General features: G+C 33.4%; 1 protein-coding gene and 2 pseudogenes across 1 annotated transcript; 2 read left to right on the top strand and 1 right to left on the bottom strand.

The window, feature by feature from the left end:
* The first annotated feature begins 14,097 nt into the window (after positions 1-14,097).
* LOC116405532 (pentatricopeptide repeat-containing protein At4g04790, mitochondrial-like) lies at positions 14,098-38,767 on the top strand. The gene is made up of 16 exons (XM_031889499.1): positions 14,098-14,426; positions 14,668-14,715; positions 15,439-16,065; positions 17,961-18,140; positions 28,699-28,763; positions 29,181-29,288; positions 29,445-29,558; positions 30,458-30,553; positions 30,677-30,775; positions 35,773-35,892; positions 36,816-36,920; positions 37,032-37,196; positions 37,283-37,413; positions 37,529-37,607; positions 38,041-38,258; positions 38,369-38,767. Exons 1-16 carry the CDS (start codon positions 14,198-14,200, stop codon positions 38,535-38,537), a joined length of 2,553 nt encoding a protein of 850 aa, XP_031745359.1. The 5' UTR covers positions 14,098-14,197; the 3' UTR covers positions 38,538-38,767.
* Positions 38,768-40,771: 2,004 nt separating this feature from the next.
* On the top strand, positions 40,772-45,448 carry LOC116405533 (annotated as a pseudogene).
* A 2,810-nt stretch (positions 45,449-48,258) lies between these two features.
* LOC116405528 lies at positions 48,259-53,504 on the bottom strand (annotated as a pseudogene).
* Positions 53,505-72,089: the final 18,585 nt, after the last annotated feature.

The following is a 72,089-nucleotide window of genomic DNA, read 5'->3' on the forward strand; positions in this document are numbered from 1 at the left end:
CTAGATGCTAGAGTTGTCATTAGAGTGATTTTTGGAGCCCGAAATTGACCATAGAAGTTGATCACCAAAATTTCCGTCTGAGACACAAGATTGGTCATCAAAGTTAGGCGCATGCAAGTAGTTGTCGAAGTTGGTTCCCGGAGTGTGGCAATGATACTTGTCGACAATGGCCAATGAATAGAAAACATTATTAAGGTAGCCCATTAGCTAAAGAGTGTAAACCATGTAAAAATCTTGTAAATCAAAGCAGTTTAGTTGTTATAATTATTATTATTTTATCCAAGAATGTTGCCTATTGAATCGAACAACCCTTCAATCACATCCTTTAATGAAAATCATATTCTCTTTTTTATTGTATATCTCTTGTATTGAATTTGTTTGATGGTATTAGAGCATCGGCTCAATGATGATGGCATCCTCCAGTTCAACTCAAGTGAATGAAAGCTTCCTAGTTACGAACAAGAACAATGGTGTGATAGTAAACCCTTGGCATCACCTCTCGGTAATCAAACTGAATGAGTCCAACTATCTCACCTGAAAATTACAAATTCTAATTATAGCATACATTCCTTGGAAGATCATATTCTAAGTGATGTTCAATCAGAGAGAAAAATCCCAAATAATGTGACCATAAAAAGAACTGCAAAAACAGTAGAAGAAAGCTCGAGAAGAAACATAAAAAGATACTCACTAGAACTTGTGGATGATACAGAGTACCATTCATAGATGTCACAAGATCCTTTTCTTTGCTCATGGTTGATGGGTTCAATGAACAAAGATATTGTTACATAGATGGTGGGATGTACCACTACAAGAGAAATCTGGGTAACACTTGAACAAACCTATGCTACTTCAAATACGACAAAAATAATGCAACTAAAAGGCCAACTACAAAGCATAAAGAAAGATGTTAGTCTATTAAAGAATGTATTAAGAGAAGGATTTTATTGGTACTCTAAATGAAGTTGGGTGTTTAATCCTTCTGTAAGAACACATTGTGTACATTCTTTTAGATCTAGGTGCTAATTATGAATCAATTATATCAACTATCTCTGTTAAAACAAAAACAAAATCTTTACAAGAGGTTGTATCACTACTATTGAGTCATGAAAGCCGATTAGAAAAAAACTCTTTAGTAAACATGGATGGAACTCAACCTACGACGAATGTTGTCTCATAAAATATGGATAAGAAACAAAATACTCCTAACAGTGATAAAAGAAATCAAGGACTGTCTCAATGGAATAATTCGTGACAAAATAATGAAAACATAGGAGGTAAAAACAATGCTCGTGGAAATCAAGGCAGAGGAAGAAGGTTTTGGAACAATTCAAAATCACAATGTCAAATCTACAACAAGTTTGGGCACATAACAAGGAAATGTGACTCACTATATAACCCAAATTTCCAAAAATAATTCACTAACAATGCAATACTAAGCCTAGGAAACAATCCACAGAGAATGAAATGAATCAGTAACCTCGACAATCAGAATTAATCTAAAAGCAATCCCTTTCAATATCATAGAATAACACTAATGGATGGTATCTAGACACATGAGCCTTAAATCAATAAATTTTACTCCAAGGACATCTCCATGAAGGCTATATCGATTCTCAGTGGTCAAGACTCATCCCAATCTCAATCCAGCACAGCCCACTCAATCCAACAAAAACAAAGCAACTGCTATAATGACTTCCACTACAACATTTTTCCTAAAATTTGCTATACAAAGCCTATGGCACAATCACTTGGCCATCCATCTCTTTCTACTATTAACAAAATTCTACATGATTGTAATATTCCATCTTCAAATAAAAAATAAAATTTTCACTACTATTAACAAAGCCTAAAATCCATTACACAAAACCTATGGCACAATCACTTAGCCATCCATCTCTTTCTACTATTAACAAAATTCTACATGATTGTAATATTCCATCTTCAAATACAAATAAAATTTTCACTACTATTTGTCATTCTTGTGCTATTGGCAAAAGTCACAAAGTACCTTTCTCTAACTCTAAAACCATATATACAAAACTCCTCGAACTAATAGAATCTGACTTATGGGCTCCTCACACCAACTTTCAAAAATGGCTTTCAATACTATATAACATTTTTTGACATGTACTCTAAATACACTTGGATATACCCCCTTCAATCCAAATCTTGAACTTCAAATTTTTGTAACTTTAAATCTCAAGTTGAAAATCAATTCAATACCAAAATCAAAGCCTTACAAACAGATGAAGGAGGAGAATTCATGTTATTCACCAACTTTCTTAAATCAAATGGGATTCTCCATCAATTCACTTACCCACACACAACATAACAAAATGAAGTTGTTGAAAGAAAATATCGTCACATTGTAGACACAAACCTTACACTCCTATCCCACTTCTCCTTACCGTACGATAATGCCTTCTCCAATGCTGTCTTTTTAATAAACAAACTACCATCCAATGTTCTGCGTAAAAAAAAGTTCCTTAGAACTATTTTTTAAAACAAAACTATATTATTCTATTCTTAGAGTATTTGGATGTGTGTGCTTTCCATACTTAAGACCATATAACAATCATAAACTATATCTGAGATCCACCCCATGCACATTCATCGGCTATGGTGTTAACCACAAAAGCTACAAATGCTTAAATCAATCAGGTAAAATCTTTATTTCTAGACATGCCATATTTAATGAACATGTTTTTCCTTTTGCATCAAAAGTCAATCCGCCCAAAGAAAACAACCCAAAATTATCTTTCCCATTAACCATTCCAATACATCAAACCTAACGAATCTCACTCATTCGATTACAGAACAAATTTGAAACAATTCACCCTAATCACAAAGCCTGAATTCCAACCCACATATTATTGGAAAACGAACTAGGGTTAGATGCAGTGCAATTAACATAAAAAAATTTCTCTAACCTTAGAACGTAAACAAATCGTGCATATATAAACAATTAAATCACTAATAAAGATACCTTTGTGCCAACTTATCCATATCAAATTGTCTTTGTTCTTGATAAGAATGATCCTCCAATTCGTATCACCAAAACACTTTGAAATTACAAGTGTTCTCTGACAGTATCCACACACGAATTGGAAATCCAACTCCTCGAATTTAGGTCTACTAGAACCTCACAAAGTGAGAATTTCGACTCTTTTTATTCTCTCTATGTAGAACGAATTTTATGTCTTTTCTTGTATGTAAAATACGACCACTAATGACTTATTTATAGACTTTCTAGGACTTTCTAATAAGCTTAGGACTCTTAATAACCTCTCAATTCTTAAATTGAGCTTAATAACTAAGTTTCCTAATAAGTTTCTAATTCTCCAATTTGACTTAATTATGTTTCCTAATAGGATTCTAATTTTTCAATTGGACTTATTAATTACTTAGCCTAAAGAAAAATTCAACCCAGTTCTTTCATGTGCGACCCGTGAAGTTAATTTAATATGACAATGGACTCATAACTCGTTTTATGATCCATAAGTCATAATTGGTCTCTAGCAAGATATTATGGCTACCCTATTGAATTAAGTAGGTGATCTAATATAGCCTAATATAATTATTATTTTAATCCTTTTATCACACGATATCTATAATTGAATATAAGGCATAGTCAAAGTCACCTTATTTAATTTAATTGCTTTCTCGATCAATAAGCATACTAAAATAATAAATGACATTAATACCCTTATTAATTCATTTATAGCACGATCATGCATTTCCACAATCATGCTTAATCAAGGGGCCTAGAGATATATCTCAATGACAAGAGGGATAAATTTCATCTTTGATTAGTCATTGTCAACTACATAATTCACAACGTATTTGAATACAACCTTTATAATTATCCGGTTAAAGATAACATTTGATTACATTAGAATAGATTAATTCTTGTGTTTGACACTACGATAATCTCAGGTCTAAGAATAAAAAATAATCATTTATTTGAGATTATTTATGACATGTATCTATATAATAATCTCAAAAGAGGTCAGTCCAATTTTTATTCTCTTATAAGAAAATATGATTATAAATAATATCTCTACATATATAATCATTATATGATTACAATTATAACTCATACTATTATTCCCACTGACACTAATGGTTTAAGGACATTTAGAATATAACAACATATTCATTAGTATTATTATACATTAACATGGAATTGAATAATAATAAGAATAATAACTTTTCTTAAATAATTAAACAATAGACTAATTATCCATAAAATTATTGCAGAACAGAGTAAAAAAACATAACATATTGACCCAAACAACTAAATAAATAATAATTGTAGAATGACCACCCAAATTAACATACCTACGCCACCAAATACCTCGTACATTTATCGAAACATTATTCAAACTAATGTTCCTACTACACGAACTTGTACTGTTACAATGCTCATAGTAGGGTTGCAAGATCAAAAATATAGTCACAATTTTTATGGCAAATCAAACTCTAGTGAAAAATTAGCATTAAAATAAGCTTTACTGTCAAATTTTTATTAAATTTTTACAACATTTTAGGAGTAAAAATATATTAAAAGTATTTTTAAAAAATAAAATTACTGTGTTGAGATGAAATTGAAGAAATTTTATTAGATAAAATGAAAACTTTTAATAAATTTAAGATTAAAACAAAAAATAAATAAAAATGCAATCAAAATACACAAAACCGACCATGCTCTAAAATTATAAATGGTAATTATAAACATAATAATACCCATTAGCTACAAGGTGATGATTGATAATAATTAAGCATGATTAGATGAATTAATTATTAGTATATGATGATTAGGCATATATTAAGATAGAGAATCAATATAAGTTGACATAATTTGCTGTAGTTTCAAGCATTGCAGATAAGAGGTCCCAAAAATTTCTATGATTTAAGTGCTTTTCCCAAGATAGAGTTTGGTGTGTGTTTCAAATTTTAAAATAATATATTTTTGTTTTTGTTTTTTTTCTTTACACAATAAGGAATCCTAAGCCTAACAACCACTTTAGGGAAAAAGAAATGGACTATACTATAAATGTATACATTCATATATTTGTAATTCCATCCACTTCCATTAAATAGTTTGCAATTTGTGACATGATTACAATGTTGAATACGTTAAAAATATATATCTATACACAAATTTAGATATATAGCTTAAAACATTAAACATTATCGGAGTGTTATTCGATTCGATAGCATTTTCTTTTTTTTTTTACAATTAAAACAAATAAATGTAATTAGTGACAAAATTGTGATACACTTAACTAAAATCAAAATTATTATAATTCATTGGTTGATCAAATAAATAAACATTTTGTACAAATTTTTTATTCTTGTATAGGATTAAATAACTTAATTTAATTAGTTTAGTGCTATAAAAAGATTATACTTTGTTTCCCATTTAAGCAAGGCATTATTTGAGATCATGTTGAACGTTCACCTTGTTTCATCATTTTTATAATTGTTATATAATTCTTTTTATTACATCTTGAAATTACTTTTTTAATAATTTTTCCACATCATCATTTTTCTTAGGTAAACTCATGGTAGCTTCAGCTACATTTCATTTTAAGATTCACATATACTTTCTCTTAAAAATATTTAATGTATATATTCTCGCAACTTTTATACTAAAATGTAAACTCTTATATATACATTTGATTGATTAAGGTAGACTGTATTTTCCGTTTGCAAACTACATGTAATGAAAATAAAATAAACAAATAAACCTAACCATGTTTTTAGGTGTTAAGAGTGAAACAAACTAGAGATGATCATAAAAATCAAATGTTAAAGTGGGAATGAAAGAAATATTATAGTGATAGAAGACTATCATTGATAGAATCCAAAAATTTTGCTATAACTTGTAAGTATTTTAATTTATTTTTCTATTTTTAAAAATGACCCTAATACAGATAATAATAATATTTTAAAAAATAGAAAAATGCATCGTTCTATACTATGAATGCTTTCAGAAAAATTGTTATGGATAGTAAAAAAATGAAACTACTTACAAAATATAACCAAAAAAAAAAAATGGTTAAATCACTGCTATATCTTGTAAATAGTTTATTTTTGAAATGGCTTCCCTTTTAATAAATACACATAACTTTAGTATGAGGATAACAATTGTATCCACTAAAATATATATGAGTATATATATGAAAAAAAATGAAAATTGGTACAAAATTGGCAACTTTGAAGAATAGGGTATATTTGGTATATGCATGTGTTAAATATACTTTGATTTTATTCTTAATTTTCAAAATATATCTTTTCAATATATAAGTTTTCTTATGTATAAATTGAAGTTGGGTGATCTAAATTTGAGAACTTTTGTGCTTGACACATACATGTGTTAGAAAAGCTAAATTCTTGTTGGTAATCTATATCTTTTGAAGAATAAGTTTAAACGTCTCTTAAGTCATTTTTATTTATTATTTTATATAATTATATGATATTTGAAAATAGAAAATAATTTTTAGAAAAATATGAAAAGAAAAAGATAAATTGTTTTATATTTTTGTATTCATAACCATTTCTCTTTTTATAACTGATTATTGACTTACTCGTATTTATTATAAATGTAGTCAATATCAATTTTTTTAAAAAAATCTTTAGGCCATGAATTCATCAATTGGTATTTAAACAATTAATTAATTATTGGTCCGTATTTGGAGAATTTTAGAGTGATTTGTGAATAATTTTTCTTTTTTAAAAAATATTAAAGAAAACGTTTCCTAAATATATAGAATGAAACAAAAATGAAAGATGGCAAAGGAAACAAATTGATACAAATTCACTTATATATATATATAAGGTGCCTAAATAATGGTTCGTCAAAATAATCTCACCAACAACTATAATATTACTTTAACTAATTAATTTTTTGTTACTAAGATGGATTACAAAGAAAATAAATAAAAATATATTAGGAGAGAATATAAAATTAAAGTAATAAGTAATAAAAGGCAAATTATGTTATATATATATATATGAGAAAAATTGGAGTGGTGGTAGATTGGATATGATGTCTTATTATTATGTGGGCCGAAGAGGGCCAAAAATTGAATTGGGGTCAACCTGAACCTCAATTCAAATTCAGCCATATTCAAAAGCGCTAACAAGAAAAACAAGCTCATACCCAAGAATGTACACATTAAAAGGTTTATTTTGCGAAATAGCAAATTTATTTTTAAATTGTTAGAATAGCAAAACTGAAAATTTTGAAAAATAAATAAACGGAACAATGTCTCAAAGGTCTCTACCCAATTCAAAAACAGTTCTAAATACAATTGTTCACCTGAAATTCAAATATCCTGTAATTAAATAACACATCCTCGTTGAAATTGTGCATGTTTAAGTATTCAAAGTCGAAGAGAATTCAGCTTCATTACCTTTCATTTTCGTAGATTCCATCAAATCTTCAAAGTCTTCGATCATTTGTAAAAAAGATTGGAGCTTCAAGTTTCGTTCTTCTCGAAACCTTCAAAGTCTTTGTACATTCAATGCAAATCAAAGAATTTTCTTCTTGTCAACCTTCTTCTTCTCATCAAACTGATTACAACCATCTTCTTCATCAAACCGATTATAGATTCTTTTTGGTTTCACACAAATGTGAGCTTCTTTAACGGATTTTCTTCTTTGCTCATTTAAATTACAACAACAATATATCCACTTGATTTTTAGAAAAGATATAATGTATGTCACAATACCCAACAACAACAAAGTCAATAAAATCTGACGACTAACAGTGGCTGAAAGTTTTGGCATAATCGGTGAACGAATGCAGACGAAGGAGACTGATGCGGTTGGGTGTGCGACGCGCGAAGGAACAATCGGCACAACAACGCTCGACTTCAGATGAAGTAAACATGCAACTAGCGGCATGCCGCGAAGAGATGTTTCCTTGCGGCTTAGTTCTCGATCAACATAATGAGAAAATGGCTACAAAGGTGGAGATATCGACTAGACAAAGAACGCTCGAACGGAGATGGAGGTGTCGGCGACGGCTAGGGTTTGGTGAGAGTGAAGAAGATGATGATGAATAGTAATAATAATATTATTATATTATTATTTTCCTTAAATATTCCTTCTCTTTTTTTTCTTTTCCAATTTAAATAAAACAAACCTTTTTTCTCAATTAATTCTTTAAAAAATAAAATATTTATTTTTTATAAATATTTTGAATATAAATAATTCGAAAATGTTAAATTTATGTTTGCTATTATTTTGGAATATAAAGATAATCTTAATGATTTTAGGGATGATAAAATTTTAAATTCAAATTTATTAACAATACTATTTTTATAAATTTTTAAATCAATTTTAATATTTGACGGTTTCAAATCAAAATTTAAAATCTATTTTTAAATAAAATTATGAAAATAGATACAAGATATTAACAAGATAATTCTAAAATTTTGAAATTATGTTTGACATTATTTTAGGAAATCAATCAAGTACCACGATTATAGAAGATCAAAATTTTCTTAGAATAATCATATATACATTAAATGCATCATAATTATAGGGGTAAGATACAATTTTAATTTTAACACCACAACTAAATAAATTGTTAATTACTTGATTTGAAACCTACAAACAAGAAAATCTGGAATAAATTACTTAAATCTAGGGGATGTTGATTCAATCAAATTTATTTCGAAAATAAATATTTATTTAATATTTTTACACAACTGAATGATTTGCAAATACAATGTATTCGTGATTCTGGGTTATATTCATCATGTTCCATCATTTTAACCCACAAGTACACTGTATCTATCGGATAAGAATTTTTCTCTATACAAGTAAAATCGGTTAAAAATATAAAAAAGTGAAATTGTTGTATTTATATTTGACATAATTTTAGGGAATGATCTAAAATTTAAATTCAAATTGTTATTAAAACTATATCATGTATTATTTAATAAATTGTACAAAATAACATGTTTAGTTAAGATTTACCAAATTTGAATGTTATTTACAAAATACTGTCAGTTTGTGTTATTTTCAATATCATGTCTCGTTTTTTTACCTATTGAAATAAATTGTATTTGGAATATGTGAAATCAAGATGTAGTAGTAATGATACTACATCTTGATGACCAATTTTTTTATCTTTTTTTGTGTGTCCCAAATATGTTGATTGGAATATGTTTGTATAATAGATGACTATAAGATTTGAAAGATTGTGGATCACAATTATGATGTATTTGAGACTCTTACCATATGAAAATAAACGTAGATATTAATGTAATTTAAAAACACGTCTCAAAATAATTATTCCTACCATTGGCACATAAAACAATTTTTTAAAAATAAAAATCAACAATTAGCACGATTTTAGGGAACATAAAATTTTAAATTCAATTTGTTATGAGCAATACGTATTTTGGAGGTATTTAAATACAATATTTAAATTCAATAATTTTATAAATATTTTGAAATATAAATAATCCAAAAATGTTAAATTTATGTTTGTCATTATTTTAGGGATATCAATCCAATAACACGATTTTAGGATAATTTACAAAATTTAAAATCAATTTTTAAATGGTAGTAAATAATATCTATATAAAATGTTCATAATTTAATGATAATTACATAACAAGATTGCATTTCCGTTATGTTGCAATTTATTCCCTAAAATAATGCTTAACAATTTATTATTATTAATATGATCAATCCGAATATGAACTATATGCATAATTATAGGAAGATACACCATTTATATGAAGTTGTTATTATATAAAAGTATAATTTTAAGTAAAATATATTATTTTAAATTCAAAATTTTAAATCTTCCAACGAAACCTACAATTAAGCAATAGGATAATCTGTTATAAATTTAAGGCATGAATCTATAATTTAGTTAAATGAGATCAATAGATAAAATAAATATTTATTTAATATTATTATAAAATTGAATGATATCTAAATACATCGTAATCGTAATTATGTTTTACGGTTCACAAATACATTGTAATTAACAAAATGATATTCATTCTATCAAGGGTAAAATCGGTTGAAAAATTCTCAAAAATATATACCTTTTACAATTTGGCTAAAAATCAAATTATTTTTTAAGTTTGCTATTTTTCAAACTGCACTCTATTATTTTGTCATTCTCACAAATTTCTCAATAACATAGGGTTGACGAGATAAATAACAAATTAGGAGGTTTATTTAATAACAAAATTATTTTTAAATGGTTAAAATAGTTAAATTGAAAATTCTAGAAAATAAATAAATAGAAAAATGTATGAAATGTCCATACTCAATTAAAAAACTTAGTCCTAAATACAATTTCACCTAAAATCTAAATACCGTGTAATTAAATAACACCCTTGTTGAAATTGTGCACCTTCAGATATTCAAACGTTATCACTGTTCACATCTTGAAACCTTTGAAACTTTTCAAAGTCGAAAAAAATCCAACTTCCCTATCTTCCACTTCTGTAGATTCCATCGAAAAAATCCTACAACTCTTTGTCCTCTTCAAATTTTCAAAGTCTTCAATCAGTTATAGAAAAGATTGGAGCTTCAAGTTTCGTCCTCCTCAAAACCTTCAAAGTTTTCATACATTCGACGCAAATCAAATGATTTTCTTTCGAACCGATTACATATTCTTTTTTGTTTGGCGCAAGGTAAGCTTCTTCAAGGTTTTCTTCTTCACATTTCTTTTCGTTCGTTTGAACTCTGCTTCTTAAGGAATTTTATTCTCAACATGATTGTACTTCTCAATTGTTGCACGCACATCCGGTGATCTCTGAAATTTTGTTAAGGTCATAATTTAATTGTAGGTTATAAATAGATACATTTGTGAATATAAATTATTTTTTTTATTATTTGATTATCCTTTTAAATTACAACAACAATATGTCCCATTGATTCTAGGATAGATACAATGTAATACATCCAAATACATTGTATTCGAGATCGAACATCAACCACATACCTTGTATTCTACGTATTATATCACGCATACGTAGTGCTTTCCCTTTCCGTCTTCTATCCTCTTTGACCTCTTTCCAAAAGATCTAAAAATTCATATGATTTTAACTCCAAGGATAATTAAGGAAAACTTCAACAAGATCCCAACAATCACAAAGTCACTAAAATCCGATGATTGACGATGGTTAAAAGTTTTGGTAGAACCATCAAACGAATGATGATGAAGGAGACCGACGCAACTAGGCGTGCAACGCGCGAAGGAACAAGCAACACAAAGGCGTTCAGATTTGGATGAAGTAAAAACGCGTCTAACGACATGCAGTAGGGAAGGTGTTTCATTTCGGCTCCATTCTCCATCAATGGAACATAGGGGATAACTACGAAGGTGGATATCTTGATTGGACAGAGAACACTCGAACAGAGATGGAGGTGTCATCGGCGGCTAGGGTTTGGTGAGAGTGAATAAGATGATAAATAGTGAGATGGATGAAGAAACGGGACTGAGAGGTATATTTAAAATAGTAATAATATTAATAATAATAATAATTATTATTATTCTTTTCCCTTAAATATCTTCCTTTTCCTTTTTTCCAATTTAAATAAAACAAATCATCTCTTCTCAATTAATTCCTTCCGAAATAAAATATTCAAATTTTTTATAAATATTTTAGAATATAAATAATTCGAAAATGTTGAATTTATGTTTGCATTATTTTAGAGATATGGAGCAAATAGCACGATTTTAGGAAATGATAAAATTTTAATAAAATAAGTGGATAATCATAGTACAATTTTAGGGATGATAAAATTTTAAATTTAAATTATTATTAACAATACATATTTTAGAAAATAAATAATTCTTAAAATTTGAATTTATGTTTACTATTATTTTAAGGATATGATAGTCTAATTCAAAAGGTTATAAAATCTAAATTCAAATTCTTATTAGAAATAAGACAAATATGTATTATGTATTATAAAATAAAATATTAATAAATATTATGGGAAACTTTATTTAACAGAGAGTGATGAAATTATATTAGCCATCAATTTAGTGGTAGCAAAAAAAAAAAAAATTGAATTCAAATATTTATTACTAGATATATATTATGAATTATAGAAATAAATTGTTAATCAATCGATTGGAAACCTAAAAATCCGAAAATTTGGTATATCCGTTAATAAATTGTTTTTGCAAATACCATGTATCCGTGAACCTGCGATATCCTGCATCATTTTTAACCTATACAAATACACTTTATCTGTTGTAATCGAATTTTCCTCTATAAAAGGGTTAATTCGTTAATAAAAAGTCAAAAAATGTCCACAGCTAGCGGTTTGCCATTAATCTTAATATTTTGGAGATTTGCTATTTTTCAGTTTGTCATCCATTATTTTGCCATTCTCACGGTTATCTCTTTTAGAAAGTTAATTTTCACAAATATAACAAAATACCAAAATATTTACGGTCAAGTAACAAAATCAAAAAATTCATGAAGCTGACAATTTTTTAAATATTATAAATAGTTGATAAAACTATTTAACTTCTACGACTTTTAAAACTCTAAAATAAATTGAATTTAAAGTTTTTATTATTGTAATGAATTTCTTATGACAAAATTGAAAAGACTAATTTCATATTTCTACCCTTACACATTGAATTACCTTTAACTATAATTAATAATTAGATTCAAATAAAAGTTACATAATTAAAACACAATAAAAAATTATTAACCATACTTCACCATTTTATCAATAAAACAACTATAATAGAAAACAAAAATTAATTAAATTAAAAAAACTATGAGCAAATAATGTATTCTTTTAAAATGTTCAAGATTTCCTATTGTTACGTTCTAAAAAAAATCTTCATGGTTACACAACTCAAACATATCTCATGACAAAATGCATAAGCATATATTTAGATCATAGGTTTACATTCCACCAAAAAAAAAATCTAAGATTACATGATTTAAACATCTATGAAGGAATACATATATATTTTTATATAGAAGTTTTAATTACAACAAAAATGAAAAAAAGAAAAAAGAACATGAGAATGATAAATTGATTTCTTCTTCACATCCTAGTTTTTTTTGTTGTAACTTATGATCAGTTTAAAGGGAATAAAGGAATAAAATATTTATACTAAAATAATTGAAAGAGGAGGAAATTGAAAGATGGAGAGATCGTGTAGAAGAGTTAATAAGAGAGAAGAGACATGAATATTTGGAAGATAAAAGGTTGAGAAAGATGAAAACAATCAATGTGGAAAGTAGAAGTTTTAATAAGAGAATTAATTAATTAAAGAGAAAAGGTGAGTTTTTTTAGATATGAAGATAATTATTTTTTTACTTTTAGGAAGAAACATTAGAATGGGAGAATAATTAATTAAATAACATAAAGGTAAAATATAGACCATCAAAAGATTGAACAATGATATTAATAAAACAACTTTGAAAAACTAATTTAATTTATCAATTAACTATATTAATTTTTGTATTTAAACGACAAAATTGCCTTATAATGAAAGGACAAAGTTAGAACAAAAAAATGTCTTCTCATCCATGCGTTTATCTATACTATAGAAAAAAATTAATAGAAATTAAAGAGGTTAGCTTCGTGTGAGTAACAAACTCTATCATCCTCTATTCCCTATGTTACTTATGGAAATAAGAAAAAAACCAAGTAATAAATAATGTTGTCTTCCTATGGAGTATGCATAGCTAGAGCCTAGGGGTGTCAAGAAATTAACTGTATCTTTGCCTCTTTACCCTCTCTTTATATGTATTTGATATTTTTCAAATGAATTTTCATCTTTACATGCTAAATATTGAACTTTTGAAGAAAAAATAGGGAGAAAAAGAATAACAAATTAATGGAATAAAATAGGGTAGAATGAAATGAAGAAATAGTTTATATAGTAAAGAAAGTTGAATAAATGTAAATAAAAAACTAATAGTTTTGGTAACTAATTATATTATAAAAAACAAAATTAAAAATGAAAAGATATTTTACCAGTAAGCTTTCGTAATTAACTATATTATAAAAAGAAATAAGAATTTACCATAAAACCAAAAATTGAATTGAAAGAACCAGCCAAAATCGGAAAGTTGCCCTGGCCGATAAACCCGAAAACCCAGCTGAGAGCGGTGCAGCTCAATTCGCCGGAGACCGGGAAGTTGCGGACCTCTTGGAATCTGATTCTCCAATGCGTTCCAAACTAAGCTCACTAGTCCGCTCCGCCATCATATCTTCAAAATCTTCACAGAATGCCCAAGATGCCGCTCTTCAAAACTACGTTTCCACTATTGATCCTTTATCTCCCAGCACCTCTCTCTCTAACGCCATCAACTCCCCGACCTCCAAGAAGCTTCCTCAGAACCCCAATTCTGACGTTCAATTTCCTGCTCTCATTCTAGAAGAGTCTTCGGATTCTGGTACGTGTATTGCATTTTATTACTTTGGTTATGTTTACATCATGTTTTTGTTATTTTGGTTAATGTGTCTATAGTTAATCTTCAATCCAGCTTAATTTTGCCGTAGGCTTCGTGGTTTAGTGTTTTGTTGAAGCTGAAAAGAAGTTTTATTTTAATTATATTTCATTTGCATTGAAGGGCATGTGAATGACATTTGATTTGTCTTGTTTTACTTATCCCAAAAGTTCATGTTTTAATGCAGGGGATCCTACGAAGCATCTAGCCAAGGCCATATCTTCCGTTCTGTGCGGTACGTGTCATTGAATGTTTGTTGTAGGAATTCAATCTCAATTTGTTTTAGATTTATTATAACTCATTAGTTACAATTTCCTTCTTTAAGTTGTTAATAACCTAATAAGCATATGGTAAATATTGAAGGTCAACGGCTAAAATATCTAATGAGTTTCTTTGGCTACTAAACGTAGGGTCAGGCAATTGTCCAATCCTCGAAGGTTTGGTCCAGCTCACGTATTAAAAAAAACATGTAGTGCCTTAGAAATTTTAGAGTGTATTCCTCTTGATGTATCTTTCAGCATTAGTCTCTTTTCATTTTACTAGTTTTCTTTAAAAAAAATAGCCACCTTTTGGATCTTACGTTTCAGATTTTTATGTTGTCTATTTCATCATACTGAGAATGAAGGGATGTGAGTAATCGAATTAATTTCCTGTCCAGTTATACAAGCTGATTAAATAAATTCTTATGTAGTAATACGTTCTATAAATTATAATAATTTTGATGATCAAACTGTAAACTAAAAATTTGGTTTCTTACATGGGCAGGTTTCACCATCCTAAACAGGTTTTAAAGTTGCATTTACTATTTATAATTATTTGATTTGTAATTTTCATAGACATTATTTCATATGTTATCGTCTTGTTTTGCCTCCAATTATGAATCTATCTTAATGCAGTTCTCAGTTTTTCTGTTTTCTCCAAGTGAACTGCTTTAGTAACGTATTATTTCCTTTTGCAGAAGGCTCATCTGTTATGTCTCCTGAAGCACAAGGAAATTGTGTTGAAGAATCTTTGGAAAAATTATTAGATATACCATGGTTTTCCATCAAAACAAATCATAGCTTAACATTACATCGCAAAGAAATATCCCGGGAAAGAAAGCATAACTGGGTATTAAAAAATACCCAGAGCGATAGATTTAGACGATTAGTTAGAAGTTGCGCAAACAGGCTGGGGAGTGATGTTACTCTAGAAGTCTTTGGTAAATTGGGACGAGAAACTGGTGTGAAAGAATACAATGCACTAGTAGGCATATGTTTAGAGAAGGCTAAGGCAAGTAAGGACGTGGAGGTTGTATTGGAACAGATTGGGAAGGTTTATCAGCTATTTAAACTAATGAAAGAACAGGGTTTCTCATTAGAAGATGAAACTTATGGCCCAGTGCTTGCGTGTTTAATTGACATGGACATGATGGAAGAATTTAATTTTTTCTGTGAGGCTATAAAAGATGGAAATCCAGGCTCAATATCAAGGTTGGGTTACTATAAGATGTTGTTCTATATTAAAATCAATGATGAAGAAAAAGTTCAGGAGCTTTGTTACCGTGCTACAGTTGATGATGGAGTGGACAAGTTCAGTTTACAAGGTACGGCCAACTGTTTATGGATACACAAACCTCAGCTGCACCTTTTGTCTTCTTGCTCTGAAATAAACAATGGGGAAGTTTTGCTTATCGGGAAACTCTATTTTTGTTTAAGATAATTGTTAAATTGGCGCCAAACCTAGAAGTTTAAGCTGATGGGTTTGGGTAAAGTTAATTATAATTTATACAAATACTTTTAACCATAAGAAATAACCTGTTGATAAAAGCATGAATAACAAGGGATCTTTTTTTGGCTGAGAAATTAGTAGAAAGCTCTCAATCAGCTATAGTAAATAACAACAAGAAATAACTAAATGTCTTGGTTGCAGCCTAAAAGAAATGCATATAGTCAGGTGGCGAGTCTTTGATGTAACATGTACTATGTTTGAGACTTAAGGCTGACGAGTATTATGTATTTTAAGCTTCTCTGATTTGTAGGTCCCGTTTGGTAAGCATTTCATTTTTGTTTTTGGTTTTTGAAAGTTAAGCCTATTTCCTTTCATTTTATTACCATGACATTAATACGTAAGAGTTGCATTTATAGTTAGACTCTAAAAACAAAAATGAGGTTTTTAAAAACTGTTTTATTATTATTATTTTTAATTTTCAAACTTCGATTTTGTTTTTAAAAAAAGGGTAAAAAGTAGATATATCAAAACAACAAATTTAGAGGTGGAAGAGGTGTTTATAGGCTTAATTTGCAAAAATCAAAACAAAAAATGAAATGGTTACCAAAAGGGACCTTAGTATTTATTGTTTTTACGACAAGTTATTTTTTCAAGTTGTTTTTGCAGCAAGTTAAATTTTCAAGTTTGGTTTAGTTACTCCTTAGTTCATTATTTTAAGTTATTCTTTTAAATCTCTCAAAGGCTGGTTTGTAGCCTTGAAATAGGGATCCCCAGGCTGTAAGAGGCATTAGTTCTAAGCGAGTTCTTCAAGAATTCTCTAGATTTTGTTCAAGAAATTAGTTCTACACCAGACTCTCTCCCACCTCTTTCTATACCCTGGAATATTTTAGCTTTCCTTTTGAGAATAGGGTCAGCAATGATATAGGACAATTCTTGGAAATTATATTGAGGTTTAGAGTTCAATTTTGAAGTTGTGATAATTTTAAGGCTTTAGGGACAATCAAACTTGAAGTTGAATTCTTATTTAGCGTTTGCAATGAAAAATAACAAGCTATGTGAAAGAAATTTATAATAGAAGGAACCTATAATAAATAACACCTTTGGCATCCTCCTTGGGCAGCCCATAAAAATTCTTTGAAGTGATTAGAACAGTGTTTTCTCTGTTTAACTATTTCTGGAAAAAGGTTGTAGCTATTGTTTTAAAGATAATGCAGAGTTTAGCACATTTATCAACTGGGTACATACCAAAGGGAATATGACCGAGTTTCCCACTTTCCCACCCTTCGTTACCTGTACGGATAAAATGATAATCTCTCTAGATACTTTTACATATTATATAGTAGCACACACTACTTCTATCCACTCCTTCATCAGGTCAGTTAGTCTTACCAGTCATGATGGATATGATCTTCTACAGGAGTTCAGTAGGTTGTCATGGTTGTTTCATATGATTTCAGTACTTTCTTACACATTAAATAAGAACACACCCACACCCACACCTACACCCACACCCACACACAACTTCTATCTAATCCACTCATTCATCAGATCGGTTAGTCTTATTGGTCATGATGGATATGACCTTCTACATGAGTTCAGTAGGTTATGGATGTCCCATATGGCATAAGCAATTATAAAATTGAAATTTACATTCACAAACTTTTTTTATCAGCTATGTTCATGTTTTTGGTGAGCATATATCTTACGATGAAATGGATACATTTCAGAGATAAACCTGTTTGGTTAAAAATTTGGAACCTTTGGTTACAGAAAATTATTTGTTGGCACTCTGTGGAAGTGAGCAGAAGAAGGAACTTTTACAGATGCTGGAAGTTATAGACATCACAAAACTTTCGACAACTGTAGTTGCACCTAACATCTTCAAATCCTTAGGGAGGCTATCACTTCACACTTTTGCAGAGAAGTCACTTTTGGCGTTTAAAACTTCTGGTACGTTGATGATTGCCTTAAAATTTTATTGACAATGAATTTGAAGCAGTCATTTCTTTGTTTTGGAGTGTATATTGAATAAAGTCAAATGCATTGATATAGAAATGTTTAGAATTAGTGGACTTGACCCTTAGGGTATTTATGGAAAGATTATGGAAATATTTACCCTAATTCCTAAATCTTTTCATTTTTTATTCCCTTATGTATTACATTTATTCTCCCTCATTATAACTATCGTATAATTCAATTTAGAAAATAATAAAAGAACAACAATATCGTGGTTTTTCTCCCGGTACTCGGGTTTCCACGTAAGTCTTGGTTTCATGTTTATTGCTTTCAATATGGTATTAGAGCAAAGCAACAACAAAACCTTAGAAAACATTTTAGGAGGAGCCTAGACCAAACCAGCCGCTGCCGCCGCCACCATGGACGCCGTCATGAAAAAATTAGTCCTACAACTTCAGGAATCGTCGATCTACACAGTGGGACCACCCTCGTCGCCGTCCGTGCAACCCTCCGGCCAGAATCTCTTTCACTCGCTGCCATCTGTTTGCCTCACCGCCAACCCAATCTCTTCTACTCACTATCGGTTGTCCAACAGTCATACCCTTCTGGACAGTCGCAGCCCACACACTGCCCATGCTCTCCGATTATGGACAGCCACCACAAAAACTGTCAGATTTGTTCGTTTGCGCGCTGCTATCCGTCGACCCTTATTTATAGTAACGAGATTGATGGTAGATCAAGGGTTGAAGCGGGTGAGTCTTCGGCACATTCCAAACCAACCGAGTTGTCGATGTATTCCAAGAACCCAGTAATTTCGCTCCTCAATTTGCCTTTGAATTATATAACTGACTTTGCTGCTGCCTTTAGTGCTCGATCCTTGACCCATGATAATGAAAAGAATAGTGGAAAACCAATCCTTGTAGCTAGCACTGCAAGAAACAATGGCACACCAAGGATCAGTGTTGGAAACTCCACGATTGTTCCCCACGATGGAAGAAACGTTCCTACAATGACAAACTGAACTTAGAACGTGCCTATGTTAGTGAGATTGCTAACACCTCTTAGTTAATTGGCCCCACTGCAAGCTAAACCAGCTTTCCTACTCTGGGCGCCATTGCTCAGTCAGGTATGCTTCAGTTCCTTGGCCTTATTAGTGTTGATGGGAAGAATCCTGGATTTTAGACTCGTGGGCTACAAATCCTTTAATAGGTTCTTCGGAGCACTTTGTCTCTTATACCCCTTGTGCTGGTAATGAGAAAATCCAGATAGTCGATGACTCTTTAGTCCCGATTGTTGGCAAAGGACAAATAGTTCTCTTCAACGGTCTCTCTCTCCATAATGTTTTGCATATGCTTAAGCTTTCTTACAATTTGTTATCTATCAATAAGATCACTCGTGAGTCGCATTGTAAAGTTATTTTCTTACCTGAATCTGTTTGTTTCAGGACTTGAGCTCAGGGAAGACGATTGAGATTGTCATACATAGCAAGGAACTTTACATCCTTGATGATGATACCTCTGGTAGTAGTATCTCTAGGACTAGTTTACTGCCTTCCTATTTTAGCACTTTTCTAAACATGACTTTATGTTGTGGCATTTTCGGTTGGATCACCCGAACTTTACTTATTTGAAATATTTGTTTTCCCATCTATTTTCTAAAATTGATGTCTCCTTACTATCTTGTGATGTGTGTATTCGGGCAAAACAACATCGAATTTCATTTTCCTCACAACCATATTACCCTTATCCATAGTGACGTTTGTGGTCCTTCCAAGGTCACCACCTCATCTGGGAAATGATGGTTTGTGACTTTCATTGATGATCATAACTGTCTTACCTGGGTCTACCTTATCGCCAATAAATCTGAGGTTTCATCTATTTTCCAAAGCATCTATCACACCATTGAAACACAATTTCATACAAAAATTTCCATTTTTGAAGTGATAATGATCGGGAATTCCTAAACCATAACCTTAGTGAATTCCTAGCCTCCAAGGGGATTGTTCACCAAAACTTGCGTGCCTACACTCCTCAACAAAATGGGGTGGCTGAGCAAAAATACCGTCATCTTCTAGAAGTAGCCCGTTCCCTTATGCTATATACTTCCCTTTCTTCATACTTGTGGGGAGATGCTGTTCTTACAGTAGCTTATTTAATCGATAGAATGCCTTCTCGTATCCTCCACCTTCAAACTCCCTTAGATTGGCTTAAGGAGTCCTATCCTTCTACTCACCTAATTTATGAGGTTCCCCTTCGTGTGTTGGGGTGTACCGCTTATGTCTATAATTTCAGCCCTAATTATACCAAATTTACCTCGGGCTCAAGCATGTGTGTTTGTTGGGTATCCCTTTCATCAGCTCAGTTATAAATGTTTCATCTACCGTCCAGGAAATACTTCGTCACTATGAATGTTACTTTTTGTGAGGTCCGACCCTACTTTTCTGTTAGCCATCTTCAGGAGAAGAGTATGAGTGAAGAGTCCAACTGTACCTTAGAGTTTACTAAACCTAGTCCTAGTACCGTGTCTGACTTCGATCCTCATCTCATTATACTACCCACAAAAGTTCTTTGAAAAACGTATTATAGAAGGAATCTTAGAAGGAAGTTGGGTAGACCTAAACATGTGATAGAACACCAAGTAGTGTGTTCTACTAATTTATTAAACAACCAAACTTTTACAGAAAACAGTACTAACACAGTCTTGAAAACAAAGTACAACACAAGAACTAATACAAAGATAAATCAAGTTCAACATAAAACATCAAAACAGTAAAGTACTTCACGATAATGGAAATAACTTGCTACAGACTACAGAAACTGAACACTTTCTGCATTCCCTGCTCTCCAGGAAATTACAGCCCTCCACTTCCAGAAACTGATTAACCACCCCCTCTCTTCCCTTCCTTCTTTCCCTTTTAACTCCCTCCCGTGTAACTAATCGTGGTCCCACCAAGGTGGTCTCCATTTCTTTCTCCATTTCTCTTCTCTTGTTCAGGTGCAACTGCTCCCTTTTTCCTCCTACTAAATTGTAAAATAATTGGTGGTCTATCAACATGTTGAGATTGATTGACATTTCATCAAAGAAAGACTTGACAGTGGAGCATATGCATTCCGTACATCCCTTTGAGCCAACAGGTTGTTGATGTTCTCACCAAGGGGCTTCTCAAACCAAACTTCGACTTTTGTGTTAGCAAGTTGAGCCTCATTGATATTTACGTTCCAACTTGAAGAGGAGTTAGAATTAGTGGGCTTGGCCCTTAGGGGATTTATGGAAAAATTATAGAAATATTTACCCTAATTCCTAAATCTTTTCCTTTTTTATTTCCATGTGTATTCTATTTATTCTCCCTCATTTTACCTATTGTATAATTCAATTTAGAAAATAATAAAAGAACAATAATATTGTAGTTTTTCTCCTGGTACTCGGATTTCCACGTAAGCCTTGGTTTTGTGTCAATAGAAACTAAAATCAATATCTTTTTATCCTTAATTTTTGAAATGGAGAAAGATTGATCAGAAGCTACTTCATTGATGCAAGCTCACTATTCACTATACTTACTATTGACTTTGATCACGTATGATTTCTGTTGGAATTAGTGGGCTTGGCCCTTAGGGTATTTATGGAAAGATTATGGAAATATTTACCCTAATTCCTAAATCTTTTCCTTTTTTTTATTCTTTTGTGTATTCTATTTTTTCTCTCATTGTACCTATTGTAAAATTGATAAGAAAATAACAAGAAGAAAAATATTGTGGTTTTTCTCCCGGTACTTGGGTTTCCACATTAGTTTGTGTGTTTTTTGTCTTTACTTTCAACATGTTTTCAGAGCAGGACATTAAACAAACTTTAAACAACCCAAGTTGTGATGGAAATTAAACAGATGAGATAGCTGCCGGTTCTAATGTCTCCGTTGTCGATGCTCGGATCAATGCTGCCATGGACGAATGGCTACGCTGCCTTCAGAAAACGTTGGAAAACATAATTCAACAGATTTTCTTGTCGTCCGCGTCGCCAGAAACCACCCACGTGACTCCATGCTTTGGCCCATTCTGTTTAGATGCAGTGGACCAACCTAACTGTGCCACCCTCGTCATCATTTGTGGCTTGTAGTGTTCCCCAAGTGTCGATTCATGTTCTGCCACCTAATTCCGACCGGCCACCATTGCTTCTATAGTCAAATCGATATGCCCTGCCACCCATTAATCTTAGTTATTATCCCGATGTTAAGAATCCTCAAATTCACTTGACATTTGAGGTTGGTGAATTTTCGGCACATTCCAACCTTAACGTGCAGGCTTCCTCTTCGGGAATAACTCAAGAACAACTGGAAGGGCTTCAACAACAAATTGTTTCTTCCTTATCTTGTGATGTGTACGTACAAGCTAAACAACACCGAGTTTCGTTTCCCTCGCACCCTAAGCCAACCTGACCTTTTACTCTTGTCCATAGTGATGTATGGGGACCATCCAAGGTCACTACCTTCTCTGGAAAATGATGGTTTATGACCTTTATTGATGACTATACTCGTCTTACTTGGGTTTTTTCTGATCTCCGACAAATCCGACGTTACCTCTACATTCTAGGACTTTTATCACACCATAGAAACACAATTCAATACAAAGATTGCAATCCTGCGAAATGATAATGGTCATGAGTTTCAAAACCACTTTGTCAACGAGTTCTTATCCTCTAAAGGAATTGTTCACCGAAGTTCCTGTACTTACATCCCCAAATAATGGGGTTGCCGAACGAAAAAATCGTCACATTTTGGAAGTTGCTCGATCCCTTATGTTGTCCACTTCTCTTCCTATCTTTGGGGTGATGCCATTCTCACTGCCACTCATCTCATCAACCACATGCCTTCCTCGCACAAGAAGATGTCGTACCCGAGAACTCAAAAGTCAAAGAAAGGTCTAAACTGTTGTTCTTCAGTTTTAGACACCATTAGATTGCCTCAAAGAATCGTATCCCTCCACTCGTCTCATACCTAATGTTTCCCTTCGGCTGTTCGGATGCTCTGCCTATGTCCTAGCCATGGTCCTAACCAAACTAAATTTGTCCCTAGGGCTCAAGCTTGTGTGTTTGTTGGGTATCCTCTACACCAACGAGACTATAAATGCTTCCATCCATCTTCACGTAAGTACTTTGTTACCATGAATGTCACCTTTATTGAAGATCGCCCTTTTTTTCCCGTTAGTCTACTTCAGGAGGAGAGTATGAGTGAAGAGTCTAACTATATGCTTCCCTTAGAGTCTACTTGTTCTACTGTGGTTACCTTAATTGATCCTAGCCTTCACAGTACAGTGCTACCAACAAATCAAGTTCATTGGAAAACCTATAATAGGAATCTCAGAGAAGGAGTTAAGTCTCCTGTTGTTTAGACGACTTCAGTTCAGGATTATCAACCAATAAGAGATCAAGGTATGGCTGATTCCATTAACTCACATAGTAATAACATAATGGGTGAGAATGACAGATCTAAGACGAATTCAATTGATTCACATATCAACAGTAAGGCAGGTGAGAACGACGTGTTTGAGACAGTTGTTCTGGAAGATATGTGTGAGCAGGGCAGTATTGATGGAGTCATTATAGACGGAGAGGACAAGATTGATGAGAACGAGATTGTTGCTGAACATACTGAAAACAAAACTAAGTCAAACCATTATGGAAATACTAGTAAGTACGATCCATCTCTTAATCTTCCTATTGCACTGAGGAAAGGTACTAGGTCCTGTACAAAGCACTCCATATCTAATTTTGTGTTATACGAGAATTCTCACCACAGTTCAGAGTTTTTACTACCCCTATTGACTCTACCACAATTCCCAAGAGTATCCACCTTGCCTTAGAGTGTCCGAAATGGAAAGCTGCTGTCATGGAAGAAATGGGAGTCTTGGAAAAGAACAAGGCTTGGGATCTCTACACACTCCCTAAGGGACACAAGATTGTTGGATGCAAATCGGTGTTTACACTTATTGAAAAGAGAGACAACGAGTTCACACCAATTTACGTGGAAACCCGAGTACCGGGAGTAAAACCACGATTGTTTGTTGTTATTATTTTCTAATGAATAAAAAATAGGTATAGGGGAGAATAAATAGAGTACATATGGAATAAAAAAGGAAAGATTTAGGAAAATAAGGAATACATTCCCATAATCTTTCCATAATTATTCTAGGATTCTAACAAGGAAAAAGCCTAGAAAAAAGGAAAGAATTCCAACACTCCCCCTCAAGTTGGGACGTAAATATCAATGAGGCCCAACTTGCTAACGCAAAAGTCGAAGTTTGGTCTGAGAAGCCCTTTGGTAAGAACATCAGCAACCTGTTGACTCGAAGGGATGTACGGAATGCATATGCTCCCACTGTCAAGTTTTTCTTTGATAAAATGTCGATCAATCTCAACATGTTTAGTTCTATCATGTTGAACAGGGTTGTTAGCAATACTAATAGCGGCTTTATTATCACAGAAAAGCTTCAATGGTGTCTCACATTCCTGATGAAGATCTGTCAAAACTTTCTGAAGCCAAATTTCCTCACATATTCCTAAACTCATAGCTCTTGTATTCAGCCTCAGCGCTGCTCCTGGCCACAACACTTTGCTTCTTACTCCTCCAAGTTACAAGATTGCCCCAAACAAAGGTACAATAACCAGAGGTAGATTTTCTGTCAACAACAGATCCTGCCCAATCCGAGTCAGTGTATGCCTCAATGGTCTTTCTGTCTGTTTTTCTAAACATCAGCCCTTTACCAGGTGTTGATTTTAAGTATCTCAAGATTCTGTTGACAGCTTTCATGTGTTCCTCATTAGGGGTCTGCATAAACTGGCTGACAACACTCACAGCAAAGGAAATATCAGGACGAGTATGAGATAAGTAAATTAATTTACCCACGAGGCGTTGATACTGTTCTTTATCAACTGGAACTTGATCATCAGAGTTTCCTAGTTTGCAGTTGAATTCAATAGGAGTGTCAGTGGGACGACATCCTAACATACCTGTCTCGGTTAACAAATCAAGGATGTATTTTCTTTGAGATACGGAGATACCTTCTTTAGATCTGGCCACCTCCATTCCAAGGAAATATTTCAAATTTCCCAAATCCTTGATTTCAAACTCATCGCCCATTCTCTGCTTTAGTTGACTGATTAAGCTATGTCCCAAGTACAGAGCATATGGTACAATTGACAGACATAAGGCCAGACTAATTGCAAAAGGGTTCACTCAGATCTATGAGATTGACTATTCTGAGACTTTTTCTCCTATTGCAAACTTGAAAACTATTAGAGTTTTGTTGTCTGTGGCAGTGAATAAAGATTGACCCCTATATCAACTTGATGTTAAGAATGAATTCTTGAATGGAGATCTTAAAGCAGAAGTGTATATGAGCCCGTCTCTAGGATTTAAAACTCAATTTAATAATCAGGTTTGCAAGCTTCGAAAGTCCTTATACTGGTTGAAACAATCATCAAAGAGCGTGGTTTGACAGATTTTCCACTTTCATCAAGTCTCGGGGTACAATCGGGGGCACTTGCCACCTTGTTCATCAAAGTATCAAGGTAGGGAAAATTGCAGTATTGATTGTCTATGTCGATGACATTGTACTATCTGGGGATGATACTGATGAGATTGTTCAACTAAAGAAAAAGATGAGGTTTGAGTTTGAAATCAAGGATTTGGGAAATCTGAATTATTTCCTTGGAATGGAGGTGGCCAGATCTAAAGAAGGCATCTTCGTGTCTCAAAGAAAATACATCCTTGATTTGCTAACTGAGACTGGTATGTTGGAATGTCGTCTGACTGACACTCCTATTGAATTCAACTGTAAACTAGGAAATTCTGATGATCAAGTTCCAGTTGATAAAGAACAATATCAACGCCTTATAGGTAAATTAATTTGCTTATTCCATACTCGTCTTGATATTTTCTTTGCTGAGTGTTGTCAGCCAGTTTATGCATGCTTCGTATGAGGAACACATAAAAGATGAATTACTATAAAGCTGGCCCATTGGGAAACAAAGAAGAAAAACTACCCTTTTTAAAGGGGTGTTTAAATTTACAACAATTCAAAGCATGAAACAAAATTATGTCTACAAAATTATAGAAGTTTGAGAAAAAATGTCCCTTTTTTATATCTGGGAGTGTTCATGCCAACTTTTTTATATCTGGGAGTGTTAATGCCAACTTACACGCACCTCGAAAAATCGTAGGAAATTAATTTCTAAGTAGGTGACCGTCATGGATCAAGTCCATGACCGCTTAGTCATATTTTTTGAGACCATGTCTTCTTTTTTACCACTAGGCTAATAATACCCATTGTGTTTGAGAAAATGTCCTTGAAATTCCTTCCATTCCTATCACACTTCAGAATCTGGAATCTGAAGGAAAACTTGATTAAGAACTAACCAAGAGGACTTTTTTCGATACCATGGAAGTGACCCACAAATTCTGAATCAAGAATAGCAAAGATACTGTTTGTCAACACTACATTCCATTCTAAAGCATTCAACACTCTTGACCTAATTCAACAACGTGACCCAATTCCTTTTCTCTCTCTCTCTCTCGTGAATATTCTCAAATCTTATATTGTGTGCAATGAGGAACACAAAATTTTAAAAACCAAAAGCCCCAAAACCACATAAAACCCATAGAAAGGGATCCTCCATACCACAAGGAGTCAAACGAATGTTTCCCAGTGTAGGCTGATGACGAAAGCAGAGTAGTTAGAACCTAACTGTTGGAAGGTAAGTTCTCTCTCATCTGTCTCCTTTCTCTCTCTTTTCTCTTTCTACCTGTTTGCTATTCCCCTTCCGTCGATTTCAACTTTTTGATGCCCTCCCTGACATTCTCTTTGTTACTCCATCCGCTCGGCATTCGCTCTCACGAGCAGTCTTCATCAACACTCCCACAAGTAGAGCAATTTTCCGAGTTTGGGTTGTAGTCACAATGGAAGTAGAAAGCTGCAAGCTGCTAAGTTCTTTTTATTGTATTTGGTCAGAGAACGGTTTTTTTCATAGAGAGGATGTGGAAGCTCAAAGGGATGCAGTCTCAGAAGCTCAGCTGAAATGGTTTTTGGTTGCTATAGCAGAGCTAACAAGTGGCTGAAAGGATCACTTCTTCCTTAAAAATGGGGGTGGACCGTGGAAGAACAAAACTTTCAAAGTTTAGAACTGAAGAGGGATGGATTTTAAGTTGTGATTTAGGGTGGGGTGATTGGATTGGTTGTGAGATAGGGAGTCTCCCCTCTTTTTATCTATGCCTCCCTCTTGGTAATAATCCAAAGAGCGTTTCTTTATGGGATCCAGTGGTGGATAAAGTCCGCAGGAGGTTGGCTTCGTGGAAAAAAGCTTCTTTTTTAAGGCGGGTCGTCTCATTTTGATTAAGTTTGTGCTAAGCGGTTTTTCAAACTATTCTTTTCCTTTTTAAAGCTCCGGAGGAGGTGTGCATGTGTTTGGCGGGGTTAATGCGGGATTTGAAGGGCTGTGTGAAGGAAAAGCTCTTATCTCATAAGGTGGGAGTTGATTGAGAAACCATTGTCTTTAGGAGGTCTAGAAACTGGAAACCCAAGAATCCCTATCAAAGCCTTTTAAGTGTTGGGGTGTCAACCTAGTTGAGATGCTTAGGTGTGCCTCTTGGTCCTTAGGTTTCCTTGTTTTGGTGCTCTTTCTATAACTCTTTTGTACATTGAGCATTAATCTCGTTTTATTTTTTTATTAATATATAATATAGTGGTTGTTCTCCTTTTCAAAAAAAAAAAAAAAAAAACACTGTGACCCAATTCTGTGAACTAAATGAACAAGAAGCTTACATGGAAAGGAGAAATGATTTTGAGAAACAGTCCCATGAATGGAATGGTTGGAGTGTCAGGTAGCTGAATGAACTTAAAAAGTACACATAGGTTAAGCTATGTCCCAAACTTTCAAGTTTGTATCTATTTGGTCTCCAAAATTTAAAATGTGTCTAATACATCCCAGATTTTCAATTGTGTCCAGTAGGGCCCTCAACTTTTAGTTTAGTGTCAGGTAGGTCCTTTCAAAAGTTTTAAAAATTAACTGAACTAATAAAACTCTAAACTCTCAATATTTTGTCTAGTGCATGTACGTCCATCAATTTTTAAAAAGAATGCTGATTAGGTAAAATTGAAAATTCAGGGACTGTTTGGGCATAAAGTTGAAAGTTCAATAATTGACACTTTTTGATGTTTAGGTACTAAGCTGAAAGTTCGAAGAATGAACTTATAGTTTAACTTTTCAATAAATAGGCATCTTAAAGCAAATTCTTTTCTTATATAAGGTGGAGAAATGTCTTAGGCTTTTGGATATTCGTTAGTTGTTTCCTAAAAGAACCAGATATTAGCACGTCACTAAAACATTTTAATATGCATATGTACTATTTTTAATTGACTTTCTTCAGCCGTATGATCTATTGTCTTTTATTGTTCTCTGTTCAAATCACTTTCTTCCAGCAAGAATTGTGTTTTTGGCTCAGTAGTCATTGATAAGCACATCGTCATCTGAAGGCCCATATTGTATTACTTAATTAAAATTGCAGGGAATGGAGCAGATGATATCTCATATCTTATATATAATTATGCTGTCAGCATTCCAAATTTAGCGGTGAGATTCCCATGAACTATGCTGGTAATGTCCTTGAGTCTACCACCTCTGCTTCTCAGGCAGTTGGATTGTTTTTAGAAGTGGGTGCTCTTTAACTTTTCCAAAGTTTTATTTTGGAAGTCATTTTGTTTTTTTCCATCTTGTCACATTAGTTTTTAAGATTTATACAAATTTAATAATAAAGCAAAAGAAGAAGAAAGAATTGGTTTCAATAGTAACACATCGTGTTTGATATAAATTTTAAATGAGCAAGCTTTTTTTTTTTGTGGGGGGAGGGTCTTTCTGCATTTGTTTGGGTACTGTTGCTGTACATGCACGAGAGTTTTGATGGATGTTCAAGATTTTTTCTTTTTAAAGGAATTGCTTTTTTATTCTATTATTGATTTATTTCTCAATTTGTTTTTGATAACGTGGAAGATTGAGGATGTGGTTTCAAAGTTCAAGAGCATGCACTTCGAGTTAGTTATCAATCCTTCATCTGCTTCATATGAGAAGCTCATCTGTTATTGTTGTGGTTTATTTAAGGTATGATATTGGTGAAAAGACTGCTAAACAGAAATTTCTTTTGAACTTTTGTGAGACCCTTTATTTATTTTGAATAAGACAATTTAAGTTTGTTTTCCTTATTATTTTTTTAGGTGTAGTTTGTGACATTGGCTTTCTTTTTAAAATCCGATGTAGGTTCACATGGCCCTTGACATAGCAAATGAAATGTGTGATGCAGATTTCACACCATCAACAGGTGTCTTGCACTCCATTTTGCATGCTTTGGATGAAAGCTGTGAATATAATTTGGTAAGTGTTTTGTCGATTCTATTTTTTAACCAATATTTAAAGTGAACTTGATACTGTATGTCACGTGGTTGCTAATGCTCACATCTTTCGCTTTTGCTTCTGATCATCTTGATATGTGCACTTTATATTTTGAATTTACACATTTTCTTTAGGTAATAGAATAAGTTTTGAATGTTAATAATGTGATTTTGTGGTTAACTGTAAATGTATATATATACTATATGGTAAAAGACAATGTGGCATCTACTTGGGTTTGCCCCATGATTAAGGGTGTCCTGATATCTTTTGGGTTTCCAACTTCTACCTGCCTATTTAAGATATTAACTATTCTATGAGTTACATAATACCAAATATTGTAGGCATCTGCCCCTTGTTTTTATATTCAATCCAATTTTCGGATGTTGCATTCATTTTCCAGTTATGAGGAAGTTCACGCCTGCAGAAATGGTGAAGAGCAGTGAGGAGAGGTATTATTAACAAGAAAGAAATAGATGGTAGATGATAAGGAGGAATAACTTGAATACCGTTTAACTCATACTTAAAAGTTTGTCATCACTAGGATAATTCAAAATCCTTATCTTGTTTTGCCACATATCATTATTTGCTTGGCTTTTTATATATTGTCAATTGTTATGGAGGATCATGATGAACTTCAGTGAGATTATATCTTTTGATCCATTTATGTGTGACTGATGTTGCGATTATGCTTCCATGTGATTTCCTTATTTTCTTGTTTCAATTATCTTCCCTGTGTTCTTTTCGAGACACACACACACACACACAAGGTTTATTTTGTGTGTGCTGGGTTTTTTTTCTCCATATCAATATTGTTTAAACACTAATCAATGAAATGAATTATTGTTATAACACTAGATGCTTCTCTTTCTGCTTATTGCAAGGTTCATCAAGTGTATTCACTCATATGTCGCCATAACTTGAAGCCAGATAGTGAAATCTTGAGGGGCATGATAAATCTGCACGTGAAGATGAAAGATGTAATTCCTTGCTCAAATTTTGTTTTGTTTTCCCTTTTGGCTATTTTGCGTGCTCAAATCTAATTGCATTTAAAAAAAAATTGAACTTTCATGGATATAAAATTTTAAATTTCTTTTTTGCAGTTTAAAGGTGCCTATGATATGCTTAAGGAGTGGGAGAAAATGAACGTAATTCCTACAACTAACTTGTACAATGCTATCATGGCAGGATACTTTCGAGAGGTACCCAACTCCTCAGTTCTATCATCTGTGGTCTTCCTCTTTTTCTTTGCTCGCTGATTTCTCTCCGTAGCATATATCTGACATGTGAATATAGTTAGTGTATGTTCTATTGCTCGCAATCAAGAATTTCCACTACATGTATTTGTTCTCTTATTTTCATTTGATGATGTTATGTTATGGAAGTGCTAGACAACAGGTGGCTCTTGCTTCTTCTAGATTTGTGTATAACAAACACAATTGTGTTTAGATTAAACTATTATTCTTTTATTTTTTTTTCCTTTTATAATCTCTTTTCTTTGGTAGAAATTTCTTGTCTTACATTTATCCTTTATTGGGTCTTTTGTTTTATGAGTAATCAAACACTGAATCAGTCCAAACTACTAAAATCAACTAGGCATCTGAGAAGGAGCTCTTATGTTCAAACTCCTTGTTAGTTAACTCAAGCTGCAAGTCTAGTTTTAGTAGTTTTGAATTAGCCCAACGTTCAAATGTCTAGGAAAGTTGTTAAGTATCTATATCCAGAGTTAATGGCCAGTTTTGTGAAGTTCAATTAGTGGACATTGTTTGATGGAAGAAGAATTGGGGTTAATTGGGTAATTAGTTAATATTTTAGGTTAGTTCCTTTTTTACCCCACTTGTAATAAAATTCTATTAATAGGAGTCTTTCCCTCTTGTATGAAACATATTATCATTTTAATAAAAGATCTATATTCTTAGTTCTTGGAAACTACACCTTGAGGTTACTTGGTGCCAAAATAAAATAAATTTCTGTATATTTCGCAAAGAGAGAAGAGTTTTCTTAAATAGAAGAACAACCCCCTACAAAGATGAAAAACATAAATTTGACAAATATATTTTTTAGAAAAGGATGCGAGTCTCACTATTATTAGTATTGAAAATAGAGAGACAAAGCTCAATGTACATGAGAGATATACAAAGAGCAATAGGGGGAGGGGAGGATTAGCAGGCGCAGGCATCTCAACTAGGCTGACACCCCCTTAGCGCCCTCATCACATCCAAAATGCGAAAATAAACTCACATATCAGGTTAATAAAAGCAATACAACAAAACAATATCAAATTAAAGGCCACAATACAAGGCCAAACAAGATGATAGAAAAAAAAACTATCCAAAACAGAATCACAAGGCACCAAGCTGAGTCCTTGATTGAGCAAAAACATATTGAAGTAGAAGGCTGATCCGGGAGACATGATAATCTAGAACTTCAAGGTGGGGAGACTATAAAGGCTGGCCAATTTAGAACAATCTCCTGCGAAGAGTAATCTTGAAAATATTTAGATAATGAGCACCATGAAGATGCATTCAAACAAGCAGAATCATAGCGTTCCATCCAAGTCAATGAGTTATCATGGAAGACTCTTTGGTTTCTTTCAAACCAGATTTCAGCTAAAAATGCTTTTACTGCATTTGCCCACAAACATTCAGCTGTCTTCTTCTTCAAGTCTGGACCAGCAAGAATTTGAGACACATTGTTCTTAAAAACATGATAGAAAACCCAACAAAAATTGAATGCTTGGAGAAGGTGGACCCAACATTTAAAACCAAAGACACAATCAAATAAAAGATGCCGGATTTTCCATGTTATTAACACAAAGGGGGCAGACATAAGGTGAGAGGGCATGGGAGGAAAGCTTTCTTTGAAGTACTGAGGCACAGTCTAAATTTTCGAAGAGCATAATCCATATGGAAATATTTATCCTTCTTGGACTGTTAGATTTCCAAAACTTTTTGTACAAAAAACTTTCCAATGGAGAAGATGTCGAAAGATGCTTAACCAGTGATTTTACCAAGAAGGAACCTGAGGTTTCAAGGGACCAAAACCTTTGATCTGGAAATGAGGCTGACTGTGAAGGAGAAATCTGACTCAACAAGATCTGAAAATCTAAAATTTCCTCATCATTTAGCGATCTTCTGAAATAGATGGACCAAGAGTTGGTTGAAGAGTCCCAATGATTTGAAACAGACCATTTGGATTGAGTGCGATCCTAACCAATCTTGGAAATTTACGCTCCAAAGTGATAATGTCCATCCAAGGGTGCTTCCAAAACAATATTTTGCTGCCATCACCTAATTTGAAAAGAGCCAATGAGTCAATTTTGCGCTATTGCCTTGATATGCTAAGCCAAGGACTTCTTTAGACTCACGGTTTCTTTTTCATTTGAATGCCAGTTGAAAGTACTACTTCCATGGATGCTTATGATCACTTGACACCAAAGTGAATTTTGTTCTTTTGAGAAACGCCATCCCCACTTAGACAATAGGGCCATATTCTTGTGCTTCAACTTGCCCAAACTAAGTCCTCCATCTTTGTAGGATTTAATTACAGCATCCCATTTTACTAGGTGGTTTAGCTTTCCTACCTTGTTTCCTTTCCAAAAGAACTTTCTCATGATTCTTTCCAAAGAGCTTAGAGCAGATTCTGGCATGAGGAAAACAGACATATAGTATGTAGGGAGACTGGACAAAACTGATTGGCATTGTGTAATCCTCCCACCCCTAGAGAGATTGTATCATCTCCGTTTATCTAGCTATCCATGGACTTTGTCAAGAATGGGCTGCCAAAATCGAGCACTTCTTGGGTAACCACCAAAGGAAGACCGAGATAAATGAAGGGTAGACTTTCTACCTTGTAGTTTAAAATGTTTGCTGTTGAAATAACCTAGCTGTCGTCAATATTTAAACCACAAATAGCTGTTTTCTCCCAATTAATCTTTTGACCGGAACACCATTCAAAGACTAGTAATGTTTTCCTAAGATTTTCTATCATTTCCTCGTCAAATTTCCAAAACAAGAGTGTATCATCCACAAATTTGAAGATAGGAATGTGAATCCTATCTTTTCCAACTACAAAGCCTTCAAACATTTCTTTCTTATGAAGGTTGAAGAAGAGACTGCTCAAAACTTCACTAACCATAAGAAAAAGGAAGGGAGAAAGAGGATCTTCTAAATACAAAAACACTGCTAAAGAAAGGGTTCCAACTAGGTAAGATATTGAGTGTAATTACAAAATATCTTTGAAATTGAAGCCCAAAGAGAAACATGAAACCTCACCAAAGACTAAACCTCACTAGGTCCCTCACCCCATGAGCACTCTATTCTTTCTCTCCTCATAGATCCCACAATATAGCACACACCCAGCAAACAAAAGAGTGCACCTTTCTATTTAAAAGGTAGATGAAGAGGGAACTCCTTGATCATCATCAACCAAACGTCCCACTGGCGAGCAAGCAAAAAATCAAACTCTTGCAAGAAATAGTTCTTAACAAATCTCAGATACTAACACTCCCAGAGAAGATGATCCAAATTTCCCTTCCCTTCAGTCAAAGAATTCAACAAAAAGGATCCATTAACGAAGACAACTTTCTCAAAATCCTATCCATTGTATTCACACAAGACAAGCAAAACTTGCTAGGCGAAGAGCCTTGCTAAAACATCAAAGACCAACTCGACAGTAGGAGAAGGATCCACTAAAATCCAAAAGAATGACTGATAGAACACTGATATAGTGTTTCTATTTTATTGATACCTTCAACAGAATTACAATATAAAAGAAGTAAAAGAACAAGTAAAAGAACTCCAACCCTCTACCCTTCCTCCCTTTCAAGGAATGTTGCGGTCCTATTTCTTCACCAAATTCTTCATGTCCTTCTTCCCTCCCCAACTGCCTATTTATAACCAACTAACTACCAACAAATCTAATTACCTTTCTACCCTACCCTATATTAATCTAGGTATCTAACAATGACTTACAAGAGTAGCTCTCCACCAGTTTAGGACTCCAAACACGAACATTCCTTCTCCCCAATCTAAAGTCAAATCCCTCGATCAAGGAAAGAAGAGACCACCTCCATGTTTCCCTGTTGGACAACAGCCAACAGAATGTAAAAGAGAGGGAAACAGAATCCCTATGGGATGGGTTCATAGCTAGGGCTTGGGATTGCCTGACTATTGGCAATGTCGAAGCGTGGGAATTTGGTAGTAAGCTTTTGGAGAAGACAGATGAAGTTCGGCAGTGATCTTTTTTGAAGTGATGTAAAGCTCGAGGGAATGTACGGTCTTGTTTTAGTTCGAAGTTGTAAGGGAATGTTTCAGATGTTTTTAGAAGATGGAGTTGATCGACTCCTGCTTTGTCTTTCTCTCAATGTTCCCCAAGGCCCTGTTTTGGCTTCAACTTTTAAGCAAGTCAATCAGAAGGTTGAATATGAGAAGCAGAAAACCTTGTGGATGTTGTAGTTGGATCAAGAAAGTCGGAGGTTCATGGGCCAGTTTTGAAAAATGGAGTATGAATCAGCGATGAATATGGAAGTTGATGTTTCCATTTATTGTGTCACAATGGTGAACGTTTAATGGGGTTGTGAGGTTATGTGGTATAAGTATAACATCAAAGAATGCATTCAGGACTTTGACTTTGGGCTTGTCTTGAAGAATTTTGCATGATATCTGTGGGTTTATGCAAAAGTAATAAGGAGAGTAGGTAAGGTTGTTAGTAGTGGAAGACGATCAGAGTCCAAGAATTTTTTCTATCCATATGTGGAATTTTCGTAATTGAGGGCTGGAGATTGGGCAATCTCTGAAGGATGGTTCACGAACTTGTAAATTATCCTTCCTTAGAACAAAAGGTATTATCTCTTTGATGATTGACTTAGGCGTAAGGCTTGTTGTGTTTGAAGAAGATGATGGAGAGGTGTTGTGGATGATGTCTTCTTTATTGGACGAAACCATTTGCTGGCACTTGGATAATTGGAGATGTGGTTCGGTGTGAACGAAGAAGAGGAATATGCAGTTGAATGTATAATTGTGTTTAGTTTTTAATATGAGTCTTTTATATTTTTTTTTATTTTTTGCCAATGATAATTAGTTTCCTCTAACTTATATTTACCTAGATTTTGTTAATGAGAAATAATTCCCCCTCCAAAAGTAACGGTGTTAGGTTTGGACTCCTATAGGCTATAACTAATTCTTCCAATACTCTGCAGAAGAACACCTCTGATGGATTCATGGTTCTTAAGCAAATGGAACTTGCGGATGTAAAACCAGATTCCATAACTTTCAGCTATTTGATCAGCAATTGTGAATGCGAGGAGGATATTATCAAGGTATCAAGGAACTCTTCAAATTTTATTTCTAATTTTATTTGTGACAAATTTTAAAAGCATGATATTATTTGTCGTTTTTATGCCAGAAGTGGCTGCCCGAAAATCAGTTATTGTTCTTGAATACTATGGTGAAAACTAGTCTAATATCACTGAAGCATTTAACATTCTAAAAGCCTTTCAAAATGGTAGGGAGAATAAAACTGTAGACTACAGGAAAATGTAAGTACCAAGGATATTCGTTCTAGTTTAGAATCACAACTAGCTAGCATTCCTACAAAATTCTGCAATATGGATAATTTGAACTTTTGTTTACAGTATACCATGCCTGGTATGGAAGAAAATTTCAGAGTATTTGTGATTTAGAGTTTTACTTTTATTTCACGAAGTAATTTAATTCTATTGTTGCCAACTTTGTCACAAGACATACTCTTGACCAGAAGGTTAGAGGTTTGAATCTTCCATCTTTCAGTTGTTGTACTCGAACAAAAAGAAAAATGAATTGTTGTAAGTTTATATACTTCAACCCGTGATTGTGCATCGGGTCTCTTTCCAGCATGCATAACATTTTTTATTAGCGTTTCTTTTAAGTTGATGGATATTAAATGAGACTTTATCTTGACCTTATGCATTTGTTAATTTCAATCCTTTAATTTTATCCATAATATTCCAACACTAGTTCCAACCTGCACCTAGTAAACTCCTCTTCCACAGTTGGGACTCTGATAAGCTGCCGACTGACCATATAGTTAATCCTTGTATTGACTTTGCCGTATAACTAACCTAAATGCCTAACAAACTATACTTTGTACCAATCACTCAGTACGTTGTTTTTACTAATCTAATATTATTCACTTTACTCTTTAACCTATAAAAACCAAGTATTATATGAATTTAGAAATAAGCCACCTTTCTTCCTGCTGCAGTATTACAAAGAACTGAATCATTCTGGAGTTCAAGCAACAAAGCATGTTTTTATGGCACTTATAAATGCATATGCTGCTCATGGACAATTCGAGAAGGCAAAACAGGTACTTCATCTGGAGGTCCATGCTTGTATTCATATGAAGATTTTCATTAAGAGTCGCCTGAAGTGTGTGGTTTGCAATGTAAGATTATTTAGACGTCATTTTATCTTCTAGGTTATATCAGATGAAGGAATTCCAGTCAAGAACTTGAATGAAGTTAGATGTGTGCTAGTCTCTGCTCTTGCATCAAATGGCCAAACGGCTGATGCCCTGAAAATTTATGATGAAATGAAACAAGCTGGATGTGATTTGGATTGCAAAGCTGTTTCCAGTCTTATTGTAAGTTGAACGGCTGTTACTGTCCTAATGGATGATTATTTCCTCTTTAGTTTTGTAGACTAAAAGTCATTCCCTTTTGTTTCCAGGAGCACTATCCATTCGATGGGCCATTGAATAGAATGCTTCAGTTACTTGGTGATTTGCATCATGATCTTAATGGCTGGATACATTGTTGTAGCAGGATTATCTTATTTTCTGTAAAACACAACGATCTGAGGTTCATCCTGAAAAATTCCTTGCTTAGTTGGATATGATTTGATTTAGATTTATTATTCTCCCATGATAGAGAATTTGATATATGAAGAATCATTGTTTTTTTATCATTTTTGTAGTTCAACTGTTGATCTATTGAAGCAGCTCAGTTACAGATGCACTAATGATGAAACCATAATGGGAGTGACTTTTGATGAGGTTGGTTAATTCCTTTCCGGTTTGTATTTGCAATACAAGACTCTCCACTGAAAGCGATTTTTGATATTTTCGTTGAATGACCTGACTTCTCAAAAATGATTATAGAAGCGGTTTCACCCAAAACACTTTTTCAAACATCTCCTCAATCTGGCGAAGTAATGAATTTTCGTTGAGTGACTTGACCTCTTGAATGATTATAGGAGTGGTTTCATCCAAAACACTTTTTCAAACATCTCCTAAATGTGACGAAGTAATGAATTTGGTTATATGCTTGTGTGCCCTTATTACTATCTAAGAGGCAAACACAGACGATTCAATACAATTAACTAATTCTTCCTTTGTAAATCTCATTCAATTCTTATAATCATATTATGAGTTCTACAATCTGACATAAATCTCCCAGCTTAACTTACAACTCGTTATATATCTCCAGGTTTTCTGCCTCATTGCAAACTCTGAGCCTACATATTTAGAAATAGGCTTACAATTGCTTAAATTTATAAAGAACGATCTTGGTCTTTCTCCGCCGCGGAGATGCCTCGATTTTCTCCTTGGCACTTGTGCTAATGCCAAAGATGCAGAAAGCTCTCGCCTTATCTGGAAAGAATATGAAAATGCTGGCCTCCTTTACAACACCATTAGTTACTTGAAGTGAGCACTGTGATGCTGTTGGTCATTATGTTTCTTTCCTATGCGTCTTTGCTCTAACTTGTTCTTATTGCTTTAAGTTCGCCTAACCTGTACATGGGGCATTTTTGCAGGATGTATCAAGCTCTTTTAGCATCTGGGGACTCAAAATCTGCAAAACTTTTGCTTGGTAAAATTCCAAAAGATGATGCTGATGTTTGTTACATAATTAAGGAATGTGAACGGGTTTATTCTTCTACAGCAAAGAAGAAAAAGGTGTTGAAAATGAGCAGAAATAAGTGAGAGGCTTGAATAGGAAAGTAGGATGGGTTTTAAAATTAACTTGTAGGAGTAAATAAATAGAAACAGGCAGAGATGAATGACAAACCCTTTTGTTTGCTGAATCCAATGCCATTTTGGACTGAATGGTGGAAAAAAAAAATGAAACATACATGTAGATAGAGATAATTGAAAAGTTGTAATGAAATATTTGTTATCAATGAAATCATAGAGAAAAATTAATTAACAAGCCATTTTCTCTTCCCTCAGGTTTAATTTTTACAGTTTTATATCAATTTAGATGCTAACATTTGAATTTCAACAAATTGGATGTTAAGTTTTAAATAGTGTTGCAATTTTATCCCTAGTTGATTTTCGAGGATTTGTCCACTACTTTTATGTGTATAAAAGAACAAGTATTCGATCTTTACAAAATTTATTAATATTAATAAAATAAAGTGGGGGTTTTTTATTTTTCAATGTCCAAATTAACAATAAAATAATTTTGATATAATTTATAAAAAAAAAAAACTTCAATAAAGTGGAACTATAGAATAATTTTAATAGTTGAACATGTTTGTTAAAATTGATTGTTGATTAATTCACCTAATACCATTTCTCAATTTCTTGTTATGAGCAAAATTGTGCGCCTAATTGTTGTTTTTTTACATTTTTTTTCAAGCTGATGGATTGACTATTGAGAAATAATTGATTCTTTGAAAAAACTCTTTTTGTTTAGATTTTTTTTGAAAACGGTTTAAAATACTCTTGAAAGGTGTTTTTTTTGAAATAAAACACTTAAAAATATATTTCAAACACACTCTAATCATAAATAATATTTGTGATTAATTCAACCTTGCATGATAATTTTGTTGTTTTACTCTATCGTTATTAAATAACTTATAAAATTATTTTTAAAGTATATCACAAAAATATTTATAATATAACAATATAACACTTATAAATGTTGATAGACATTGATAGACTTATCATTTATCACTAATAAATGCTAGTGAACACCGATATAATTGACAGACTATACATTTTGTTATATTTGTAAACATTCTCAATAGTTTTGTCATTTAAAACAAATTTTGTGATTTATATCAACAAACTCATGTATCATTTAAATCATATTTAAATAATTAAATTATATTAAAATGGATGCATCCTTAATGTAAAAATAAGGTTAAAAAACACTTTTAGTTTCTAAACTTTAATATAAGTAATAATAATGGGGAAATAAATAAATATGAACTGAGTGCATTAATAAATTCAATGCACGTCAACTGTGAACATACACTTAATTTACTTAATTTATAATAATTTTTAAGTATTTATGATTTTTAAAAATATTTATAAATATAACAAAATATTACCATCATAATATTTTTCTATATTACATATATTTTTTATATTTTATAAATATTTTTATTTATTTTGGTATATTTAAAAATAGTTAATTGAAAATTTTAAGTAGATTTATTTAGTTTTTCTTGTTAAAATATCATTATATTGCTCATATTTGCAAGATTTTTAATTTTAGTTATCACTCATTCATGTAGTTCCAATCAATCTTACTTTTTAGTCCCTCATAATTAATTTTTATTAAATTTAGTTACATAATAATACTAATTTTAATGTAAGAAAATAAAATTGTCTGTATGGAGTTTCTTTTTAAAATAAAAAATCAACAATAAATTATAAGCAGGACGAACCATTCAATTAATGCAACTATGGTATGCCTAGTCAATTTCCGTTAATTTGGATAGATATAATAAAACATCAAAATATTTATAACTTATCTAACAAAATATAAAAGTTTACAAAGTTTTTATAAATTTTAAGTTTATCTTTGAATAATGCAGACGACTTTTCATTTTTTTTCTTTTTTTTTTTGCGATTTATTTATCTTCTCTTCATCTTCTTACTTCTTCTTCATGTTACAATATTATGATTATTTATGTAAATATTTATCAATTTTTTTATTTTTTTTCCAGAATTTCTCCCTTCGTCATTTTTCATCTTCTTTTTTTCTTCTTGATACAAAATTAAAATGGTATTGGTATAGGACCTAAACGAATTGTGTACCAATATCTAAATAATTAGATTTCTATCCCAGATAAACACAGATAGACCACTATCACTAATAAAATCATTTAGATTTGGTACACAATTCGTTTAGATTGTACGTACAAGTAGTTTAGATTTGATACAAGATAGTTTAGACTAGTACAAGATTTTTTAGACTAGGTACAATGGTACAAGATCGTTTAGGCTGGGTACATGATCGTTTGAACTTGGTACAACAGTACGAGATTGTTTACACTTGGTATGCGATTGTTTGGACTATGTACAAAACCATTTTTCATGCATGTGTGATCGATTAATTGCAGAGGTATTTTTGTGATTTCACGTTGTGGGCCTGTGAACTTTTTCCTTTTTCAAAATTGTTCTATACTATAAAACATTTTCGTGCTTTATTCTATTTTTGAAAAAACCTCTTTTATATATTTATATTTATTATATATCATTCTCCTTGTATATAAAAGGGAGTTTTTTCAAAAATAGAACAAAACGCGAAAATATTTACACTGTATAAAATAATTTTGATAAAAGAAAAAGCCCACAAGCCTATAACATGAAATAATATTTACATGTTAAGTTTCTCTTCTTTAGGTATCAGACGTTGAGGACAAGTATAGAAGGGTAAGTTGAACTGCTACGCGTTAAGTCATGCAAGTTAAATGTTTAGTTGAAGAAGTTGTGCTAAGTGTTGAAGACCCAAAGTTTATGTTTTAAGCTTTATTGTAAAGAGAGCATGTTCATTGTATTATAGAACGCATGATGTTAAGTTAATAATGAGAAGTTAATTGTTTATTATGTTGTGTTGTGTTTATCAAAGTTAAGTTGCGTTGAGATTGGTGGTTAAAGTGTCGCTTACTAAGCATTCAACATGCTATCTTGCGGAGAGATATGCATTGAGTGTCTAAGCAGCACATGTCTCCACTTGGTCATGTAATGTGACATTTGGAGTAGGGCATGCCATTGTTGTTGTAAAGCAAACTCTACCGGTGACAAGCATTAATCCTAACTTCCTTCAAACTACAGAATACAAGCTATAAGCATATCCTCCAATGTCTGAATAGTACTTTCAGATTGACCATCTATTAAAGGATGAAATGTAGTGCTAAAACGCAACTTAGTTCCTAATGCTTCTTGCATCACGTGGATGAAATGGAACCTTGTTATTCAATTTAAAAGAGGACTTTGTACACTCAATAACCACCCAAGATGTTACTTGCCTATGATCATCCTTGACAATGTTAACAACACATTGGTTCATTTGTGAATTTATGGACCACTTATACACCACCTTTGTTATAGAACGATGCACGTAAATACCAACAAGACAAATTCTTACAAGAAGCATATAGTAAGTTCATAACTATTATTCAGAGCAAGCAAATAAATAGCTTTTCTAGAACATATTTGCTCCTAAAAAATTCACCTTTTTTAACGAGGATATCAGATTATGGGATTCAAAAGCTTCAAACTCAATTATTTTGAAATTCAGCTCTGACTGATGGACACAATGTTTTGTTCTTGATAAATTAGAATTCAAATACACGACATTTTTCAAAGTGTCTGACATCATACAGTTAACAACAACATATAAATCATTCACTGTATTTTTCGAAGTTTCTGACATCACAGAGTCATCAACAATAACCATAAATCATTTTGAGGGAATTTTGATAAAACCAACATAAGCTATGTGACATCCTTATCTTCAACAATTTGAATAAGATTAGAACTATTGTAGCCCAGCCATTAAACCATCAAATGAGACATAACAGGATTGGAAGAGGGAAAAAGTTTGCCTTTAATACAATCAACAAATTGTTGGAATGAAGAATAAGATGAAATGTAAACATCAACAAAATGAAAATCATGATATTGTGAACTTTCATTCTATTTACCATAAAAAAAAAAAAAAAATCAACATTATTTGTCGTAGAACCATACCAAACAAGAAAAAATTGAAAAAGAAGATAGAATCTTATTTTGTAAAAATTAAGAAGAATACAAATTTTGCTACTAGTTTGAAATTTAGTTAAGAAATATATTGTTTCCAAAATAATCAAAACTTTTATATTCATGAAAAAATTATTTTGATATTAGACAAATTAAACTCAATCTAATAAAACAATTTATTGAATATGTTTTTCCTCTGTAAAGGATTATAATCAGTAAAAAAAAAAAAAAGTTGATAGTTGACGATTTTGCCACTAATCTTAATAGGTTTGAAAATTTGCTATTTTTTAAGTTTGTTATTAAATATTTTGTGATGTGGTTGTTATCTCTTTCAACTTAAACTTTGAAAGCCCACAACCAAAACTACCCGTTTGGATGACGTGCTTCTCCCACTTGCTCCTAACATTGGTCGATCATCTGCCAGCGCACCCTCAAATCCCTAATCTTCTTCATTTCTTGTCGTCCTCTAAAATTCACCTTCTTCCGTTTCTCCCTCCTCAATCCTTCCAGCCCTAACCCTAACTCTCCTTTCTCAATCTTCTTCAATTTTCATTCATCTTTTTTCCAATTCTTCTGGTTCTTCTCCACAATCTCGCCTTCTTTTTTCCAATAATTCTTTGAGAAATGGTATCCCCCGAAAATCCAATTGGTTGTTCGATTATGGTTTGATCGAAGACATCCCTGTGCCCGATGGGAATTTCCCGGTCACGAGCTCAAGCTTCTCTTGGCCTATTCAGCCTTTAACGCTCCCATGATTCCGGGTAATCTCAGATTTCTTCAATTCTTCTTTTAAGTTTTTTTTTCCTTCTTATTATCGAATCTATATTGGGAAGACATAATACTTTCCGGATTTTCTTGTGCATCCCGAATTGTGGAGCTGGGCCTTTCTATCGCTGCCCAGATTAATTTCGAGAGGATTTCTTTTAAGCAAGTTCTCAACCTGGTTTTGAACATTTTTGGATTGAGTTAGTTATTGGTTCAGACGTCCGACTTATGAATGAAAGTTTAAGAGATTTGGGTGGGAAATAGGGTGTACAGATACTATACTTTCTGATTATGTTTGGTGAAGTATCATGCCGTTGACCGAATTAATTTAGTATCCACGGGGATGATGTGTAAACCAGAGTTTCTTTCTTTTTTTTTTTTAGGGCGAAAACTATTTGTTATTGTATTTTTAGAAACTTTAAGATAAGAGGATGATGAGCGAGAATGTCATACCATTGTGCATCTTGGTTTCGATGTTTATGTGAATTTGTAAGTTGACCGTTTGGAAAGAATTCTGATGTTATTTTTAATCCTTTTGATATACGAATTTTACGTTTGCTTTCATGGACATGTTTGATATGAAATTTGTGTGTACTTATTTCTTTTGTCCGTACATGTTACTGCAGTGTAGAAATTGATGGATCGTTGGCAGATCTGGATGGCCATCTAGAATCAGGCTCGAAGAAGCGGTATGAACCTATATTGTTTCTTTTTAATCTATTCTGTATTAAAAATTTCCTTTTACTTCCTCCCACCAACCTGTTGTTGAACTCGAACAAAGATCAGCCTTTTGCCTCTTAAATAATATGTCAGATTTGAATCTTTCCATACGAACAGATATTAGCCATGGGTGTATTATTGTCAAAGTAAAGCAGCATGGTGTTGAATAAATCACAAACTTCAGGACTTTTTAATGGACTTTCGGGAAGCATTTAATTAAGCATCACTTGTATTTTGAGTTCCTTTAATTTAAAATTGCCTGAAATTTCATTAGTTTTATGTTTTGATGGGCTTAAAATTTTGTACAGGCCAGTTACTATGATAATTATGGTTTTGGGTAATATAGGGATATTGCTTTGGTTTACGTGACTAACAGAATTTGAGTATCTTTTGCTGAGATGCAAGCACCTGCCCCACATGGTATAGATGTTTCCTTATTTGCTATGAGTTAACTGTAGAGTGGAGAATTGGTTTTGTGGCTTAGATGGGGAGTTAGCGACAGCCACGATTCTTCATAGTTTGTCCAATTTGAGCTTCAACCCAATTTATTATTTACATTTTATGAGAATTTTTATAATTATGCTGTGGATCCATTTGTGTTTGCTTTCATGTATGTTCTGTGTGAATTTGGTTATACATGTTAAAGATATTGAGGTGGTTAAAGTAAACCTAGATAGAGAATAATAACAGATTAGAAATTAAAAGGAAAATTCCATATGGCATTGAATAAAGTACACTTGTTTTCTGTTGCAGGGTCAGATCTGATTCATGTAGTGCATCAAGCTCCAAAGCATGTAGGGAGAAATTGCGGAGGATAGGCTCAATGACAAGTACTTACTCTGACCCAAACCAATGTGCAACAACAATATTTCTCCTTCATTTATGTTTATAAGGATTATATGTTGCCCCAGCAAGTATGATTTTTATGATGAATCTCAAAACAGGTTTCTGGAACTGGGCTCCATTTTGGATCCTGGAAGACCACCCAAAACTGACAAGGCTGCAATTTTAGTTGATGCAGTTCGAATGGTGAATCAGCTGCGTGGTGAAACGGAGAAACTAAAGGAATCGAATTCAAGTCTCCAGGAGAAAAATCAAAGAGTTGAAGGCAAGTCTCCATGGATTTCTTTGCCAAATTTGTTTGCATTTTATGCATTTGCATGGAGAAACATAAACCAGCGAATCGTAACATAATTTCCTTTCTTCCAATTGTGTAGGCTGAGAAGAATGAACTTCGAGACGAGAAGCAGAGGCTCAAGGCAGATAAGAGGCTAGAGCAGCAAGTAAAGTCCATGCCTGCACAACAACCTGGCTTCTTACCTCCACCAATACCTACATTTCCTGCTCAGGGTCAAGCTCCCGGTAATAAGTTATTTCCTTTCATTGGTTACCACCGAGTGTTGCCATGTGGCATTCATGCACCTGCTGCGGTGGACACGTCACAGGATCACGTACTCCGGCCACCCGTGCCTAACTTGGTGGCAACCAAGGTTGCCAAAAGGAAACCATTGGCAGGACCGATTCTTGGGATTTCCCCGAATAATCCCAACCTTCATTTTTACTGTGCCATTGTCAACAATATATATTAGTATTTTTAGTTAGTAGGCTGGTCTGTCAGTTGATTTTAGGGCTGCCTATGTTATTTTCATTGGATACTTGAAAGAACCCTACCTGTTTTTCTTAAGTTTTGTAATTGTAAATATGAATAAGCGGTGATTTGGTAATTGGTTGTCTTTCAGAATTCTTGAGATGAAGTTAGGAATGGCATCAACTTTTGGGAAATTTCCAATGTTAAAACAAAAACTGTCAACCAAATGCTTCTTTAATGTGAATGATATTGCATTCCTAATATATATTTAGATGATCAGTTTTTTAAGAAATTTTGGAGTTTTGGGAAGTTTGAACTTAGATTCTCGACTATTGCCAACTTGTTTAGACTATACGTAAGAAAAAAGAAATCGTAATGGATTTGTATTCTCATTCAAATTAAGTTGCCTACTGACAGATGATTTTTATTGTTTTGTGATCTGAATGTTAGATCAATCATAAGTTGAGGAAAAAAGGGAGAATACTACTATTTAATTATGATGGTTTTTCTTTTTCAAAAACATAGGAAAAAGAAAACAATTACCAAACAAACTGCTCTCTCACATCTCATAGAGAGTTTACAAATAAAAACAATACTTCTTTTCTAGATCAAAAAAGCTTTAAGAGAATCCCAAACTCCTATGACACAATATATTTATTTCCTCTAAAAATATGACAAAAACGACAAATATTAACTGTATTTCAACCTCTTTTATTTGCCATACGAATTTACTGTATTTTTTTGTTTTCTAAATTAATATTTTATTTCTAATAAAAAAACAATTTTTTTTTAAAAAAAAATCTTCAAAACTTTGACACAAATTCTTAAAGAAGTATTTTTTTGTTTTCTAAATTGGTATTTTATTTCTAATAAAAAAAACATTTTTTTTATAAAATTAAAAAAATCTTCAAAACTTTGACATAAATTCTTAAATAAAGAATAGTACAAAGATTAAAAAAATTATCAAAAATAGAACATTTAAAAATTGTATTTTAGCGATTTGTTGTATGAAAGTAAATAGTTGTCAAAATTTTTTATTTCGAAAAACTCGAAAAAAAATAGTGTTACTAAATTTAAGTTTCAAAAACCAAATTCTAAAAAATAAATAATTAACAAACACAGTTGTCTTAGATATAAAACATCAACAAAAACTACTTTTATCACCTATTAAATACAGGTTACTTGCTTTCTCAATCAACTGGTGAAAAAAAAAATACAAATTGACCTACTCTATTTAACTCTCTATTCATTTTACTTATGCGTTGAAATTATCCATAGACTGATTTTGTTGAGTGAGAAATTGTATTGTAACAAAATACATACATACATATATATATTTGAGATAGACCTAATAAAATACATAATAAAGTTTCATGAGACTAAATTTGTAATTGAAGGTTGCAACTTTGGCATATTTTCAAAAGTAGAAGGCCATAATCCGAGATGTCAATCTTGGTTGGTTGCACTAGAGGGAACTAACACTCACATTTTCCTACCTGCTCATCATGTAGCCAAACTCTACTCATGATAAGGTGGATGTTTGGCTCGACTAAGTAGCATTACATTGGTCAAACTTTTTTTTTCACAGAAAAATGTTGAACAATTTGAAGGAATAATGAACAGACATTAGTAAAAAAAAAATTAAAAAATATGTTCAAATAAAATGAAGACTATATACATATTCTTAAAAACAAAAATGCAGGCCATCGACGCATAAGAGAGATTTGAAGCTAACAATGTACAATACTTTGAAGGAAGCACCTGGGGACGAGGCTCTCAAAGGCAAATGGAGTTTTGTCCATGAGTACTAAAGTAGGAAGTTGCATTAGTCATTTGAAAGGAAAAGTCACTTATTCATGTGACAATTTGATGAACAAAACCTCGAAAGGAAGAGTGTGAAAGGCTATTTTGAGTAAAACCAGACTCTGACCAACCAACACTGATTGTTGGATATTTTGCTGGTCATTTGTGTAAAACCAACTTCAACCATGACTCACCTATTAGATGTTTTGTTGGTCATTTGTGTTAGAATCATTGAATCCTTCTTGAACTCATGTTCACCTTTACTATATCAATAATTAATAAATATCAACAATATCGTTAAAATCGTATCGTTAAAATCGTTATCATCAACACCTTGCAAATGTCTCAGACAATCTAAATCTTTAAAAGTAAAGGTGCTTTCCACCCTAGAGAAAAAAAAGAAAGGCCGACAACGTAAAAAATAATCGTCTTCCACTTTTAGTGGATTTCTAATGATCTCACAAGACAACTTGCTATCTATCCATATCGTTTGGGTTCCAAGGAATATGATAAAGAACCTAGACTAGTCACCATAGATTAAAGAACCTAGACTAGTCACCATAGATTGAACCAATTCGCTTTCAAGTACTTAATTGACCCATTAACTTCTATTTTCGTAGATAGATGATAATCATGAATTTAAACTCAATTAGTTTAAGCCCTAAACGTATCCCAACAATGATGGTTCTGGTGGTCCCTATTCATGTAGGGGCAATGATGGAAGGTGATTCTTCAACTAAAAGGTCAGAAATTATTCAACCAAAAATTGACACCATAATAGAAAAGAGAAATCATAGATAAAATGAGACAACTCTGAAATAGACCAGCACATAACATAAATGCTCATGTTCACTGTCACAGTGAATCGCATTCAAATGATTCATAATTTCATATCCAATCAGTTATAATGGCAGTTCTATTATTTACATTATAAAACTGCTAGTTGGAGTGGAGATCGTATAACTGTGTTATTTACAAAAGGACCATTTAATGAAAAGCCATTAAAAACACTGTATCCACATTTCTCCATCTTAACTCCTCTACATTTCCCTTATATACCCATTAATAAGACTTCCAGGAGAAATAAAAGAATAAACTGCAAACCAGAGTGATGATTAGAAAAAAACACCATTGTTATGGGGCCAACACTTCATCAACAGGATAGAGTATTAACTAGAGAGATGAGAGTTGACCAAAGTTTCTAGAATTATTTACCTCTACTCAAACTCATCACCTAGGTCTTCAAAATGATTCTCCACCCTGAGACCACTTTTATGATGATTATTTACAGATTTGGGTTGAGACTCCATGCTTATGCTCTCTGTACAACTATTTACATTACTGAACTGGGTTTGTGACCTTGGGCACTCAGGCTCATTTACAATGCCCTTGGTTTCTGTCACCCTCTTGTAACCATGCCTACCAGTTACTTCACGTCCATTCCCGACAACAGAGTCATGGGGATTTGCAGCACTCCTCCACGATTGCCTTCCATTTTCAAATTGGCCAGATTTCTGTTGCAGCAACAGCTGGTCACTGTTGCTATTTAAATACCTAGATTTCAGGGAAAAAGTTTATAAGAACCAAAAATTCTTACATCGAGCATTGTGTATTGGTAAGCATTATTGGCAGGATCTTCGGGTTCCCCACAAGTCAATTAAAAATAGGAAGCTTGAGAAATTCTATAACTTAGCTCACCTTGGCTGTGAAATTTTTGAGGACTGAAGATAGTCAAAAACTGGAACTAGGTCTTTTGACCTAGCTTCAATCATACGAGTGGGTATCCTTTCAATATCGAGTTCACCTGGATGGTCAATTTCATCAATTTTGACTCCATCTCTTGCCATTACTTGAAAATATATCTGATCATCAGAAACAAAAAATACAGGCATGTAAAACTCCAACAAACATAGAGATGCCTACTTAAAAACGGGAGTCGAACAGTATATACTCAGGTTTTGTCCACAGTGGGGTTCGAGCAGCATGCATCTGCAGTTCTGCTTCTGAAATATACAGGTGGTATTGTTCCTCCCTGCAAGCCTTTGTCTTGAAGATATTGCCACCAGCTTCAAGGACAGGGTTCCCATTCATTTCCTCGCAATAATTTTTATTGCAATTGAAACCTCCATTGTCACCGTATATGTCAATGCTGTTATCTTGAGATCTACGGTTTTGCTTCTGAGATATATTCCATTTCTGGATAGCTTCAACTACTAGTCTTGAATCCAACTCAGAGACTAATTCAAGAGCTGTGCTAGATCTCGGCAAAACTACGGTTGAATCTAACCCACTCGCAATGCATACTGTATCATACTGCCAGATGGAGAAAAAACTAATATGTGGTACCTAACCTCAGAAGATCCATTGTCCACATGCACAGTGTTTCCCTTGCACTCATGGAAAGCTGAAGCAATAGCTCCCGAAACAATACCCATTTTACCAGTTGCAGCAGCTGCAGCACTACTAACAGTGCCTCGCCAGCCATTACTTCCATGATGTATTCTAGTAACAGCAGAAAGTGTAAGTGGACTACCAGTAGTGCATTGGTTCTGTTTACTAGGCATGTGCAAACCAGAATCAACTCGTCGAACAGTTTGTCGTGCAGGAACCACTGGCCCTCCATTTCTAGCAATAATGTCAGCAGATGGGAAATTCACCTGTCCCCAGAAGGGTTTATAGCAAAAAGATGGCTTGTCCCTCTAGAAGAACTTATCATGATCCAGTTGCTATCGTAGCTGAAACTGATGTCTTGTATGACCTGACAATAGATCCAGAGATATGATAATGACAAAAAGTGATGACTTAGTCAGTACAACAATGGAATAAATTTGCATCATTCTTACTGCATTAGTGAAGCCTCTTTGGAGTCTGTACAAATGGCTATAAGAAGCAGCAGTACTAGATATAGATGACTTCGAACAGGAACTTGGCATAATTTTGAAGACATTTATGCTATGACCCTGAACAGAAGCAGTCACCAAAATAGTGCCACTTGGATCAAAGCATAAAGCAGAAATTGGGCTCTTATGAGCCTTAAACTGGGTGATGACCGCTTTGCTGATAATATCTTTCACAATAGCCTGAAAACCAAAAGTAGAAGGGAATAACAAGGTCAAACATTGGCAAGAAACAAAATTAGATCTCATTAACTATCATAACTGAATCAGTTCAGCTGCGTAACTGAAACATAGTCAAAATATAAATCATTAAAAGGAAGAAAAGAAAACAAAGCATTAGGTAAAGAAAGTAAGAAACAAACTAAAGATCAATACAGACCATTCCAATGCTATCTGCATCTGCCATATGGCCGTTAAGAGTTCCAATGCCCTTCAAACCTTGAGCACCTGATTGAAGAGAATTATTGCTTTCTGGTAAAAGCTCGGAGTAATATCTTGATAGCTTCTTAATACCCTTGTCACCAAGGGTAACAATACCTGCTGCAAGATGCTTACTCGACTCCTTTGCATAGTGAGCAACTAAACTTCCATTTGAAGAAGAATGAGAAAAACTTGCAGAAGGTTTTAAATGCTGCGGAACCACTCGTCCTGTATTTGACAACAAGATCGGACTTCCACTATAAGCCAGCCATCTGGGTCCCAATGCGAGGGGTCCATAACCCATACCTCCTCCAGATCCAGGAAAACCAGAAACCACAGGATTTGTGAGAATGATATGTTCCTTCTCCAAAGTTGTAGCATTGATGCAGTGTATCTGTTATACAAAGGGCTCAAACTCTTACCAACTATACGGTTTACAGTTTTTAATGTATTAGATTAGAAACAAATAATAAGACTGCAATTGCTTTTGTGCAGAAAACATACCTGAGTTGCCAGAGAGATGGCAACAACCAGGGGGCTGCATTTCACTGAATAAACAGCTGATCTAAATTTAAGCTCGTGCACGTAAGTCTGAGATTTCAAGGAATAAAACCTAACAAATGTAGGCATAAAATTCCCATCTACTACTTCCTGGCTCTTTGGGATGGTGGCATTGCCAGAAGAGGCTAATCGATCCTGAATGTTAAAATTAGCCGCAATGGAACCATATGCAGAAAGTACAATCAATGGCCTACTTTCTGCAAACTTATCTCCTGATCTCATTGATGGTATTAATCTGGGTAAAACTTGCATGTACGAAACAGAACCATCATACCGACAAACAAGTTCTTGGACATTATTTGCTTCCTCAACATCCCAAACTTGGAAACCAGAACGAATACCCAACAGAAGAACCTGTCTAATGACATTGTCGTCCCACTCTAACTTGTCAAAGCCAGCCAATTCACCTTTATCATTTAGCAATGGAGTTAGGAATCAATAATCACCCATTTATTAAGATTCAAACACTAGAAACTAAAACTAAAACTAAAGAGTCACAAATTTACAGTTCCATTTTAGACTGATACAGACACAAAAGACCAATGATCATTTATCATACAAGGATGAAAATACAATTGGAACACTGAAGCACAACTTATTTCTAATTCCCAGAAAATTTCACAAAGCTTCCATTGCTTAATCAATAAAGCTTTTAAACTAACAGCTTCTTTTTTGTTCAACTATCATATACTAGAAAAATGGCAGGAATTCCCAATTTCGAGCTATCAAGAACATGGAGTAGTATTGCGATAGATTGTGAAACAAGGTCAATACATGGATGAGCTACAACGTTGACAATAAAGTAACAATATAAATTCCAAAAGACAAAGTCATTGTAGATGGGAGCTGCAAACGAAGAAAAAGTTCCAGCAACCCATGTGTGATGATCGTGCACGTTTCAATTTCAAATGCCGTATTAAGATAAACAATTTTCGATCAAATAAAAAGCAATCAAAACCTTGTGCCCCTCTATACAAGCGTCAGCCTATTATAAACTTGTACCAAATAACGTTCTCTCAACCAGAGAAACAAAATAAACCACAAAAATCAAAATTTTCCAACAAACTAGATAAATAAAACACAAGAACTCGTCACAATTCCAAGTATTAGATAGAAGTTTCATTAAAGTTGGGCACATACCTGGGATGCATTTGCTTCATCATCCTTATCCACCAAAGAAGATGCCACTGAAGCAGCCGACCGAGCAACAGTGGATGCACCAGCAGAAACAATCTTCATGTAACTAGAAAAAGCACGAAAGGAAGTTGATAAGAACTCATGAGCCCGGCCAGAGCGGGCTACAGTTCCCTGTTGTTTCAGAGTTCCATCATTCCTCATCCCCAGAATCAAAGTAAGAAAAATAGCCAATACCCAAAATACAAGAATCACCAATTCTCCAACATCCACTTTAATCATAACCCCAGGCTGTTTCTTCTTCAATCCCCAGCAATTACTGAAAGGAAAGAAACAGCCCTTCTAAATATCAACACATTCAATATCCAACTCGCTCTATCTGCTTCAATCATCAGACCCCTTTTTGAGGCCTCACATATAAAACCAAAAAGAAAGAATCCCCAAACAAAATCGGTTCAATTCTCTCTGATCCTGTAGCACCCCAGTTTTAAACAAAAAAGAATAAAGGGTGGAAAAATCTCAATAACCCAGAAAAATAAGGCAACAAAGATACAAAATTGGAGGTACCCTTTTTGTATCCTGGAAAGAGGTTTTTAAAGTTGGGAAAATAACGAAAAATAAATCAAATAAAAACAGAAAGGAGATAAAAATCAAATGAAATCCGAAAAGATTTTTTGAAATAATGAAATCAATCAAATATAGTACAAAGAGATGAAGATTAAGTTGAAAACGGATTTAGAAAGGGAATTTGGAGAAGAAATCATCCTGGAAAAAGATCTGAGAAAAGAGAGAATAAAGGGAAGATGAAAAGGGTATTGGGGGTATTTGGATAACGGAGAAGAAAAATGAAGAAAAGTATTTATCTTTCTATCTCTATCTCTTCGAAAAACTATATATAAATATAACAAAATCAGGACTTTATGAGTTGGGTTTCTTTCTCACAGCCGAAATCTCGAAAAACCAAAACGCCAATTCCCTCGCACGTCTCTTCGTTTTCTTAGAGTTTCTCAAATTCTCTCTCTAAAAAGATCGTAACTTGGAGGCCAGGGAAGAGCAAAACCTCCACACAAACAACTAATAAATGAACCTCCCAATGTTCAACTAAATTTTATGGCAAAAAATTATTATTACTTTTTTCGTCCTTCCTTTTTTTTCTGCTCCACTTTCTATTTTGTTATTATAACTCAAATAAACATTAACTAATAATTAATTATATCCTATTATCCATTTTTACGGTATACTTACATCCATTTTTAAATTTTGAGATTTTCAACTATACACATTTTCATAAATAAATATTAAAACTATTTATAAAATATACTATACATAATTAGTTTCATTTTTTCTATCAATAACAATTTTCACCTAAATTAATACAACTTCAAACTTATCTATTATTTTTCTATTTGGTTTCAATTTAGTCCTATATTATAATTATACTTTCATTTTCAATATGTAACTTTGTTGTTAAGATTTTACACTCAAATCTTTTATTTTTCATCTTATAGTCACAGTTAGATGTAGTTTAAAACAATAAATAAATGGATATAAATTAATTTTGTTTGTACTTATAATTTCTTCTACTTTCAAATTTGTAAACTAAATTAGAATGAAGCACCAACTCAAAGGTTGAAAGGTAAATTTTAAAATGACATTATTTCATGTTCTCATTCTATTTAAGTTTTGAAAGTAAAAAGTTTGAAAATAAAAATTATATTAAATTAATATAAAAAATATTTATACATTTGATATTCATATTATAAACACAAATACTTTTCAAAAAATAATATGAATTATAAATTATGTATATAAATAAATCAAAAATATTTTATTGTCAAAATATTAATAGGTAACTATAGTTGTTATAGTCTATAAATATTAAGAGAAAATTTTGAGAAATAGTAGCTTTTTTGTTTTATATTTCAAAAGTAGCACAATTTTAGAAAACTTGTAATTTTAGCTTTCTCGATCAATCTCGACTAAGATCGACCCTAAGATTCATCCCAAATTTTAAATAACTCTTTGAAGAAAATTTTCAATCCCTCTCGGCTGAGTGCATCACAGATTTTTTATTAAAAATTTGAAAATAAAAAGATATATCAAATGACCAAATATCCTCGATAATCCAAACGTTACATATTCTCCAAAATCACAAAACTCCAAACATTGTGCTCATTTCGATCGAGAAGTGAACAATTTCGCTCTACAATTCAAACGACTTTCAATGATTTTTCCTCCATTAAACTTTTTTATCTCATTTGTCCTCTTAAATCTCTCAAAGTAAAGCATGTTTTTAACGATTTTCATAGTTTACAGTTTAGTTTTTAGTTTATGTTTTAAGTTTTTAGTTTTTAGTTTTTAGTTTGAAACATGAGGGGATGGAAAATTTATAGTTAGTGGTCTGATGTAATTTTATAGATGTACAACATTAGGTTTAGTTAATGCATGTGGTCTCCTTTAATGAATCTCGACCATTTAATCAATCTGGGCTGTGCAAACGAAGAATCTCAAGCGAGATCTATGAAAATGCCTTGAGATTTGTTGAAGGAGTCCTGAGATATGATGCGTTTCACATGCAGTTTGTAGGGCAATCTCGAGGTTAATTTTACCCAAGATGGGTTCGAGATTACCTTACAAAATTCATATGAAACCTATATCTTGTGGCATCTCGAACAATGTTGTCCAAGTTCAATTGGTGTTTCATGTGATTTTCGACCGAGATTGCCCCAAGATTAACCCGAGTTTTAACACATAATATTTATTTTCTTCAAAATTTTCTATTTTGCATGTCTCTTATTACCAAAATCAATTCCAAGGACTTCATCCTTGTAAACTTGAGTTGCTGTTCACATCTATCGAAGATCGTGTCAAGTATAAAAAATAAGTTAACATCAAGGAAACTTCACATGTTTAGGAAAATTGTCTTTGGACACTTCTTGGATGTGAAGTTGGTGTTTAATGGACCTCTCTTGTCATTACATTTTGTTGAGAGCGGTTGAGAAGGGACGGGAGAACATTATTAGTTTTAAGTTGCAAGGTGAGAAGATCTCCTTCGAGTGGGAGGACTTTGACATAATAACGAGGATAAGGTATAGGCCCATATGTGAAGTCCAATTTGAACAAGACGAGACCCTTCGATTAAGAAGGCTATATTTGGGGGATAGGACTAAGCATGAACAGGTCTAAGTTCAAGAAGAATTACACAACCCTTTAGTTTGAAAACAACGAGAATGCGGTGAAGATGTCAGTATTCTACTTCATCGAGCTTGTGATGATGGATCAGGAGAGGAGAGCACATGGATTGGATGATGTTGGTCTTGATTGACGACTAAAAGGACTTCATCAGCTACAACTGAGTGAGTTGGTATTGACTGACCTTTGTTAGTTTGAAAGGGACACTTTATGGAAAAGTAGCCTTGCACAAGAAGAAACCTGTGAATAACAAGTCCCTGAAGTGATATAGCCTCTACGGATTTTCCTCCGCCTTTTAGGTTTGTGATCATATGCTCACTGTGTTTTATTGTAACGATTCAACTCTTTGTACTAAGATGGTGTCATTATTACTAAAATAAATAAAGACTTTCTTATTAAAATTAAAAGAAGACACTAAATTTTAAATGAAAAACTTCAAATACTCATTTATAAATCACAAATAAAGTATGTAGAGATAAAACAGTAGATAAAATGCTAGTTCAAGCGCTATTTAACTTTTAAAGAAAATAACATAAAAGTAAAATATAAGTTCAATAAATCTAAATAAAATACCAAAAGTCAAAATATTGTAAACATAAGGTGGAAGCAACATAAACTTTTCCCTATGGCGAGTCACAATTACTTCTTGTCATTCGCCATTTTTCCTCTACCTCTACATTTACCTTTGCTTGAAAAATTAAACATAGAAAAAGATGAGTATAAACATATACTCAGTAAGAAACCCAATACAAGTGTCGTTAGGTGTCTATTAACTTTCCATTAGGATTTCGTTAGGAAGTACTGCATAACTATCATGCTCCCGAACAGACGTTATCTAGTGATCCCGTAGGAACACATCTGGTCTTCGGTGAACACGAAAGAACACCTCAAAGAATGGGGCTGTAAGTGACCTCGTCGAATCATGCATAAAAGTTATCATAACAAACTAGTGGTTCTGTCGAATACATACAATCATAAAAAGGTGGTGATCCCGAGGGACACCCATATAGGTACGACCCTAATAGACAAAGTTAACAGAACACCACAATCCATAGCATGTAATATATCATTAACATCCTATCATGACATGAATATTAATCATAACGTCCTTATCATTTTATTAACATACCATGTATCATGACATATCAGTCATCTCAATCAATACATATCTCGGTCATAACACATCAATCACAACATATCCGTCGTAACATATTGGTCATAACATATCAATCATCTATAGTAGCCATCTATACCAATCATCCATATCTGTCACATTAAGCACCTTAGGTACATCATGCATAATGGAAAAATACATGCAAGCTCTTAATTTTATTTCAAAAGTTTAGCACTAGAATCTCTTACCTCGAAATTAGCTAAAAATCTTGTTAACATTCAGAATTCAAATAATCAAATACTAAGCATAGACAAAATTAAATTAATAATTTTGTCAATCAAAACCAACCAACATTTTATTTACAGTTTTCAAAATTACGAACAAAGAGGTCAAACCAATTCAACCTTTGATCGGAAAAACTTTCGCAGCTCAAATCTTCCAATTAAAGTTTAGCTAACGTTCCAGCACAATATAATTCAACTAAATTCCATTATTAAATTATTCCAAGCCAAGAATTACCATTTGATGGAAAAATCAAAACTCACATCAAAACTTACCAATAAAGATGGCTAAAAGTATGTGGAGCAAACAGTGGCTCAGCTTGGGTGCAATTGGAGAAGAAGGTTGACTCGGCTTGCAAAAAGGAGAGAGGCTCAGACGGCTTGCAGCCAAGTTTAGATAGAGAAGAATGGCTTGCATCGACTGGGTTACTTGCAAAAGAAACCGACGGTGACGAGGTATTATGGTGTTGACGACGATTGAGACTGAGATACTTGGTGATGTTCGATGGAAGAGATGGAGACGACTTGGGCGCAACTTCAAGCATGGTGGCTCACGAAGAGAGAACGGACGCGCGAAGACCGAATGATGGGTGGAACGGCTTCATGGTGACAGACAAACGGAGGAGCGACCGATAGCGTGACTTAACGGACAGAGATAGGTAATAGAAAGGGTGGCGGTGGCTAGGGTTTGCTGTCACACCCCACTCCGAGCACCTGCTTGCTTGTTTCGAGACGTGGCGTGATGTCAGTTAAAGTCATTCATCTTTGGAACAATCTCAACTGACACATGACATGGAAACGTGAAACAATCAACAATGGATTTTTTTAAACTTGAAATACTTAAAACCTTAGTGTGACCCACTTGAAATCTTTTATAAAATGTAACATGAATAATGAAAAAATACATGACTAATTTGAATAAAAAAAATATCCTTGTTTGATGAAAAAGTAAGTTGGCTTGGCAGTAGTATGCTCACGCGGAGATCCACAATCTGTATCTGGAAAGTGGGAAAATATTTTTAAAAGAACAAGTTAAAAGACTTAGTGAGCAACGATTTTATAAAACAAGTTTTCATAAACATTTTAGTATATAACCAGAGCTTAAATAAATTTAACAATAAATAATCATATCATGAAACTTGAAGATTTGCATAGCTTTTCGAAGACAGTCCACTAGAAGAAAACTACCTTACAATGACAGTTATATATCTCAAAAAATGAATGGAAGAAAAAAAAACTGTCACGAAATATAAAATTTCGCGTTTTTGGCGGGAAAAGACGGAATTTTTCGGAAAACACTTCGCACAGTTATTAACTGTCATAGAATGTTAGGGTTAAATTTTTTCTTTTTTCCTTTCTTTTCTTTTTCCTTTTTCTTTCTTTTCCCTATTTCCTTCTTCCTCCCCGTGCGTCCTTCCCTTCTCCCCAGCCGCAACCGCCGCGCCTCTTCTCCTTCCTCCCGTACGCCGCGACGACTCCACCGTCTCCTTCTCCCTTCCCTTCCGTTTCCTTCCCCGCAGCCCAGCCGCAGCCAGCCGTCTTTCTCTTCCGTTTTCTTCCCGCAGCCCAGCCGTAGCCCGCGATCTGCCGTCTCCATCTCCGGTTCGCGAAGCAACCTTGCAGCAGTCGTCCGCGCGCCGATCTGCCGTCTCCATCGCCGGTTCTGTCTTCGTCGAAGCCCGAGCCGCCGTGTGAACCAGTAACCGCCACGTTCGCCGCTCACAACCGCCGGTCGTCGATCCACATTCTGTTTTCCTCTTCATTCAATTTCCCTGAAAAAACCCTCACCCATCGGATTTCAAGACAATCGAAGCAACCTCAAGAGGGAAATCAAGACAATCAAGCCGTCCCGATGGGTGGTGCCTGTTTTTGATTGGTTGCAACGCGAAGGGGCTTTGGCTTTGGGCCCTGAAGGCCCTTTGGTTGAGGAATTTTGGGATAATGTTAGAAGATACGCAATTTACGCCCTTACTGTGAGTACCGGTGCTATATATACTATTCTTCACTTTATTTTGGAACTGATTTTTGGGGGTGCCATTCTCCAAGGTAAACCACATATTGCCTTCTCTTTCTTCGTTCTTTTCTTTCTGCGTTGGAGTTTCAGAACTGACAATTTTATAGTTTGTAGTTTATAATTTCTCATTGAAATTGGATAGTAGTAGAAAGAGAGGTCTTCCGATTAAGATGGATAAAGTTTATTATAATATTATTGTTTATTTTTTTACCATATTAGTTTGATGTCACTGTCAATTCACGAATGCATTTGATGCTTGTAATGGTTGAAGAATTAAACATATTTTTCTAGAAGAAGAAACCATTGTTTAAATAATGATCTCAACGAAGTTCTACTTCCTATGTTTGTTTCAGTTTTTTGAAGTGGAATGAACAAAACTACAAATGTTTATCAAACTGCCTTTCAAGTGTATGGTATTAAAAAGTGTAATGGAATTGGAGGCTCTGATGAAATGAAACATCAAAAGATAGACATAAACTTAAATTTCTTTAGGTAAAATTCTGCGTTAATTGTATTTACTAGTTGAAGTGAAATTTACTTTTCATTCAATTGCATCAGTGTCTGCATGAAATATTGTGATGTAGCTTTGATGTTCCACACTGATATGTTAATTTTGACATTTTGAATAACATTGAGAACTTTCCACTTTTCAAACCTCTATTTGGTTTGTATCTTAATTAACAGTTGTTGAATTATGAAAATGGTCACCTACACTTGTAAATTATTTAATTATCGTTTATTTCTTCTTTTCAGTGAAATATATATTTTGCACCTATTCTTTGGCAAGAAGTTTAAAGTCACACTCATATTTATTGTGCTAAAAATTTCTGATGTGTTGCCATAAATATTTTGTCTTTTTTCTACTATTTACTCTGAAAGAATATTTGCTTTTTTTTTTTTTTTTGTAATGGGTGTTTAATGATTCCTATGAGTTACCACATTTGTGATTTTCTATGTTTTCTCAGGTTTGTGAAGAGGCATTCACCATTTACCTATATTATTGTGGACAATAAAACGTAAGTATTTGGATTTCCATGCTCCTCCTCTGTAATTGAGTGTAAAGGTCGTCTTGTTTTTGGCTTGTTTTGGTTTTCATCTTGCCCCTGTATATTCTTTATCTCTTTTTTTTCGTTACTGGTGTTAAACTTTACTCTAAAAAAATATGGACGGTGTTGGAACTTTGGAAAAATGCAAATGCAGTATCCTTTGATTTTGATTGCATAATTTGGATTTAGTGATAATCATTGAGGTAGCCTTGCACCGTTTGGATTTTGATAGCATATTGCAAATGTGTGTATTTTGTGGCGAAAAATCTATGTGAGAATATGTATGGTTATTCTCTATTGTCCTTCATTTTTTATGTTTGTTGTCCTTCAATTTTAGAAATTTGTTATTTTCTTAGAAGATCATCATTGCTAAACATAACTTTATTTTTTAGAAGATCATCATTGATAAACATCATCGGCCATGTTTATGATCATAGAAAACTTATCTTCTGATGCATGCTAATATGATTCTTGTACCAAGATTTTCAATATCTTCAACTCATGTAGCATTTTTTTTATGTGAGATCTTAAGACCCAGATATGCAAGCAGCTTTAACTCTCCTTCAAACGCTGTTTGATCGTTTGTATGTTGACAAGCAAATGCAATGGGTCTTAAACCCTTTTCTTCCATTTCTCTAATCTTCTTTTCCAGGTTTAACCTCTTTGTTTACTTGTAAAATAACATATTTATCTTTAATCTTTAAAATGTGTTGATTAATTTTTGCCATGTTTTCTAGTGGATTACTTTGGTGAGGAGACATGCTGAAGTTGTATTGAATGATGAAATAATATTCTTCTCTTTATGAAATTTTGTAAGGTGCAGAATAAAAGTTTCAAGTAGTTCAATTTAAGCTTCGGTTTAGTAGCTATTTTTGTTTTTAGGTTTTTAAAAATTAACCTAACGATTTACATCTTTCTAAAGTACAAAAGTTAAACTTTTAGCTAAATAAAAAAAAGTTCAAAACAAAAACTGTTTTTTCATGGTTTTAAAACAAAAACAAAAAACCAAATAGTTATCAATGGAAAGTATTTTATATTGTAAGAACGTTTGATATCCCAAACTATGGACCTAAGTTTTTGATAGATGATATGTTCTTATTCTCAAATAGTTAATATTAGTTTCTACTGTAGTTCAAAACTCTAAATGCAAAGTTTTTTATTTTCTTTGACATTTGTTGTATGGTATTGTAGTTCAAAACTCTCTATTGTAGTTTACAAAATGTAACTTTTGCGTTTTTATTAGGTTTTGCATGAATATGATCTACTATAGTGTTGAAGCTACCAAGTAAGTGATTATATTTACACAACAATTATGAGGGTCTTTTTACAACGAGTTATATTGTTATGTTTAATGTTACTCTTATGAGTTTTTATTGATATGTTTAATATTACTTTGTTGCTTCATACCCAAGTTGTTGATTCGTATCTCTCTATTGTTCGTCCCTATTTTGATATTGATTTTTCCTTTGTTTTTTTGTTTATTACCTAAATTGTGCTATTTGCTATCATTTTCCTTCTTTTAAATATTATTTGGCATTTGACCTTTTGATTTTGTTTGGGCACTTTTGGTGTCCTATTTGTTTTAGTTTTGTTATAAAACAGAAGTTTTGACTTCTATGGTCAACATGAAAGATGAAAAAAGGTCGTTGGTTCATAAAGCTAAGGTTTGTTCAACTAGTTATGAATGTTGATATATTGTTCTCGTAGGATCAATTGATTTTGGATGATTATCTGCTTTTGGGTTCTTATAAAATGATTTGTACTAGTCAAAAATGATTTTTAATCCTCTGGAGACCACTCTCCAACATTCTCTTTTTTTGTGTCTTAAACAGCTAGATTGAGATATTGAGAGTGTTGTTTTTGGCGACAGATTAGAGCGATTTTCAGTGAGTTTCAGTTGTGTGTTTCTGTTTTAGTTGTGGGTTCTTTTAGGATTCTTCTAACCTGTGCACATTTTTAGCAGTTAGTATGATAAGCATACTATCTATACACCTAAAACCCATTGTACTATTTATTATATTGACGTATTCAATATTGATTGTGGACTGTGTATTCTAGAGAGAAAGAGTGAGCTGGGTATGTTTTTGGTATGTGTATTCTAGAGAGAAAGAGTAGCAGTATGTTTTTGTTTGCTGTGTTTGCCTAATATAGTCCTCATGGTCTTCTCTTTTCATTTCATGGAATCAAGTGTTGAAGTTCTTGTTTGTGTTCTGTATTTTGTTGAGACGTTGATTTAGTTATTCATTGACTGTACGTATGTGTTATGGATTCTTTGTAGGTTCAACTGGAGTCGACAAGTTCATGAGTTTTGTTTCAAATATCATTTCCAGAAACGAACATTCTCGGTTGGTCCAGTCAAATATATTCGAATGCTATTTAAGATATTTTTTGATTAAGGGTTAGTATTTCGTACATGTGGATTACTGAAACTTGTATTAAGATGTACAAATATTATAAATCGTATTATAGTGTATATATATTAAAGTGTTGGCTATTTTCTTGTACATTGGTGTGAAACTTGTATAATTTCAAATTTGTCATTCTCAGCTACATTATTGTCATTCTAATGGTTCGTGTAATGGTGGAGCTGCATGGAGAACAAATAAAACTATAGGAAATTGAGAAATGTGATAGTTAATAGTTGTTGTAAATTGGAGAACGATGACAGTATTTAACAAAATAAATTGTCACGATTGCTCTATATGTGACAGAATAACATGTCGTCATAAGATAAACAATGACAATTTTTTTAAAAAAAAACTGTCACGATTGCATTATATTTGACTGGAAAAAAATGTCGTCAATGGCAAAACAATGACATTTAATGTTATCGAAAAACTGTCACGATTGCACAATCGTTGACTGGAAAAAAATGTCGTCAATAACTAAACAATGACATTTTTACAAAAAAAAACTGTCGCGCGAAAAACATATTCATGACAATTAATACATGTCACGATAATAGAATTCGTGACAATTATTTAACTGTCGTTAATAAAGAAATGATGATAGTTATTGAATGTCATAAAATAAATTATGACAGTTATTGAATGTCGTTGAATGTTGATTAACGACATTTATTTCATGTCATAAAACAACCTATTGCGACAGTTTTCAAAAACTGTCGTCGAAGGCCTTTCCATGACTCCCGCTTCTATGACTGAAAATAACTGTCGCGAAATCCGTTCGCGACAGTAAATAACTGTCGTCGTAGCCCACTTTTGTACTAGTGGTCCTCCATAGCCACAAACATTATTTACCCTTGGAACAGTCAATGGGTAGCTAACCCTCCTTCTTTAAGGCATAACAATATACCCTTTCTGATGACTCATAGTTAAAAATAGGTTCGTCAACTGTACCATAAGTATGAAGTTAACCGCATGTATACAATAGGTCTCATGGAATATTCGGGCATGGATAAAATCATTTGAAAACATGAAATATTTCCTTGAAATCATAACATAGCTTGGAAATATCATTTCAATAAACATTTATCAATAGCATGGCTTGTATAAAAACTTGAGATCATGTTTATTAAATCCTTTAGAAATCATGAAATTATAACATAGCTTGGAAATATCATTTCAGTAAACATTTATCAATAGCATGGCTTGTATAAAAACTTGAGATCATGTTTATTAAAGCCTTTAGAAATCATGAAAATATAACATAGCATGGAAATATCATTTCAGTAAACATTTATCAATAGCATAGCTTGTATAAAAACTTGAGAATTGAGATCATGTTTATTAAATCCTTAAGAAATCATGAGTTACTCACAAGCTATTGCTTGTAGAGTCTGAAAACATGTTTAACAAAAAATCACTTTGAAATCATGGTGTTACAATAACACCAAAAAAATTAAGGTAATTTTAAATTTAATTATCTTACTTAATTTAATTATGTTGGAGTTAATTGTGTGTTATTTTTGTAGATAACTAATGAGATGGTTGATTTTATGGAATTTGGGTTAATTAAATATTTGTGGATAATTATTGTTTAGGAAATTAAGATTTACTAGATATTCATTGGAAGAATATATAATTAATTTGAACATTTAGAAGTAGATTGATTAAGTTGATGATGGATTGGAGGGAATTAAGAATAATTATATATGTATGTATGTATATGTATGCATGTGTGTATGTATGTATATAATTAAATGGATTTTGGATTGGAAATAATTATATTAATATAATATAATTATTTAAGGAGTATTTATTTTTTGAAAGATTAAAAGAGATGATGTGATGGGAGGATTTAGTGAAGGGAGAGATTAAGATTATTGAGTTATTTTGTAAAAGAATTAGAGAAGGTGAAAAGAAATAATATAATAATAATAATATTAAATAGGACTTCTTGCACTTCACCTTCTCCAATAATCTTCCCCACACCAAATACCCTACCCGCCGCCCATCATAGTACTCACCAACCATCTTCTCTCGAAAGGCTTCGTCTTTACTGTCGTTCGTCCAACCCATTCTGCCCAAGTCATTTGGTTGTCGTGCGTCGTGGAGCACATTTCGGTCATATCTCTTTGTCTACAAGCTTCGTTCGCCATCGTGTCTTCGTTTTGCCAACCGTTCGATCTTTGCGCATTTTCACCGTCGCACGCATTCGTCGACCATTTCCATATGTTTGTCTTAGGTGAACCCGAGATGTTCAGCTTCGCGAGCCGCATCCTCCATTCGTGCAAGCAAGCTGATTCCTCTCTACTTCAAGCCGCATGCATACCTTCGAGCTGTTTCCTTGCAGTGAGCCAAATTGAGCCAATTTCCTATTTTTGGTTATTATTTTGGTAAGTTCTTGATTGAGTTTAGGTATACCATCAAGTAACAAATTTTTGGCTTGAAATAATTTAAATTATTGATTTGAGTTGTATTATTTTTGCTTGAGGTTGGGTTGGGATTTTTATTTGGAGGGTTTGAGCTGTGAAATCTTTCCCAACCAAGGTTGATTTGGGTTCAACCTCTTTCGTTGGTGAGTTGGAACCTAAGTAATGAATTGTTTGATGTTGGGTATCAAACTATTTATTTAAATTTTATTTATGTTCATCTGCTTGAAAATCTTTGATTGTTGCTGTTAGGAATAAATATTGTTTGAGCTAATCTCGAGGTAAGAGATTCTAGTATATTGAAGAGCTTGCATGTATGTTTTTTTTATTATGCATTAATGTAGCTAGGATACGTAATACGTAATGTGACTGTTAGAGATGACTTAGATATGTTATGACTTAGATATGATCACCTTTGACAGTATATTGAAGAGCTTGCATGTATGTTTTTCTTATTATGCATTAATGTAGCTAGGATACGTAGCTAGGATACGTAATGTGACTGTTAGAGATGACTTAGATATGTGACTTAGATATGTTATGACTGGTATATGATATGTAGACATGTTATAGGCTATGATGTTATGTTAACTTTGTCTATTAAGGTCGTACTCATATGGGTGTCCCTCGGGATCACAATCTATTTATGTCTGTGTGGCTAACTTTTAGGAGTGATTTGATCGGCAATTTCTGTTTGATTCTCTTATGCGTTCCTTCAGGTCACTGAAGACTAGTTCCTCTTAGGAGTCCCTTCAGGATCACCGAAGACCATATGTGTTTCTTGAGAATCACTAGATAGCGTGCATTTGAGAGCATGATAGTTATGAGGTACCTTCTTACCGGACACCCTAACATGAAGTTAACAAATATTTAGTGAAACTAGTAGTGAGTCCCTTATTGGTATATGTTTATACTCGCTCTTTTTGTGTTTAATTTTTCAGGCAAAGTAAGAGATAGAAAAAGTTAGCGAATGACAAGAAATGATAGTGGTTCACCATAGGGCCAATTTATGATTGCTTCCGCTATTTTCAGTATTTGTTTTACAGGATTTTATTTAAAATTTCAGAACTCATGAGTACTCTTATGATATTTTCTTATTTATTTTAAATAGGGCCCGAAATAGGATTTGACTTTTATTTTTATTTCTACAAAATTTATTTAGGACTTTATAAATGAGTATTTAAAGTTTTTTAATGAAAAGTTTAGTGTCTTCTTTTATTTATTTATTTTCTTTTAGAAAATCTTTATTTAATTTAGTAGTAACGATCTCAGCTTAGTGTAAAGAGTTGGATCGCTACAATTGGTATCAGAGCTTCAGTTTTTAGGTTATGTAGAATGACTTACGATGTAAGTCTTTGATTTTATCCCTATGGCTAATACATTCCTTTGTCACTCACTAGGTATGTTTTATGATATAAATTTATGATTATGCATACATGATCTTGCCTAAATTAAACTAGATACGTATGAATGTTATGAATGAATTTGTTGTAAAAGACTTTTGGTGGTAGAATTTAGGAAAAACGCCATGTAGAAGTGTTCGTAGAGGTGGTAGGGGAGGTAGAGGAGTTAGATGTAACCAACTTGAACGACAGCCTACTACACACACTGTCGACCCCACTTGTCACTCATGTAAACCTTGCTTCCATAGAGCAAAAGTACAGAGATTTGTTATTCGAAGCATTGGCACAATGTCAACCTGTCTAACAGACCCCAACTGCAGGTGTTCAGATCCTGACTGCAAGAGTTCAGGCCCTAGTTGTAGCCCAGAATGTACATGATCAGTTGTCAGCAAAAGCCAAGCACTTTAGGGATTTCAGGAAGTATAACCCTTGAACTTTCGATGGATCCTTGGACGACCCTACCAAGGCACAAATGTGGTTGACCTCTATGGTTATATTTCGCTATATGAAGTGTCCCAATGACCCAGAAGGTTCAGTGGGTCGTGTTCATGTTGATTGACAGAGGTACGACCTGGTGGGAGTCTACTGAGAGGATTTTAGGTGGAAATATAAACTAGATCACCTGGGAACAATTTAAGGAGAATTTTTATGCTAAATTCTTCTCTGCTATTCTAAGGGATGCCAAGCGCCAGGAGTTCTTGAGACTGGAGCAAGGCAATATGTCTGTAGAGCAGTATGATCAGGAGTATATATGTTATCACACTTTGCTCTTGAAATGGGAAAGATCAAGCCTGACAGAGCCGACAAATTCGTTGGAGGCCTTAAGTTGGAGCTTCAGGGTTTCGTTCAAGCTTTTAGGCCAGCTACCCAAGCTGATGCACTACACCTTCTTGCTCGTCCCAAGACATGGCGTGATGTTAGCCGAAGTCATTCGCCTCTTGAACAACCTCAACTAACACATAACATGGAATCGTGAAACAATTAACAACATAAGTCTTTAACTTGAAATACTTAAAACCGTAGTGTAACCCACTTGAAATCTTTTATAAAATATAACATGGATAATGAACCAAACATGAATAAATAAGTGTTTGGACAGTTACATGACTATTTTGAAACAAACAATGTTCTTGTACAATGACAAACTAAGTTGACCTGACAGTAGTATGTTCAGCATACAGAGATCCACAATTTGTACCTGGAAGGTGAGAAACATTTTTTAAAAGGTAAGTCAAGAGACTTAGTGAGCAACGATTTTATGTAGCCATATAAAAAAAAATATGTCATGTGCAAGAACCTCTCAACTGTGCCATGACCTTGTCATGTGTATGTAACTTGATCCAAAATAACCTCTATAAAGAAAAAATATGCCCATCTTGCCCACACATGCCTAACTCACGGCCACTACCCAGTCAGTATTTAAATATATTCAGAAACATGACTCATCTTTGAAAAATCATAACATAAAATCCACAACTCTTTTGACAATCCTTAATTCTACAAAGTTTCTCTAAAATGAGTTATCTTTCTTACCTCAGAATTTCAGAATCAAATTCTAAAGCCGAGTCCTATAGCCCACTTGGCATGAACCTTGCTCAAATTCACCTAAGAAATGACCTCACCTTCTCTGGATCAAAACACAAAATTTCTTGAATCCAAAATGCATAGAAGCCCTTAATCAAAAACTAAACACAAATTCTTAACTTTCAAGACTAATTTGAGTAATTTTGCACAAATGAGTTGTGAGAAATTGATTGCTTGAAACTAGCCTATTTATAGAGTCCCTTACATGAGATTATTGTGACACTTAATTCGTGATTAGACTCACCTCTTAACCTGGTAATTACACCTAATCACCTCCTCCATGTCCTACTTGGTCGCAAAATGCATGATGACATGGTTGTGATACTTGGATTTACTTTACTTCGTTTATTCACAACATGCCACATACTTGATCCAAACGCCTAGCTACACTAAAAATTTTACCTTTGCCGACGAAACGCATGTCAACGCCCCTAAATTCGTCGGTAGAAGTGGTTTACACCAACATATTATTTTGGCTTTGGCAATAAGTGGAATCGTTGATAGTCTATTTATAGCGTTGTCATAGATAGGTTTTCGACGACATATTTTTGTTCTGTCGGCATATTTAGACATATGTTGACAATGTATTATCACCGTATGCTTAAGTAAAAAAAGGCCAATGAATTTAAAATAACCGTTGGTAGTTCGTTTAAAACAAAAAATTTCCTAGTTCACGATTTTCCCCCAAATCTCCTTCTTCTTCTTTCTCTTATGCTGCCACCCCTTCCCTTCCCCTTCACGGTTTTTGCTCTCTTTTCTTCCTCCCACACACGCCGACCACCCCTTCCCTTTCACCATTTTCCCTAATTTTTCTCCTTCCCACATAGTCACCCACCTTTTCCCTTCCCCTTCACCATTTTTCCTCATCCTTCTCCCTCCCACACAGTCGACCACCCCTTCCCTTCCCCATCGCCATTTTCCTCACTTTCCCACGCACGAACTGCCCAGGCTTAACTTTTTCTAGACAGTGTGGATGATTGTGTGCCTAACATTTTTTTGGACAGAGTGTGGACGGCTGCCTCCCTCCATCGCACCCTCTGCCGCCCCCTTTTTTTTCTAGACAGTGTGGACGGTCGCCCCTTCTTCATTTTCTCATTATCCTTTTTATTCTAATTAAGTAAGTTTAACTTAGATCTATTTATTTATTTTACATGTTTTATATGAAAAAATAATAGATCTGCTATGATTTACATGTTTTTATAAGGAAATTATAGACAATTATTTTGAAATGTATAATCCAAACATACACATGTTTCTTATTTACTCTAGCATATGACACACTTTGGAGGTGACTTTACCTTCTTTTGCTACCCACATAACCTAAATATCTTAAGACCTAATTTTGACACTTAGCTAAATTTTTCCAACTTTTCTCTTATTCTTAAACCTAAACATGAGTTGCAAATTTTTTACTTTATTTTTTCATTCTCTTGTCCTTGACCCATCCTAGCAAATCAAAGGTTAAATAAATTTTAGGTTTCACATTTACAAAAGAAAAAAATTGGGGAAGATGATGAATAGTGAAAGTGCACGCTTTACGAGATCCTTGATACAATAAAATAATAATAATAACTATTACTATTATTAACTCATTTTTACTTTCCCAAATATTTTCATCTACCCTCTTTAAATTTAAAAACTAATAAATCTTATTCTTTCTCCTCATTAAATTCTCTATCATCCAATCAACTTTTTCTCTTTCCCACACTATAACAATATATTATTCTTAATAATATTTATCCTCAATAATATAATTGTTCTTAACCTTTCCCTATTAACTATATATATATACATACATATATAATTAATCAATATCCTTAAAACTCGCCAAATCAAATTACCAATTTCAATAATTAATTAAATATTCTTCCACTAAATAGTTAATTAATCCTAATTTTCACAAAATCAACAATTACCATCGATTATCTAAAATAACACCAAAAAATCCAACATAAATAAATTTCACTAAGATAATTAAATGTAAAATTAACTTAATTTTTAGGGTGTTACATTTATTGATTTCATTAGTTATATGCTTGTGTTAATGATATCATTGTATTTGTAAGTTTGGGCCTACGAGATAGTGTTTCCATCAGTGTCGAGTTGTCTATAGGGAGTTATCATCTACGATACCACGCATCATGCAATGAAGTTGCACAAACTCACCTGGTTGAAGGTGATTAGGTCTCAGGTTTCGAGTCTTAAATGGTACATTATGATTCATTTTCTTCCCTCACATTCAATATAGTATTCTAGGGTTTTGTATCTTAATTAACACAAGTTGATGTTCCAATTCCAACCCATATACATGAGATTGAACCTACAGATGACTAACGTACTTACCTTGATCGGAGTCTTAAAATTCCTAGCTACAAGGAAGGCCCGCGACCCTCATCCTCAGCACTTCGAGCATGCCTCACCACGCATTCATGTCGAGCATCCCCCCCCTCCTCATATCCAGCATCCCCATTCTCTTCCTTGGGATGATGGTTACCCCTCCACATCTACGAAGCGGCCTATTTAGACTGATAGACTCTGGATGATGTGTGATTGCAGCCAACATATACGTCACCTAAAAGGGAGATTAGATTAGATGAAGGACTTTTTAAAACGAATGGAGTCATCAGTGTTATCAATTATAAATGAGCTTTTGATGGCATTGATTAAGGTATTATTATTATTCACATGGAACTTTTTTATTATTTTGTCTTAATTAAGTATTAGTCCTTACTTATGTTTCTACTGCTTCCTTAATAAGGTAAGGTAGTTGACTCCAACCATGCTATGATGGTGGTGAGAGTACGTCCTTCAATGCATCAGAGGCTCAAACTCTGGTTGCAACGTATTCATTAGATGTTCCTACTTTTATCAATGATGAACAGCCTACTGACAAGGAGACAGGAACATCCGTTAGTGACAACCCCAAATATGGTATCATATCGATCGACGTACCATCAAGGGCGAGGATGTGACCACTACCTCCCCAACCCATGCTAGAGCCGAAGGATGAGGTAAATGATTTCAAATTTTGCATTCCTTTATATAGTGACTTTAGTAATAATAAAAACTAACTAATAAACTGAATTGCAAATTGTGCAGTCTATTGAGTTTGATGTGGAGGTCATCTCACCTTTAGTTTTTCCAGATGTCATACTTAAGGAAAGGACGACAAGGAAGAGAGTATACCCTGGAAATTGTGATTCTCAATTATCGAACAAGGACAAGGGGCTAAGATAAGAAAGAGGGTGCGCCCCTACAATCCTGTTTGCAAGATCCTCATGAAGTTTGATAAACAATTCTCGCATACCTCACTGACCCTTGGAGAGAGGAGTTATAGAATAGGGTTAGATGCTCGAGGCCCTTTTATGGTTCCTAGACCTTCTAACCCACAAACATTCACGGACGACAACGTATGTATTTAGGGGTGAAATGAGTTGGGTTGGGGGACATTCTCAACCTAACCCATACATTTTGGATTGGTTGGTTGGCAACCCGAATTGTATTACAAACCTAGCCCAACCTAACCCTTAAAATATGGGGGGGGTTTTGAGTTTTTGTTTTTTTAAACGACGACTTTCAAATTTGATACATGATCTTGGGGTCTTAGTTGCACCAAGATACCTCGAGATGAAAGAATTATATCTTTAATTTATTCAATCTTGGACATACATTGCCCCTAAATGCCCTATGAAAGAATTCTCTTTTAGTTATTGGATCTCAAGCCTTAATAACATCGAGAAAGCTCGAGATAAAAGAATATATTCTTCTTGAAGGGATAAAAACTATGGCAGCAGAAGATTTTACAGAACCATTCCTCAAATTAATTTGGAAATTCCAAAATACCAGTATATTGGCAAAAATTTAGAATCAAAATTTTAAATAAAAACTAAGTATGCTTTTAATTTAAAAGATACAAAGAACTTACTTTTGTTGACGTCTCTGAATCTACAAACCACCGAATTGGGGGACACCACCCGTCGGAGACCTTCCTAGGATGAGATTAGTTTGTGGAAAGCAATTGAAATGGGAAAAGGTTTAAAGGTATATTTGAGAGAAACTTGTTTCTTTTACGGAGAGCAAAAACGCTAACTTTTATTTTTTTTATTAATTCGTTAAAAAAATTGTTTTCTTCTAGATATTTATAACTTTTTTTCATTCTTGGAATAAGAATTGGAGTAGGAA

Source organism: Cucumis sativus, unplaced genomic scaffold (assembly GCF_000004075.3).
Source record: "Cucumis sativus cultivar 9930 unplaced genomic scaffold, Cucumber_9930_V3 scaffold115, whole genome shotgun sequence".
Lineage (NCBI taxonomy): Eukaryota > Viridiplantae > Streptophyta > Magnoliopsida > Cucurbitales > Cucurbitaceae > Cucumis > Cucumis sativus.

What these genes read in the sequence shown, in the direction of transcription:
- LOC116405532 (XM_031889499.1), top strand. Translation starts at nt 14,198, where the DNA reads ATGCGTTCCAAACTAAGCTCACTAGTCCGCTCCGCCATCATATCTTCA. An exon ending in GGACAAGTTCAGTTTACAAG is followed by an intron (nt 16,066 to 17,960) that starts GTACGGCCAACT and finishes CTTTGGTTACAG; the next exon opens with AAAATTATTTGTTGGCACTC. An exon ending in TTTGGCGTTTAAAACTTCTG is followed by an intron (nt 18,141 to 28,698) that starts GTACGTTGATGA and finishes TTAAAATTGCAG; the next exon opens with GGAATGGAGCAGATGATATC.